General features: G+C 48.0%; 4 protein-coding genes across 10 annotated transcripts; 1 reads left to right on the forward strand and 3 right to left on the reverse strand.

Annotated features, from left to right (window-relative positions):
* Positions 1-244: 244 nt before the first annotated feature.
* On the forward strand, positions 245-25,981 carry RACGAP1 (Rac GTPase activating protein 1). 6 transcript variants are annotated; one of them, XM_059886894.1, is made up of 18 exons: positions 245-717; positions 1,667-1,953; positions 8,106-8,194; positions 11,960-12,162; positions 13,127-13,263; positions 14,212-14,281; positions 15,911-15,964; positions 16,625-16,705; positions 17,089-17,206; positions 18,159-18,289; positions 18,914-19,078; positions 20,763-20,858; positions 20,946-21,144; positions 22,436-22,541; positions 22,716-22,848; positions 22,956-23,091; positions 24,040-24,148; positions 24,746-25,981. In XM_059886894.1, exons 3-18 carry the CDS (start codon positions 8,110-8,112, stop codon positions 24,819-24,821), a joined length of 1,899 nt encoding a protein of 632 aa, XP_059742877.1. In that variant the 5' UTR covers positions 245-717; positions 1,667-1,953; positions 8,106-8,109; the 3' UTR covers positions 24,822-25,981. The 6 variants fall into 6 exon arrangements, with proteins under 6 accessions (XP_059742877.1, XP_059742876.1, XP_024848212.1 ...); XM_059886893.1 differs by having other exon boundaries at positions 245-303; XM_024992444.2 differs by lacking the exon at positions 1,667-1,953.
* An 8,801-nt stretch (positions 25,982-34,782) lies between these two features.
* AQP6 (aquaporin 6) lies at positions 34,783-40,672 on the reverse strand. Its single transcript, XM_002687279.6, has 4 exons — positions 38,105-40,672; positions 37,155-37,313; positions 36,810-36,890; positions 34,783-36,155 (listed from the first exon to the last, which is right to left on the reverse strand). Exons 1-4 carry the CDS (start codon positions 38,495-38,497, stop codon positions 35,943-35,945), a joined length of 846 nt encoding a protein of 281 aa, XP_002687325.1. The 5' UTR covers positions 38,498-40,672; the 3' UTR covers positions 34,783-35,942.
* A 5,587-nt stretch (positions 40,673-46,259) lies between these two features.
* On the reverse strand, positions 46,260-50,130 carry AQP5 (aquaporin 5). Its single transcript, NM_001191160.1, has 4 exons — positions 49,563-50,130; positions 48,298-48,462; positions 47,923-48,006; positions 46,260-46,930 (listed from the first exon to the last, which is right to left on the reverse strand). The coding sequence occupies exons 1-4, from the start codon at positions 49,923-49,925 to the stop codon at positions 46,745-46,747; spliced, it is 798 nt and encodes a 265-aa protein (NP_001178089.1). The 5' UTR covers positions 49,926-50,130; the 3' UTR covers positions 46,260-46,744.
* Positions 50,131-60,295: 10,165 nt separating this feature from the next.
* Positions 60,296-68,687, reverse strand: AQP2 (aquaporin 2). Of its 2 annotated transcripts, XM_024992022.2 has the most exons (5): positions 68,226-68,687; positions 65,014-65,178; positions 64,565-64,625; positions 63,559-63,906; positions 60,296-63,077 (listed from the first exon to the last, which is right to left on the reverse strand). In XM_024992022.2, the coding sequence occupies exons 1-5, from the start codon at positions 68,583-68,585 to the stop codon at positions 62,947-62,949; spliced, it is 1,065 nt and encodes a 354-aa protein (XP_024847790.1). In that variant the 5' UTR covers positions 68,586-68,687; the 3' UTR covers positions 60,296-62,946. The 2 variants fall into 2 exon arrangements, with proteins under 2 accessions (XP_024847790.1, NP_001094669.1); NM_001101199.1 differs by lacking the exon at positions 60,296-63,077 and having other exon boundaries at positions 63,205-63,906; positions 64,545-64,625; positions 68,226-68,680.
* Positions 68,688-68,713: the final 26 nt, after the last annotated feature.

The raw sequence follows: 68,713 nt of genomic DNA on the forward strand, positions 1-68,713 counted from the left end.
AGGGAGTGGGGCGAAGGGAGAAAGAAAACCCCCAAAACTGTTGACCTTAGTCAAGATGGGTGCCTTTGGCCTCGCTCTATCAGAATGCGCATGCCCTCTCTTGTGTCCCCGCCCTTCTCCGTTGCCCTGGCGTGTGCGTCAGAGCGTGGGCGGGGGGAAACACCGCGGGAGGAATAAATTTCTCTGTGATTGGTTGGTGCAGGATTTCAAACCTGGCCTAGCGGCGCGGTGCTGTTCTGCCCTTGGGTGAGACGCGGAGGGAAGTAGAAGGCCGCCCGGGTGGGGCCAGGCGGACCCGAAAAGGTGGGTGTCGGGGGTTGCGAGGAGAGGTGTTTGTGGCGCTGGGTCTTTGGGGGGAGGGAGGCGTCCCCGGTGGTGAGCTGTGGCCCTCACGGGGTCGGGGTAGGGGGAGGCCGGCACCTACAGCTCCTCCTCCGCGGCCCTCCTCCGGCCGGGGGCGCGGGCGGCCTGAGCGGGCTTTACTTAGGGAGTGGGGGGGTTCTTTAGTGGCGCCATGTTTTGTGGAAAGCCGGGGGCGTCTTTTTGAGATGGTGACTTCAACAGGGCAGAAGCTACCCCAAAGACAGAAAGTAGGTGGGGTAGCAAGACTTTTTCGACGGTTCTTTTCGGAGGAACAAAACTTTTTCAATGGGAAAAGCCCTGGTGTTCTAGAGGCCGAGGCGGCTTGGAGTGGAGCCCCACTTTCTAGTGGGCTGTGTGAGTCTCGGGAAATGATGACATTTGCCTTTCTCATTAAAATCTCAGCCTTAGAAACAGCAAGGCCTTACTTTATCCTTTCACATAGATCCCTGTTCATATCTAGATCCTATAGACTCATCTACAGAGGGAGTCTATAGGAGGGAGTGTATAGGATTGTGGGTTGGGTGGGAAGATAAGCTTTTTTTTTTTAAAGAAACGTCATCGTACTCTTTAATGTGGTGGGTGAGCTTTCGAGTTATTGAAAATGTTTAGGGAAGACGCCTTTCCTATAGGTTAATCATTCAACAGGCATTCAGTGCAAAATTAAGTACAAGACAGTCTTACTTGGCTTTAAATGAGCTTGCAACTTATTTGTGCTAATAGAACTTAGAAAGATAACTGTGGTGAATATAGTAGGCCTTTACACTGTTGAGAATACGTTAGTCCGGCCCTTTTAGAAAATATTTTGCACCATTTATCAAGAGTCATAAGAGATTTTTTTTTACCATCTAACTTGGTACTCCAAGCCTTGGAAGTGCGTTTTTAAGGAACATGGCCACTTGAAGAAAAACACTGTCCGTAGTGATGTTCAGCTTATTCGTTCATTGAATATTTTATCATCATTTGCCAAATGTCAGTCATTGTTCTAGGCACCAGAAACTCATCAGTGAGCAAAAATCTCTGCCTTCTTGGACGTTAAACTAGTGGGGAGACAAACAATAAACCAAATAAGTCAGTTAATATGTAAATATGTTAGATGTAGATAAATTTTTTTGAGCAAAGTAAAGCAGGAGTTTGGGGGGAAAGATGCAATTTGAAAGGGTGGTTAACAATGGGACGATGTTTTTTTTAATTGAAGTGTAGTTGATTGACAGTGTTGTGTTAGTTTCTGGTTACAGCAAAGTGAATCATGTTCTTTTTCATATTTTTTTCCATTATGGATTTTCTCCATTATGGATAATTACAGGTCCTGCTATACAGTACTCTTGCCTGGAAAATCCCATGGACGGAGGGGCCTGGTGGGCTGCAGTCCATGGGGTCGCTAGGAGTGGGACACTACTGAGCGACTTCACTTTGACTTTTCACTTTCATGCATTGGAGAAGGAAATGGCAACCCACTCCAGTGTTCTGGCCTGGAGAATCCCAGGGACGGGGGAGCCTGGTGGGCTGCCGTCTATGGGGTCTCACAGAGTTGGACACGACTGAAGCAACTTAGCAGCAGCAGCAGCAGCAGCAGCTATACAGTAGGACTTTGTATGTTTGTCTATTTTATGTGTAGTTGTTTGTATCTGCTAATCCCAAACTCCTAATTTATCCCACCCTCTTAGTGCAGGAGACCCAGGTTCAGTCCCTGGGTTGGGAAGATCTCCTGGAGAAGGGAATGGCAACCCACTCCAGTATTCTTGCCTGGAAAATCCCATGGATGGAGGAACCTGGTAGGCTACAGTCTATGGGGTCGCAAAGAGTCGGACACGACTGACTGACTTCACTTTCCTTTCACTTTCTTTCGTTTTTGGTTGCCATAAGTTGGTTTTCCATTTCTGTTTCATAAATAAGTTCATTTGTGCTGTATTTTAGATTTTACATATAAGCAATGTCATATGGTATTTGTCTTTTTCTGATTTCCTTCACTTAGTATGATAATCTCTAGGTCCATCCATGTTGCTGCAGATGGCATTATTTCATTCAGGGCTGAGTAGTATTCTACTGTGTGTGTGTGTGTATATACATATGTGTGTGTGTATATACATATGTGTGTGTGTATATATTACGTGTAGTATATATATGTGTATATATATTATACACACACACACCCGTACATGCCCCTTCTTTATCCATGCATCTGTTGATGGGCATTTAGGTCGTGTCCATGTCATAGCTATTGTAAATAGTGCTGCTGTGAACATTGGGGTGCATATATTTTTCAAACCATAGTTTTTTTCTGGATATATGCCCAGGAGTGGGATTACCAAATCATATGGCAAGTCTGTTTTTAGTTTTTCAGGACCTTCCGTACTGTTTTTTCCGTAGTGGCTGCTCCAGTTTATAATCCTGCCAACAGCGCAGGAAGGTTCCCTTTTCTCCATACCCTCTAGCATTTGTTATTTGCAGACTTTTTAATGATGGCCATTCTGACTTGTGTGAGGTGGTACCTCATTGTGATTTTGATATGCATTTCTCTAATAATTAGTGATGTTGAACATCTTTTCATGTGCTTTTGGGCGGCCTGTATGAGTAAATGACATTTGAATAAATACCTGAAGAAAGTGAGGGAGTGACCATATGAAAAATTCTAAGTAGAGGTAAACAGAATTACCCAAATGTTCAAGGAAGAGAACAGTTAAATAAATGTTCATCAACTTCTTGCAACTTAATGGAAACATGGTAGAAAAAAGTAAGACAATATATAAATCTATGATTGCAGTTCTATGAAATATGAGTGCATAATGGGCAAAGATTACTTAGGGAGGTGCATTGAGTTCAGGGTGGTGAGGTTTTAGTTTCACCATTAAAAAATGTTACTTTTTTTCTGAACAGAGAAAATTAACAGTATGAGGCAGCGTTTTATATCTGCCAGATGAGTGTTTTAGATAATAAAGAGGTTGTTTTATACTAAAATGATTACGGAACGCTTTCCATAAGTTGATAATACTTACATTAGACCCTGAAGAATGGAACACTTTGGAATGGAAAGAATTCACAGAAGAAAAAGAATAAAAGGAGAACTTAGTATAATGAACTGGTAATGATTTTATGAAAAATAGTAATTTGTCTCGTTCTGCTTTTTTTTTTGTGGGGGGGTTGCATATTGCACGGGCTTGTGGGATCCTAGTTCCCCCACCAGGATAGCTGGGCCCTCCGCAGTGAAAGTGCAGAGCCCTAACTGCTGGACTGCCAGGGAATTCCCTCTTATTCCGTATTTTAATCTTCATTCATGTTGGACTGAAGATGTTCTGTTTACTCTTTCTGCAGTTGACTTGCTCATGAGAACATTTGTTTTCAAGATATTCCTTCTGCCTGCCAGTTGAATAGAGGCTTTGATATGGTGAAGCAAAAGCTGGACATTTGGGAAAAAGAATTGTTCTGAAATAACTTTCATATGAAAGCATTTTGTAGTATTGAGACAGTCTTAGGGGATGTTTTTCCTTGGCAGCAGAGAACTGGTATTGTTAATTTCTTGGGACTCTTCAGATTTAGTAACGTTTGTGAGAATGTTTTTCATCAAAACTCTTTCCTGAAAAACTCATTGCTTTGTCTTACAATATTTAACACTCTTGATGCATCTAAAACCTGATGTATAGGTCTCTTAATAATGTTATTTGTAGGGGGAGGAAGAAGAGGATAGAGACTTTTCCCAGGATACCCTGCAGTAAGATCTGCAATAGTCTGTTATTCTGAAGGATGATGTCTGTTCTCTTGGCTGGGTGATTGAAATTAAATTGGGGACTCAAAGCAATCACATCAAGCTGAGACTCTTTCCTGGTGATGCCAAATTGCTCCCTTAAGGATACTCACAGATTGGGAATCTGTAACATAGTGACTTCTCCACCTCTGGGGCTTCTCATCAATAACAGCTGAGATTCTCTAGCACCTTTTTGTTTAAAGTGCTCCACAAACTGATTTCCTTGCTACACACAAGGATCATTTCAGCTTTCCCAGAAGACAGCCGCCTCTGTAGTGAAAAAGTGACAGCTGTTTTACAGCTGCGCAGCAATGTACTACAATATGACTTTGTTTGTGTTTCCGTTCACATTAGTGTATCTCCTAGCTATGAGCTAAATAATAAAGGGGGAGAAATAAACAAGTATTCATGAGGGTGAAGATGTGACCCAGCAGGAAAATTAACACGATTTTTAGTTGATACTGAATAGAATGAGTAAATTTTAACTTGTCAAGATATCAGGGTTAGTACTGATACAGAAAGATATTTTTGTCATCTATAAATAATTCCTTAGAGTCACTTCTATAGAACATAAATAAAAATACATAGTTCCCCAGCATACAAAGTGAAGAGGATTATATTTTCTGGTGCTGTTTGGATTGCCCAAAGTAATTCTGTCTTAGAGGAAAAACTAGCTCTTCTCAGATGCTATGAGGCTCATGTAGAAGAGCTTGTTTAAGAGCCTAGACCATGTCAAATTTTACTGTCTCCTCCGTTTTTGATTTGAAGTCCAGCTGTGGCTTGCTAATCACTATTCTAGGATGTAACTAACAACAATCACACAAAAACAAAACCAAAAAATTCATACCCACTCTAATACCCTATAGTCTTATTGTGAGGTTTGCTTTATACAGTATAAAACTTTTATCTCCATTAATTTGTAGAATTCTTTGAGGCAAATATGGCAAGTATTTTTGTTCCCATTTATAGATGTGTTTCAGAATTTTAAGTGACTTATCCACGGTTATACAACAGGTAAATAAAAGAACTAAAAGTTTATCCTAGGGCTTCTGTCACCTTTATTTAACTGTTTTCTTTGTTTCCATGTATATTAAACATGTTCAGGTAGAATGGAAATGCTTTTGACAATTAAATCATGTGGGGAATGTGTCTGTATTCATTCATGAGTTTGTTCTCTGGCTTCAATTTATCAAGTGTTTTTTTTTCTTTTTTTTTTTTAAATACTGAGCCTTTGCAATTTAGTTCCAAATGTAAGGTTTCTCCTTTCAAATTTAGAGTCTAGCTGGGACATAGCTGGTGAAGTTAAAATAGAGTACAAGATGAATGTGCCACGTGAGCAAAGCAGTTGAGGAAAGATTGGGACCAGAGAGGTCAGTTGAAGTGAATGTTAATGACCTGCATGTGTTGAGGGGCTGGCTGTAACATGCATAAGAGAAGAATCCACAAAGTTCGGTGACTATATTTGTAAGAAAGGGAGTAACTTAAGGTGACTCTGAGGTTTGAAACTGAGTGACTGGGAGAATGATAAAAATAAGAAAATCAAAGTTTGATGTCAGGAGGAGGAGGACCAGGGTAGGTCAGTGGGTAGAGTAGTTGATAATATATATGAGGGAAGGATGTTTTCAAAATCAAGCTCGGCATCCAAGTCATCCCGAATTGAGAGCTATAGGATTGAGTCGGCGGAGGGAGAGCTGAGGGCCAGAGAGAGAAATGGGGGGGCTGTCTGTAGCTATGCAATGACTCAAATGGGGTAGTTGGATACATTCAAACAGCTGTCTCCTAGGTACTAGGCATCCTGTTAGGAGAACAATGTAGATTGGGGTAGTTGTGTGAGATCACAGTTACTACGGTGAGATGTCCCCAAGTAGGTACTCTGTGTCTTTAGTCTTTTCAGGAATCAAGTTGTGTTTTCAAGAAAGTACCTCCACACAGTGCTCACTCTAGGGAGTGGTGTACACAAGAAAATAGTGAAACAAGAATAGAGGAACTTGAGAAAATAAAGAATTTCTCTTAAAGGGGACAGAGAATCAGATTGTTGTCATTTAAGTCGTAAAAGTCCTCTGATTTTTTTTTTAATAACCAGTTTTCGGTATTCTAGTTGCACTGTCGAATTTTCCTTTTCTGCTTGTGTGCTCAGTCGTGTCTGACTCTTTGCAACCCCATGGACTGTAGCCCGCCAGGCTCCTCTGTCCATGGGATTTCCCAGGCTAGAATACTGGTGGGGATTGCTATTTCCTCCTCCAGGGGAATCTTCCCAACCCAGGGATTGAATCTTTTCTGCATTCCTAGTGAAGTAGAAGTTTTTCTGTGTACTGAGCTCACTGTTGTACAATGTCAGATTATACAGATGAGGGAAGAGACGATAGACATGAATAATAACCCCATATTAAAACTGACCACCGACTTTGATTTTTATTGGGAGCCAAAGGAATTCATCATTTGAATAGGCTACTGAACGCCCTATCCCTGTTTTCTGTCCTGTAGCACAGAGATGTATTTGCCTTTTTTTGGTCATATTGTTAAAACCCATGGGCATCTCTGTGACTTCTGCATCTTTTCCTACCAGTTTTAATACTAGTCTTGTAGTTTTGTTTCTAGTTTAGAGAAAGAGCTTTGTAATAAATTTGTCGGTCTGGTTGCTTAGCAGCTTGCTGTGATTATTATGTAGCTTGGAACAGATACATTGCCGTTTGAAAATCTTGGTTTCCGGCCCTGATTCAGGTATATATTGCATCCAAGCTTGGAATTGAAAGCTTTTTTGCTATTAGAGCAATCATCATACAAGTACAAATGAGTAATTCTGTAGCATTTAATAGAAAATCTTAATGTTTATATATTCCTTTTTCCTTTGGTTTTCCCTCCCCTTTCTTGCCCTTATAGCTTATAGTACAATGTTACAAACACTGTAAAGTCACTAATCCTTCATAAAAGAGTTCTTAAAATTTTATTTAGATGCATGAAAGAGGACCTGGACTAGAACATTCAAGGGATGATTAGGAGAACATAAGAAGAATCCTTTAATGGTGTTTCGGAGGACGTTCAGTTTTCAAATGAAATTTGATTTTTTAATTTCATTTCCTTGATAATTTTCATAACATTGCACTGATGTCTTTCTTTCTCAACTGTTAAGATCTTATTTCCTCAAAGTGTTCCCAGTTAAAGTCTATTTGGAACAGAACTGCCTGTAAGGACACCATTTTTAATGTAATATCAGCAAGTCTTTAGGGGGGAAATATGAAGCTTGAAATTCACTATTACAGAACACAGTAGCAAATGATTTTTCCTTTGCCCTTCTAGCTGTGAAGGTGGTGTATTGTCTCCTTGATGCCAGAATGTGGTACAACATAATCCTTTGCCTATACTTAGTACAAATTTATTAGACATAGTCCCTGCATGCAGTCCAGCAGAGAGCCCTGCATTACAGAAATAATTCTTGTGCTGCTGAGCTGGCGATTTCCCCACTTAATCGCTCGTGTGACGTCATCTGTGCCGTTGGTAGGAAATGTGCTGACCATGTCCTGCATTTTAAAAGGCAGTTGCCACATGGGTACTAGCTAAAAATGAAATTAAAAATAAACCTTTCAAGTTACATTGAAAGTCTTCAAAGTACAGCAGGATTAAAGTGGCAAAAATGTTATATTAATCATTAGGCTCGACTAAGTAGTTGATCACCTAGTAATAAACTAACATACTTGTCCCTAATTGCTTTCTTCTCAGCTCCAAAGTGATTGTAGAGTGGAGGAAAAGAAGTAGGCAGCAAGGGGTGTTACATTCAGGGGACTGAAATGCTTTTGTAATTTTCAAATGAGTCTTAAACATTCTAACTTTGTTTTTATAATAAGGATTACACAAAACATCAGTTGTTGACTTGAGATTCTCATAGTGGTAGCTTACACATGGATGAGTCCAGATGTTAGTCACTGATCACTGTGCTGGATTGCTACTGAATCTTTTGTCTGGGGGAGATGGCAGGACCCCTAATGTATATTTGATTTCTTGGCAGGAAGATGGATACTACGATGCTGAATATGCGGAATCTGTTTGAGCAGCTTGTACGCCGGGTGGAGATTCTCAGTGAAGGAAATGAACTCCGTAAGTCATTCTGAGATGGCCTGTGAGGAGAGAAAAAACAGATTTCAGATTTGGGCTTTCTACATAGCCTAAGTGTGTTCCAACCCTAAAATTGTTTTTCATTTTGAGTTACCTAAAAAAAAAACAATAGTCAGTTATTTGTGGTCAAAGCTTCATGGACACGGATTCTAAATGGTCACTTTTTTTTTTCCTGTAGTTATTTTTAAATGGGTTTTACCCAGATTTTTTCATTATTAAGGTTCTCTTTTCACTAAATAGTTGGCATTAGTTGCCGATTTCATTTTTGTATAACAAACTGGGCAAAATCTATTGAATTTCTAAGGATGTTGCTTTTTTCATTAGAGGAATAGTCGTGTACATTTTTTATCTGGGGTTTTCCCTGTGTCCTATAAAACATTTTCAATTAGAAAGGACAAAAATGACATAATTTCTTTTTGAAGGAAGGACAATCCATCTGCTTTCACCTACTTCATATATTTGATGCTTAGTAATAAAGGTTTGAGGTTGGGTGGAGAGCTAGGGAGGCAAAGGAGGTGGTGATGGAATCGTCTTCTGGGAAGTAGATTAGTGACAAAGAAAGGTGGAGCCGATAGCTCTGACTTACGTGATCTAAGGGAATTACTCTTTACTGGCTTTTCTTTGTGTTACCATCCTCTCCTATTTCAGATTTTCATGAATATCTAATTCAGTGGGTGTTGCTGCTAAGTCAGTCTCATTGGTATAAAAGTAATGCAAGAACTAAGTCTTAAAAATCTTCATAGTACTTACTATAGTGTGTTGCTTGTGCCATTCAGTGCTTTCTTTAATTTGATTCATGCTTTTAATAGCTTTCATTTAGTTACAGCCCTTTCAAAACAATATTCTTTTTTCTCTAATAACTGTTGCATGACCTTGTCATCTGGTACCAACTCAGTAACCATGATGGCATACTAATTAGGCTTTTCTTTGAGGTCACATCATCTCAGAAGACAGATTGTTTTGGAGTCCAGTGGGGAAGAGATCTTAAAATTCAGGTTCACTCAGCCCATATTCAGTGAGAACCTATCACAACTTCTAGCACATGTAGAGGGAAAGGGATGACTAAATGACTTCATGGAAAAAACTAGGGTTTGACTTGAGCCTTCAATTGGATATAGGGTAGGATCCCAACAGACAGAGGTAAAAGAGGTCATTGAGTGTTAAGGGAGACTTCTGAGTGGAGGCAAAAGGGTGTTGGATGTGAGGTAAATAAGGGTAAGTGGGGAATGACTTAATCAGAGCCGTGCTTTTGGAAAGTTACCCTGCCAGAGGTGGTGGCTGCATTAGAGGTGGAGGCTGAGAGGCTGATTAGGTGTTTGCCCTAGCTCAGGAAAGAGGCATTAGGGAGCCCTAACTGGAGCGATGATTGTGAGCGTGGAAATGGGCAGAAGAGGCTGTGATACTAAGATCTCTAGGAGGAAGCAGCTGATGGCATGTGGGGGCAGAGGGAGGAATTTGAGGTTTGGAGTCTTAGTAACTAGTGCTGGCTTTTAACTGTTATTTCTGTCTGTGAGATAGGAATTTTGCCACAAGGATTTGGAGATAAATGAGATACTAGGTTGTGAAAATACCTATGGAAAAAATATGCCGTAAAAATACAAGATATTTATTCTTACAGGAACCTTTATTTTATAAGTAAATTTCTGTCTTTCCTTAATTTCTGTTACAAAGTAGAGGTACATTTTGTACCCGCTCTGAATCCCTAACTTGGTATGTTGCCCTTTGAGGAACTAAAATGACTTAATGTCTTCTGGACTCTAGAATCTCCTTTTCTGCAACCACTCTAGTCTGTTATCTTCTTAGAGCCTAGGAATTCTTCCCATGCCTAATTGTCCCCTGACTCCTTACTCTTGCTTTTCATCATATAACTTCATTCCTTTCTTTTTTTTTGTACAGTAATATCTTAGTCATGTATGCAAATGCTCTGGTTTTGGTCTAATATAAACAAGCATTTAATCATTTGTATTAAAATAGGAATGCCTTCCTTTAAATGAACTGATACTTTATTTGGTTTCAGTTCTGTTGTCCGATTCAGTTAGATCTGTAACATATGCCATTTAACAATGAATGGGAATTAAACCCCAAATAAGACTTTTCAAGGAGTATCCTAAAGAACAAGCTAACCAGCAAATTAGGTCAAGTGAAAATCTTTTCATTCTTAAATTGTTTTTCAATTCAGGAAATAGTTGAGTGTGTAGGCAGCACTATATTTAGAAACATTGACCACAGTGTAGAACTAGAAAGCTTTTAGACTATGGAAAGTGTGTTTCCTGTTCTTTATTTTTGAAAAAGGGAAGTATTACATACATTGAAAAATATGCAAACAATAAGTTCTTTGCTTGGTGAATCGTGAGAGTAAAATGTGACTAAGAACCAGCTCTTGTTTTTAAACTTTCTCTTTGTGAATCTATAATTTTGAAATATTTAAAGTTGCAAAAGGATATATTGTTTTCTTTTTCAGTTAAGGAGAAAAAAGCCCCTTAGTAATGTGTTCTAAACTGTTAACTAAACCAGTATATCATTTACAACTATTTCAATTGTAATAATATATTTTACTTTTTGAGATCCTTGATATTTGTATTATCTAAGATAACTAGGTCATAATATCCTGCTTTGCTAGAATCTGTTGTTTACTAAAAACTTGTTTCCTTGTGTGTCAGAATCAGTTTCTCTAGATTGAATTGTTATCCTAATTTGTAAGTTTGAAATTTGGTCAAATAATTAAAATTGCTTTAAAAAAGCATTATATTATTTCTATGCTCTTACGTTAAATTCAAATAGGAAAGGCTCCCTTATTACCAGAGAATCTGCTAGCTTTGTGTGAATTTGGCCTAGTTTCCACTGTAAACTGGGTTAATTTGACCAGCAGCAGATGTACACCTTGGAAGGTTCCTCCATGATGCTGGTGGAATGATGGCTTAGAGATACATTGAGGTTAACTAGAACAGTAAGGCATTGTAGAATTGTCTTTGCAGTAGTCTTTGCAGGTGATAAGAATGGATGCCACCAGAGTTGTTATGCTTTGAGGTGCTGCCTTGGAAGCGATGCTTCCTTTGCAGACATTTGAAGAGAGTCCACATTCCTCTTATCAGTGAGTCGTCCAAAGCTAGTATGATCTTCTCGTCCTGTGTCTTTCCAGCTGGAATGTTTACATACCCTTCAGGGCTGTGTTAAACAGCAGAAGCAAATTGGCTCTTTACTTTCAAATCAATATTTGTATAATTATACAGCTGAATGCGATTGCAGGCCTAGACATCTGTAATATTAATCTACATCTACTGGAGCATATTACAGCAGTTACATTTGAATTTGCTGTTTAACGCCTCTTTGGTGCAGCAACATGTGACTCTAAAGGAGGGTGTTTTTGTTTTATGGCCTAACTGTCCTGGTGCATGACAGCTGCCCCAAAGGTATCCTCCTTTGATTGCCTTCTGTTCAGGAGCTTTCACTGTTAGTGTTACATCTGGAGCCAGGTGACTAATGAGTTACTTATTTCATAGCAGATGCCACTGGCTAAGCCAAAAGTAAGTGGCCTATTGGAATAGGAGTTGCTCCCCACAAAACTCTTGACCAGAGTGATGAACATATATCAAGGATCTGCTCCTGGTTATTTTCAGCTGGATTTGCTCATAATTCAGCTAGTCCCTTAATTATGCATTTGGAGTAAAACTAACTGGAGGACTCATTTATTACAGCATTTATACTCTGTTTGGTGCTTGAATTATTAAAGTTTCCCCCTTTTCTTAGAATTTATCCAGTTGGCAAAGGACTTTGAAGATTTTCGTAAAAAGTGGCAGAGAACAGACCACGAGTTGGGCAAATACAAGGATCTTTTGATGAAAGCAGAGACTGAGCGTAGTGCTCTGGATGTTAAACTGAAACATGCACGCAATCAGGTGGATGTAGAGATCAAACGGAGACAGCGAGCTGAGGCTGACTGTGAAAAGCTGGTGTGTATTGTTTTTCTGCTAGCACTGTGACAGTGGGGGTGCCCTGTTTCTTCTTCATTAAAGAATTAGAAGCAGTTTGTCCATGATTGGAGCTGAAATTGCAACCAGAAATCCTATTTTTCATAGGTTGAAATTTAAATTTTTTAAATGTTTTCTCCTTTAGATCTTAAACATTTACTTAATATACAGATTTCAAATGAGAATTTAAAGAATTAGGGGGAAAGGCAGGGAGATCCTAGCATATTTGATCTATTTCTTATTGTTGATTATAAGTGCTACCTAGAACATCCTCATGTAAGATAGTAACAGCTAGTACTTTGTCATTGATATAAGCAGGACAATTCTTAAGTCTTTATTGCGGCTCTTAATTTAGGATAAAGGGCTCGCTATGTTCAACCAATATGAACACTGGGACGTAGGGCACTGTCATTTTGATGTACCAGAGTGGGTCATGGTACAAAGGAAGCCCTTACTAGGAGGGACTAATCCATCTTGGTATACTGTTAGATGCCTCAGTAAGCTCAAATCGTCTGGTTCCAGTGCATCACAGCTTTGTATCCATTTTAATGCATTTTGCTCCACCATTTAGAAAGGTGGGTGGCTGCTTTGATCTGTAGAAGCCAATAATTGTCCTGATAAGATGACACTAAAGTGTTTTTGCTCTGTGAAATCTATTTTGGGACTCTGATTTTGCAGTCCTCTCTTTTCTTGAATTAGCGGTTTGATCCAAAAGTCTTGTAGCAGAAACCTCACTATTCTAGATAGAGTTCATTTTACCAGTCAGAAATCAGAGACGCAGTCTGGGCTTGATGTGAATTAATATGCTATTGGTGTAGCAGCCTTCCTGAAGGCTCATTTGCATAATGCTGTATTTTAATGTCTTCTGGTTTGCCTGTCCCATAAATTTAAGGTGAAGCTTTCTCCCCTGGTTAGTTAGGATGTTTTACTCTGCTTTGGTCTGTAGGAAAGACAGATTCAGCTGATTCGAGAGATGCTCATGTGTGACACATCTGGCAGCATTCAACTAAGTGAAGAGCAAAAATCAGCTCTGGCTTTTCTCAACAGAGGCCAACCAGCCAGTGGCAATGCTGGGAACAAAAGGTGGGGGAACTGCATCTGTTATCTGATCACAAGGAACACAGCTCTAATAAGTTCTTATTATCTAAATTCTTAAATATACTGCTTTTGGAATGTGTGCTAAATAAAACAAAAAGACTTTGGAGGAAGGGTGGGTGGGAAATAAAGGTGCAGGGGCTTCCGGTTTTATTTTTTTATCTTAGGTTTTTTCATTAAGGGTAAACTTTGACGTTGGTGCACAATTGCACCAACATCAATAATCCTGCACATTGCTAAGAAACCTAGAGGTGGAAGTGGCAGTTCAGCAATACTTCCAGTGTTTACTCTCTAGAGAGCTCTCGTAGTTCTGGTTTAGAAAGACCCTCTGAGAGCCAAGCCCAGACAATAATTTTGGTTCTACTGCATCACAATTTAGAATAGTCTCAACCAGGCTTTGAATTAACACCCCCAATACGATACGTAGGGAATGGTCAGCACTCTGAGCTATTTATTTTGTTGTCTGGTTGTTTTATGGGGAATCTTTATAACTAAGAAGATGTACAGGCTTAATTTCTTAAAAAGCTAATGCTGGGTAATTCTCTCTCTTGTAGAAAACAACCACAGTTGGGATCAAACTGAACTTCACTCTTCTGCCTGTGACTTTTTAGCAGCCTGTAGTATAGACTCAGCAGGAAATAGCACCTATACCCCTGACTAACTTTAAACTGCAGTTATGAGACCTTTGCTGAAATAGCAACTGCGCTGCATGTGTGCTCGTGTGTGCACACACACACAAACACACATACATACACAGTCTCCCTGGAAAACCATAAAAAGCAGCTCAACACAGCTAGGGTTTGAGCTTGTAGTTATCTCCACAGGGAAGATGCTGCTGTGAAATTGCTGATGTTACCTGACTAGTGTGACTTTTTCTGGTGTTGGTGGATTTTACTTTGCACAGTCTTGTTTCTAACTACTGTTTCACTCATCTAGACTGTCAACCATTGATGAATCTGGTTCCATTTTATCCGATATCAGCTTTGACAAGACCGATGAATCCCTGGTAATGAACACTTGATTTCTGAGAATTATCTCTTTTTCTTAACCCTGCTCCATCAGGAATCTCTCTTCTGTCCTCTCTTCTGAAATTCCCTCATTACTATTTTATTAGTTGATATGTTATAGATACTGACTAGCTTTTAAAAATATAAATACACACAAGCTTGTAAGAGATTGGCATATATTTAGCCTTTGGAAGTGAGAATATAGAATTTAGGATTTGGCATGAGGTTAAATTTATTTAACGAATCTGTGAGCTGCCTGTACTAATTGATTATTACATCTTGACTTTTTAAAACCCCAGCTAGGGGGAAAAAAAAAATTATCAAGACTCTATCCAGCCAGGCTTTATTTGCTGCTCTTGGTGAGAGTAGACGTGTGCCTTATTTCTAAATTAAATTGGTTCTTAAGGAAAACTTAGTCATACTTCACAATTAGAAGGAAACCAATGCCTTGGAACTTTAGCCCAAAGGCTGATGAAAATTTCCAGGCACTAGATAATACCTTGATGAGCAGTGGTTCACCTGTCTGAGCTCTTTGTTACCCTGCTGTTGTGGGGCAGCACCCTTCTTGTAATGTATGGTGATGTTTCTGCATAAAAGGTCATACCCTGATAGTCAGTCTTTGTTCCAGAGACTTGCAACTTATTGGTTTGTGTAGCTTTCCTATTTGACTGGTGGAAAGCTAGCAAACTAAACAATAAATCAGGAGGTTATTGGTAGTTGGTCATTTGATGATAGCAAAAGAAATGACAACTACTTGTTACTAGGCTGAGAGTTTTCTGTCCAAATTCAGAGTTTGACTAGGGCAGTAATTGCTCTTTTGTAGATATTAATATTAGGTATCACCTTTTGGGAATAAGGAATGACACAGTTTGGGATTTGTAATAAAACTAGAATATATTTCTAGCTGCTTTTAGAGCTAGACCTATGGTGTAATATCTCTTGTAACTGAGGCTGAATCAGACAACCAGTACCTAAATTACTTGACCATAAGTTGGAAAGGATAAATTTATTTAGCTAAGCTATAATATATACAACTGTTTAGGGGTTTTGTGTTTTCAGAGACTATCAGGGTCAGGAGGTCATAGGTAGCTACTAAAGATGAATGCAAAAATAGAGTGAGTGAGTGAAGTGAAACTAGACCACAGTGAAAGACAAATGAATACTTTTTTAGGGCCCAAGGAGGAGGGATGATTGAGAGATGTGAATCCTAAACTAGAACTTTTAAAGTGGCTACATTGTACAGAACATCAGATTAGATGGTAGCAGTCCCTAATGAGCAAGGATCACATCTGAACCATTAGTATAGTGCCCACCATTCTGTGAGTTCTAAAACTAATTACAAAAATAATCAGAAACAAAGGACCAGGTACTGAAGATAATCACGACAGAAGTTGATTCTTTAACCTTTTCTTGCCTCTGTGGTATTGATTCCTGATTCTATTATAATAGCTTCAATTTTGGAAAGAAGGCATGTTCACTTACCACAGCCCTATGGCTATAACATTTGAGAATTGTGAGTTAGATACTCAGACTCAGGAGGTTTTTAAAATTTTCTGTAAATGTATTTGCATAGGGTTTAGGGGAGGCCTAACCAAAGAAGGATATTAATACAGTACAATTGTCAACAGGATTGGGATTCTTCTTTGGTAAAGACTTTTAAACTGAAGAAGAGAGAAAAGAGGGTATGTATGGTTTTGTTTACTTTTGGGTTTGTGTGTCTGTTTTTACTTAGTAGCAATAAAAGAGTTTTCTCAGAAATGTTGCCTTTGTGCTACATTCCTGACATGTTGCTCTAGCTGATGTTAAACACATATTACAAGTGAATCCATGTTGGGGGCGGGGGCAGTATTGATCGTCCCTGAGGTAGTAAACTCAAGACAGAATCCTGTCCTGTCTGTTTCACTATTCTGAGCTGATTTAAGTTCATTCATGGAGAGGGAAAGGATCTATTTAAGTTTGTTTTGAGATGTCATATGAATTTTTATGCAGAACTTTTGTGCTCTAAGTTTCAGATGAAATATGTGTGTAATGGGATATACAGAGATCTATCTGTGCTTGTTTAGGGTCCTTAATATGTTTCTAGGACTTCATGTCCTTAGATAGGATTACACTCTACTTTTTCTGGTGCTGCCATCTAAATTTTTCCAAAGCTTGGTTGTTCTTCTAGGGCACTGAAGGCCTTTTTGTGGAAATAGGCTGTGAGAGAGTGCACATTGTTTGTTATTTCCTGCAGCGCTGGTACCTAGGACTTGCATCCAAGTTGTCTAATTGAATAATTTTATTTTTTGTGCTTCAGATCTCCTATCTGGCACTAAAGTTCTTGGGTTTTGCCCCATTTCTAGCGCTCAAATAGCCGACAGTTCGTGGATGGTCCCCCTGGACCTGTAAAGAAAACGCGTTCCATTGGCTCCACCGCAGACCAGGTAAGAATAACTAGGCTGAGAGAATTGTGGTCTTGAACATAGCGAAGTGTAGTGGCCCCAACCATAAAAATCCCAAGTCAACATTGCAGTGTTATTTTGAAAGAGATGTTTGGTGAAAGTTTTTCTCTGTACTAGGATTCTTGTTATCCACAAGAATAGAACAGTAAACAACGTCAGCTTCGTGTTTGTTCTCAGTTGCTTGCGTGTATACCTACCCCTGTGACCTGTATTTTATTTGAGAGTATTAGATTTCAACTTCAAGAGTATTTGGGGCTGGGGGCTTAAGTCCTTACTAAGACTCAGAAATTTTTTAACTCCACCAAACCACCCATAGTAGAAGGGAAATTAGATTTATCCTTCCCTCATTACTGCCTTTGTTTCAGGGAAATGAATCCATAGTTGCTAAAACTACAGTGACTGTCCCCAATGATGGCGGGCCCATCGAGGCTGTGTCCACTATTGAGACCGTGCCATACTGGACCCGGAGCCGAAGGAAAACAGGTCCGCTGGGTTTGTGGCTGAATTGCCTGTGTGAAAACAACTGGTAAAATCCAGGGAGAACTGGTTTCTTGGAACCCTCATGAGGCAGGGGCTGGATGTTTTAGGTTTACTTTACTGCTACTCACTGAGGGACAGAGCTCTGTTTTTGTCATGCCCTGCTTTGGCTTGCTAGCCTGACCTACACCACTGGTGTGTAACTTGTCTCTCTGGAGACAGTGTTTTGCATAGTTCACTTCTGTGTGTTGTTATAGATTCCTGAGTGTCTAATAGTTATATTGTATATTTGGCTGTGTCGGATCTTTGTTGCGGCACTCAGGATCTTTGCTGTGGGGTGTAGGTTTATTTGGTTGTGGCTCACAGGCTATTGGAGAAGGCAATGGCACCCCACTCCAGTACTCTTGCCTGGAAAATCCCATGGGCGGAGGAGCCTGGTAGGCTGCAGTCCATGGGGTCGCTAAGAGGAGAAAACCACTGACTGATTTCACCTTCACTTTTCACTTTCATGCATTGGAGGAGGAAATGGCAACCCACTCCAGTGTTCTTGCCTGGAGAATCCCAGGGACGGGGGAGCCTGGTGGCTGCTGTCTATGGGGTCGCACAGAGTCGGACACGACTGAAGCGACTTAGCAGCAGCAGCAGCACAGGCTATTTAGTTCCCCTGCAGCTAACATGGAAGACATGTTTCCTTTCCATGTCCCCTGGCACTGGAAGGCAGATTCTTAATCTCTGGACCGCCAAGGAAGTCCCTACTAGTTATATTAGAATTGGGGTTAAAATTCAGAAGGGAGAATTACCTGGCGGTCCAGTGGTTAGGACTTCACACTCTCACTGTCAAGGATCCTGGGATCCGTCCCTGGTTGAGGAACTAAGATCTCACAAGCCACAGGGTGCGGCAAAAAAAATTCAGAACGAAATATCTAAGACACAAAGCGTGGAGTTGTCTGTTTTCTAGGTACTTTACAGCCGTGGAACAGTGACTCCACATTGAGCAGCAGGCAGCCAGAGCCAAAAACCGAAACAGACGGCTCCAGCACTCCGCAAAGCAATGGGGGGATGCGCCTGCACGACTTCGTCTCTAAGACGGTAAAACTGGGGTTGCTGCTGCTTTGGGACACATCTAATTTTTTAATGGTGGGCATAATATTTGCTAATCACAAATTTACATATTTAGTATTGTAAAGTTAAATGTCAAATTTCCTTCCTCCTTCTCATCCCACTCTCCAGGGTTCTAGAGGGTGTGTATCTTTCCATTCTGTGAGTGATAGTAAAAGAAAGCAACTTTTCAGAAGCAGTTTTTGCTTTATTGTGATATGTATTTACAGTTCATGTTTGAATATGGCACATGTCCCATTTGATTTCTGGTAAAAATCCAAGCAAACTGACAGGGGCACAGAGGCATTAACTGACTTGTTTGAGCCACAGGACAGTAAGTAGCGAAGTTTAACATAGAGGTTTTCTGACTCCTTGCCAACAAATTCTTTCCACTAGTGTATGGTGATCCCTTCCAACTCAGTGCACTTATGCAAATTACTTAGCCTCTTTTTGCTTGTTTCCTTATCTTAAAAAAACCTATAGGATTATTGTGAGAATACACAAGTAAAAACTAAGTGTAAAGGGATGAGAAAGCTGTTTGGCACATGCTGAGTGCTTAATAAATGTTGATTGATGATAAATGTTCTAATTCATACCATTCCGTTTCATCCTCAGGTTATTAAACCCGAATCTTGTGTACCATGTGGAAAGCGAATAAAATTTGGCAAGCCGTCTCTGAAATGCCGAGACTGTCGTGTGGTCTCTCATCCAGAATGTCGGGACCGCTGTCCGCTTCCCTGTATTCCTACCCTGATAGGGACACCTGTCAAGATTGGAGATGTATGACCTGTGGGAGCCCTCCCTGTGTTATGACTTTGTTAGCTTTTAAAAACTTCTGTGTTCAGACGCTTCAATCTGTCCAACCCCTTGTGACCCCATGGACCGTAGTCTGCCAGGCTCCTCTGTCCATGGGGATTCTCCAGGAAAGAAGACTGGAGTGGGTTGCTAGGGGATCTTCCCAACCTAGTGATAGACCCTGCATGGTAGGTGGATTCTTTACCTCTGAGCCACCAGAGAAGCCCTTTAAAAGCTTATGGTCATTTTTTTCAAAAATTATTGATGCCATGTACATTTCCTCCCTCAAATAGTGAGTAGAAATTATAAAATATTAACTTGAAGAATCCTGTTTGGGTTTGTCTGTCTGATTAGTAGCCTTTCTAAACCAAATTCTTCTTCCTTTTCTTCCCCTCCCTTCCCCTTCCTCTTTCCCTCCCTTTCCTTTTTTTCTTCCTTTTTCCTTCTCCCTTCCCTCCTTTGGCTTCCTTTTCTTCTCTTCCTTCCCATCCCATCTACTTTTGTAAAATTTCAAACATATACAAAAGTAGAGAGATGAGTATAACTAACCCTGGTTCTTATCATTCAACTTTCATGATCCCTGACTTATGTCGAGTCTTGATTTGTTAATACCCCCATCTCCTCCTCCTGACCCTATTCAGTGAATTATTTTGAAGCAAATCCCAGCCATGATATAATTTCATCTTTGAATATTCTTTCTCTTATGTTAGAGATATTCCATACTAGGCTATTAAGATTAGATTCATTTCTAAAATTTGATTCAATTCATTAAGAAATTATTATTAGAAGCAACATTAGCAAGAATCAAAACAAAATGATTGAGCTGCTATTCAGCCTCCAGCAAATCAAATATTACTTTTCTTTAATCTTTTTTTTTTCTTTTAATGCATGATTCCCATTTAATCTTTATTTTTTTTTCTGGTTGTGCTGGGTTTTTGTTGCTACTCGAGGGCTTTCTCTAGTTGACAGTGAGTGGGCCTACTCTCTGTTGTGGTACACGGGCTTCTTTTGTTGTGGAGCACAGACTTCAGGCCCGTTAGTCTCAGTAGTTGTGGTACATGGGCCTAGTTGCTCTGTGGCATGTGGAATCTTCCCAGACCAGGGATCAAACCCATGTCCGCTGCATTGGAGGTGGATTCTTACCCACTGTACTACTAGGGAAGTCCTTTAATCTTAGAGTTTTTATCCATGCTTGTAATTTTTTTACAGATTTTCTGTAATATAGAGCCACGGAGTTCTCTCCTACAGATCAGTGTGTGTCATAGTCAACTGAGTTGTATTAAATAACTTTTCTTACTAAGAGTAATTACAGGATAGAACAGATTTTTTAGAATAATAAATTAGTTTATATTACACTCCATACCTGTAATCTCATTATTGCTTTCTTTCTGATGCCCTTGACTGTAAGAGGAGCAGGGGTGGAGTTGTAGCTAGTGATCTTATTACTTGTTCATGCGAGAGTGTGGTGTATGTGACCATAAATCAGTCCTGGTGTAGAGGTAGGAAAAATAATTGAGCGGCTCTAGTCTTATTTATGCTTTGGGAAGAAGAATTTTAAAGTAGGCATGATGTCCCAGCCTCTGTATTAGTCTGGGGATGGCTCTTCCCACTGGTCTTCATCTACTAGTCTAAGTGGTATAAATAATAACTCTGAACTCGCCTTTTTCAGGGAATGCTGGCAGATTATGTGTCCCAGACTTCTCCAATGATCCCGTCAATTGTTGTCCACTGTGTAAATGAGATTGAGCAAAGAGGGCTGACCGAGGTAAGAGTCCACCCTTGGAGAGGGTGAATTTGTTATTTGCATCAGTAGTTAAGAGGTTTTTAACTGAAAGTGTCATCTTGATAACAGACAGGCCTGTATCGGATCTCAGGCTGTGACCGGACAGTGAAAGAGCTAAAAGAGAAATTCCTCAGAGTGAAAACTGTACCTCTCCTCAGCAAAGTGGATGACATCCATGCTATCTGTAGCCTCCTGAAAGACTTCCTTCGAAACCTCAAAGAACCGCTTCTGACCTTTCGGCTAAACAAGACGTTTATGGATGCAGCAGGTGGGGCAGATTTTAATGCTTAAATATGAGTCCCGCGGGGGCAGGAGTTTTGACTCTTCTGTTTCCTGCTTTGTCCCTTGCCGGGTACAGTGCCTGAATACAGTGCTCAGATACTGTGATGGATGAATAACTCTTCCATGTTCCCTGTGCTCTTCCTGTCTGAAACGTATAGGGTCCTAACAGGGTTTTTTTTGTCGTACTTTCTGTTGCTTTTTTTGGTCAAGTTTTAGGTTGTCCTTTTGAACCTGGAGCAACCTTGATTTTTTTACCTCACGCCTTATATTTAATCCATTGGCGCATCTTATCAGCAGAAGCCTTGTAAATATATCTTAAATTTAAAATGTGTCATTCCTATTGCTGTCTCTGGAGTGCTGTAAGACCCTACTGGTTTTCCTATTTCTACTCTTGCCCTCTACAGTATAACCTTCACATAGTAGCTAGAGTGGTCCTTTCAGAATTTAAATTGGACGATATCCCTTCTTTCCTCAGTATCTCCCAGAAGCCTCTCATAAGTCTCAGAATAAAATCCACAGTCCTTAACAGGCCCCAAAGACCCACATGATTTTGCCCTGGTTATGTCTCCAATATCATTTCCATCAACATGCCTTCCTTCCTTCCTTCTTTTCCGGTTACACTGAAATTCTTATAATTCCTAGACTATAACCGAGCTTACTCCCAACTCGATTAGAGGCCATCATACTTGTTGTCTCAACCTGGAGTGACATTTGCAGGATTTGCTCCTTTGTTTCTTTCAGGTTTCTTGTTGGATAGCTTGTCCACAGAAACACCTGACCAGCTGGTCAGAAAGAACAGCTCCCATTACTTTCTAGTTTTCTTGCCTGCCTTATTATTATATGTATCACTGCCTGATAGGTATTTGCTTTCTGATTGACTCCTCCAGTAGCATGGGGCAAGGGCTTTTGTTTAGTTCTGCTTGATGCTGCGCACTTAAAACAGTGCCTGGCACCTGGTAGGCTCTTAACATGTTTTGTGAACAAGTACCTTCTTTATAGTTGTAAACTGCAGTTATACATCTGCCTTCCTGGAAACACGAGTTTCCAGCTGCTCTCCCGAACTGCAAGAGTTGTTTTTTTTTAAAGTTCTGATTTCTAATATTGAGCTGTTGGCCAGTAGCCTACTTGTTAATGAAACTAGAGACTGATGCAGTCATGAACCTAATCAGAAGTTTCAGAAGCTTACTGTATAGATGAGACTTTGTGGTCGATAGCTTGGAAACCTCTTGTCAAGGGAAAGAAGTCTAGGCCTCTTGGTGCTTTCTTTTCATTTACAGAAATCACAGATGATGACAACAGCATAGCGGCCATGTACCAGGCTGTGGGTGAGCTGCCCCAGGCCAACAGAGACACACTGGCTTTCCTCATGATTCACTTGCAGAGGTGAGTAGAGCGGAGATTTGTCTCTGTGAGTCTGGGAATTTGCCACATGGAAGAGAATGGGGGTTGGATGTTAGGGAAGAATGTGAAGGGTGAAGTATTTTCCTGTAGATCTTATATTTTGGTCTACTTTTAAGCAGAAGGACAAGTCTTCTAATGTAATGCTCTTTTACATAGAGTGGCTCAGAGCCCAAACACTAAAATGGATGTTGCCAATCTGGCCAAAGTTTTTGGCCCTACAATAGTTGGCCATGCTGTATCCAATCCAGATCCAGTGACATTGTTACAGGACATCAAGCATCAGCCCAAGGTAAGCAGGCATGTTATGTTACATGAACTCATACAACAAAACAGGACAAATTGGTGAAGGTAAGCCCTGAGCGTTGATAGTTCGCTAACATGTTAGGTGGCTTTTAGGTGGTAGAACGCCTGCTGTCACTACCCCTGGAATACTGGAGCCAGTTCATGATGGTAGAGCAAGAAAACATCGACCCCATGCATGTCATTGAAAACGCAAATGCCTTCTCGACACCACAGACCCCAGATGTCAAAGGTAAGGCCTAAGGCGTGCTTCTTAAAGGGCCTGACTCCCTCTCTGGTTTTTGGCTGGATGCCCTCTCCTTCCCTTTGCTAGAGCCATTTGAAATACATATTCTTTAGTAAAATTAAAAGATTTTTGAGAATTCTAACATTAAAGAAAAAGCTATACAGTTCTACCATCCTAACTTTTTTTTTACTTTTCCATGTTCTTCTTTCTTTATCCATATGGATATTTTTTTATAAATATAGATATAATAATTTAGATATAATTGGTTATTTCATTTAGCATTTTGTGAGAACTTTCTCTGTTACTGTATGATCTTATCATTTTTATGGTTGTAAACTATAATTTACTTAAATATGCTATGTTTGGTACTGATTTTATTTTTCAGTTTTTCATAACTACGTATACTGATGGCATTAACATATGTATATGCCTTTTTATTTTTCCTAATGGTAAATTCCTTGGAGTGGGAATTACTGAATTGAAATAAAGGTTTTAAACATTTCTGTTTCTTGGTATGCTTTACCAATTTGATTTCTTAAAGGCTTTTGCCAATTTGTATTGCCACCAAAAGTGTATGAGACTGGTTTCATTCCAACTTCATTGGCATCGGAGACCTGTTCTTTTATTATTGCAAGTTGCTTTTTAAGGAAGTATATTGTTTTTTCTAGTACAGGAAAAATCAAATAGATGCTAGATTTGTGAAGTTTGGAGTTTGAGAATGGCTTAAGTCAGAAAATGAATGTTAGCTACTCATTGAGCATTGCCTGCATAGTTCAAAAAATATACTTGTGTGTTATAAAATGATGACAAAACTGACCCCCGGGACTTTGCTAGGTCTCTAAACTTAGCTCTTAAGTGTCTCACAGGTTTTGTAGCTTAATAATAGTTGCCTTATGAGAATGCTTTCTTCCCCACCCCGCCTCCTTTAAAAATATGTCTTACCTTTGATTGAAGTGAGTTTACTGGGGCCTGTGACCACTCCTGAGCATCAGCTCCTCAAGACTCCTTCATCCAGTTCCCTGTCGCAGAGAGTCCGCTCCACCCTCACCAGGAACACTCCCAGGTATGTAGAATTGGTTGGCTCAGGAAATAGGAAATGGTCACTTCCTTGGACATCCTTCCCATCATGCTGAAGCTTATTGAAAGAAAAATTGAATTAGATCTTAGCTAGCAGCTCGATGTTAAAAGCTGTAAGGATACCCTTTTTGAAAGGGTCTAAAGGTCTTTAGCAGAGAAGGCAATGCAACCCACTCCAGTACTCTTGCCTGGAAAATCCCGTGGACGGAGGAGCCTGGTGGGCTGCAGTCCATGGGGTCTCGAAGAGTCGGAAATGACTGAGCAACTTCACTTTCACGCATTAGAGAAGGAAATGGCAACCCACTCCAGTGTTCTTCCCTGGAGCATCCCAGGGACAGGGGAGCCTGGTGGGCTGCCGTCTATGGGGTTGCACAGATTTAGACACGACTGAAGCGATTTAGCAGCAGCAGCAGCAGTAGCAAAGGTCTTTAGTATTTACCCTCCCTCATCTCAGGTGATAAAGAGCGGCTTACAGAGTAGTTGCTGAGGGTTTCCTACTTTAGTTGATTGTCAAGTAATGTTATAGTTGTTTATTTATCATTTTTTATAGAGTACTTTTCCAGTTCATTTTCTTTTTCTTTAGATTTGGGAGCAAAAGCAAGTCTGCCACCAACCTAGGACGACAAGGCAACTTTTTTGCTTCTCCAATGCTCAAGTGAAGTCGTGTCTCCTGTTACTTGACAGCATTTACTGACTGTGGGGAAGAGTGCACCTGTACTCTCTACTCTGCAGCCTCATTACTACTTTTAGCATTCTCCAGGCTTTTAATCAAGTTTAATTGTGCATGGGGGTTTTATGAAAACTATATATATCTCTTTCTCCTTCTCCTCAAGTAATGTAATATCAACACCTTGTGCTGTCTTTGGGAGCTCTTAGATGGGAGATCTTTACAGGGGTATGAAATTCATTGTGATTCTTTTGCAGGCTAGGAGGGACATCCCTTTGGCTTAAAGCCAAATTCCCTCATGTAATGACATTTCTCTGATGTAATTTCCATGAGACTAGTGGTAGAAGCCCCTGCCTCTTTGGTAAGACTGACTTGTCTTGGGGTGGGAAATAGCGGGGGCAGGGTAAAGAAAGGTTTGGGCAGAGAATTTAGGATGGCTCCTTCGTGAGAACTTGGAAATTCCCCTTCCCCTGTTAGGAGCTGAGCTGTAACAGTGGAGCCTTCATAGAAGTGGGATATGGGGAGGACTAAACTAGTAATGGGAGTGTGCTTGGCTTTAATTTGGTTTGATTAGGTTTAATAGTGTTAAGTGGCACAACCTTGTAAAAGTTATACTACAATTTATATTTATTTCTAATGGGCTTCTGTTGGGACATTGGGTTTGGTTGGGGTCAGAGCCAGTTTATTCTTAAGTTGAATTCATTCTGATGCTTAACACCCCCCCGCCCCCTTGTCCATTGGAGCTCTACTTCTAAAGGTCAGTGTACCGTCTGTTTAACACCCAACTAACAAGAGTAGGCTGTAAGGGAAGATTGTCAATATTTTGAGTGGCAAGAAAAGCCACAGTCATTTTGTCTTTGCACTTTGGATGCTGAAATCTTCCTATGGAGCATAGCTGCATCTAGATAAATATGAGCTTTTCCTTCTATTAGAATTATTTACAAAGCCTATCAAAATGCTTCCTTCTATAGAATGTTTCTGACCCATAGTTTCAGAACATATAGAATGTTCTGACCCTGTAAAACATACATTTGGAAAAAAGTAAATAGTTTTTTCAAAATGAATGTGAGATTGATTTTCTTGTCTGGAAGATAACCTTCAATGCCTTTTTAAAGAAAATATATTTCCCCAAAATATATTTCCCCAAAAGTGTCCTGAGTCTTATCATTCATTTCTCCGCTCCCCCCTCACCACCTCCAGCTTCACCACCACCAGGAGTTGGTTTCTTTGTTTCAGTCTCTTTCATTGTCCAAAGTGAAGTCCTGGATTTGTCCTGACTCTTAACCCCTTATTTGAAGAAACTACTTTAAACAAAAACCAAACTTTCTAAACAAGTCTTTAAGGACGAGAATGGTGCAGGAAAAAGAAAGAAAGAAAAACACAAACGACTGCTGACTGCCTGGAATACCCATCACTGCTGGAAGTGCCTCTGGAGTGAGCTGGGATGATTAACGGAGGGCACCTGCACTTGGAACTCTGAAGCTGGTGAACAGAATGTATCTGAGATTGAACGTAAACAGTTGCAGGCTTAATATGTAACCGTGGAGAGAGGAGGCAACCTACTGGCTTTTTTCCCAGGAGGTGGTAGCTCTTGCGGCAGGGCCCATCTGCCTCAGCAAATTGACAGAGGATGGGTCCCCTCTCCCCTTTCCCTCTTTACACACACACACACACACACACGTGTGTGCCTTTAGGATTTTTTTTTTTTTAAACTTTGTCCTGGATGCTGTCTTTCTTATTTCTCTGCAACCTTAGTGTTGGCCTGTCTCCATATTTGCTGTTCTGTAGTATCTCCCCAAGGTACATTTTAAGTCACTAATGTGGAGGAAGCAAATGGATTGTATAATGTGAGTGAAGGCAAAAGAAGACCCTGTGCAGGAACTGATGGCCCATTAACGAAAAAGGAAATGGTCCTGTGTGTCAAATGTTGGCAGCCAGTTGCTTGGTTTCTAGGCTAGGCCAAGAGACCTTAGCCATGAAAATAATTCTGATATTAGCAGAGGGAAATATGCATCAACCTTCAACTTCTTTAACAGTACTTCATGTGGAACAGCTTGACTTTCGAGGGCTTTCTTAATTAAATTGTACTCCCTTGATGTGAGATCTGTGGCAGGGGCTTGGGAGTGGGTGTCACCCTACCTCCTGCTCCTAATCCTAACCCTTTCTGATGCTGCCTCTTACTCTGTCTTTAATGCAGAGCTTTATTATCCCACTTGCTAATAGCCAGAATATTTACATCTTTAAATCCATTCATCTCCATCCATCTGTGTAAGGCTCCTGAGTTTGATGTTGATTTAACTGGGCAAGCATTACATGGTTTGATTTAGGAGCAACAGTTGGTGTTTATTACTGGATATTTAATGGTTTTTTTTCTTCCTTGAGAAGGTGAGTTCTTTGCTTGCAGAAATAAGAGGGCAAGAAGGCATCTTGAGTTTCCATCAGAAGACTGTAGGGTTCTCAATTGAGTTAACTGTGGGGGGAAAAAGTCATTTTGGGCTATGAACTGACCCTGTGGCACTGAAAGGGATCTTGAGTTCCTAAATTCATGCTTCAGTTACCGAGCGGCACAAAGTGACAAGGAGCACTGTGCGAGTGCTGAGAGCAGAGATCCCAGGCTTGGTATTTTTGTTTGGTTATAGTAGGGCCTCTCTGCCCACCTCAGCCTTTGGACAGGGAGACAGACACACGTGCATGCACATCCAGTATGTGGTTTCCTATTGGAAAGTGTTTGGGCGACCCAAGGCTGTGCCTGGGATACTGAGCAGTCTGCTTAATCATGTGTCACCTTTTCTTAGATTCTCAGCAGGAGCAGGGAAAGAGCTGCTGTGGCATCCAGACCTGAGAAGCAAGGGTGGCAGGTGCTGAGTTCAAGTTGGCGTAGCTCACACAGTAGGTTCTTGATCTGTGTGCTTTAACGATAATCTCGGTCGTGACTCAAGCTTGAGCCACTGGTGCGAAAAGCTTTTAAGCCTGCAGAGTCAGGGCATGTTAGTCATTGTGCTGTTAGTATAAACAGGGTTTGGAGAGTGGCCACTTCACCTAAGAATTTAGTAATTAAAAAAAATAAAATCTGCTTCCTGTAGCTGGTATATTTTGTAAATAAGTGAAAGGCCCCAGACCAAGAGGTCCTTAACTTGGGTGATTTGTGAGATTCTCATTTTCAGAGTCTATATTTGTTGATGGTTTCTATTCACGAAGTCAGGCTGAAGACAGCTTGACGTCACCAGGAATAACCTTGCAGTGTGTGGGAGCCTTGTCCTCTGCAGTCGTGTAGGATGGGAAAGGAGGCCACTTTTCAGGGACACAGAGTTGGAAGCAGGAATTTTCCCTTTTGTATACCTTCTCCCTCTGTAACTCTTGCCAGGCTTCATTTAGTCTCACTGTTTTTATACAGCATTACTCTTGCATCTCACACAGTTGGACACCATATGTGTGTTGGGCTTAGACACATGTAAATGGATATTTAGACTTCTAATAAAGCACTTGCCAGTTAATATCTTCTCTGGTCATCAATGAAGATAGAATTAAGAACTGATTCTCCACAAAGCCTCCAGGAAACGTAATGTGGTTACTTACAATATACAGGGTGCTTCCATTTAACATATTTGACCGCACCACATGGGTGGAATAGGTGATGGGATCCCAACTGATGACAAACTCAGTGAAGTAATTTGACTCAATTTCTCATAAATTGTAGTTTAGCTGGGATTAGAACCTGGAGATTACAGCTCCTGCTCTGGAGGTTAGCTGTGGTGTTTGCTACTTCAGACTTCCCCAGCATCATGGGGCCTATGATATTAAGTATGTAAATAATTCGACTCAGGGCTGGCTGTATGCAGACGTGCCTATGCACTCTCGACAGATGACCCAGAAAGAGCAGGAAGGCCCAGACCGCTGGGAAAAGCATTGGGACTGGAGATTATTCATTCCATAATGTTGGGTTGTTGGGTCAGTTGGAGGACCTGGGCTTGGTGGTCTGGTGCTGTCCTCTGTGTGGAAAGAAAGGATGGGCTGGTGGAGGATGAGCTTAAGTTTGTCCTCGTGGGAGTCTTCCTGGGCCACCCATGTGCATCTTGTGTGCTCTGAAGCCCAGAGCTAAGATCAGGCAAGACTGAGCCAAAGCCATCAGCCCGCTTCTAGAGACGTGTCAGCGGATTAGCTTATTGGCTTTCCCCTGAGTGGCATTAGCTCTCACCCCGTCTCATGTTCACCATCTGGCTTTGAGTAAGAAGTCTTCGAGTGATCTCTCTTCAGCAGCCAGCTCTGTGCCAGGGCTTTCTGAGGGCTGTTCAGCTTTCTCCCTCATCACCCTCAGAGCCCAGGGCTCTGAGGAGCCTCTTGGAAAAGAGGAAGCCCGTTTGTTGTGTTCACACAAATGTACACCTGGCATCCAAAGAATACTTGAGACCTCAGAGGAAAAAAATAAGGTCAAAGGAGAATGAGTGCCTGGTTAGTGGCCTAAAGTCTTGTCAAAACTAACAAGTGGAGTGACTTCCCTGGTGGTCCAGTGGTTAAGCCTTCATTCTCCCAATGGAGAGGGCGTGGGTTTGATTCCCAGTCGGAACTAAGAGCCCATAGGCTGCAGGGCCAACTAAGCCCACGAGTCACCATTAAGACCCAATGCAGCCAAATGTTAAAAACAAACAAAAAACCTAATAAGTGGCTCTGTCCTTAGGTGAGTTTTAAAAATGGAGTTGTTCTTGCTACCTGTGAGAAAAGCTCTTTCTGCCTGTGAGATGATACTGTTTGTCCAGATTTTAGTAGAGCGAGTCCTACAAAGGGGCTGGGATTTTTCTTCTTCATTGGAAAGCAAAACCTGGGGGTGGAGGTGCTTAACTGAACCACCTCCCCTCTTCCCAGGGAGCTGGCTGCTCTCCTCCTAGGTTAATATACATCGACTGGGGCTAAATGCTTGATGCTTCTGGACAGAGTCCAGCCCCTCAGCAGAGCAGCCACACTGTGGAGATACAGCTGCTAGCATTAAAGGGCTAAGCCCTTTCCAGCTGCTTTGCTTTAACGGGAACTGCCTGCAGTTGGCAGCTTATTGGCGCCGTCTTAGCCCGCTTCAGAGCAGATGACTAATCTCGGCATCTTCTCAGGGCCCTGGTCTGGAGGCTCGGGGGCAGGTAGCCCCGTAGGGTAGGAAGTGGTTGGATAATTGGTGTCGGAGTGCTAGGTGGTGATCTCAAAAATGGCAGTCCAGGCTTTGGCAGGGTTTGTGTTTTGCTTTGCCTCTGTGAAAAAAGTGGGGTTCTCTTCAGTGGGCTCTGGTGCTGAAGGAGAAGAGATGCTCACTGTGAGGGGCAGCCTGGGCATTTAAAAGCTGGAATAGCAACAGATGCACAGAGGAGTTGAGTGCATACGAGGGCAATGAATGTTATCTAAGGAAGATGACTTGAGCCCTGTGATGCGGTCCCACTTGGGCCTTCCATTCCCAAATCTGAGTCAAGGAGCCAAGACTTGAAGGAGAAATGATCATTTCCTTACTGTAAAATGCACTTAAAAATACAATTTAATGAGAATTAGATTCTCTTATAATCAGTGGTATGTAACAGTGCTTTTCTTCAGTGGCTGGTACAGTAGTGGTGCATCTTATCATCCAGATTGTTTGGCTTGGAAATATTAGCTGTTCATGAGAGGTAGGCTGTTGGCTAGCCCCAGTGTGGAGGCAAGGGAACCTTCTACTTAGCTGTGATCAGAGAGAGATTAAAACGGAGAGTTTCCCCAGGTCTGAGGGCAGTTGCAGTATAGGAAAAACAAGGCTTAGCCCCAGGACAACTGGTATGAAGAAGCAGACAAGCAATGTGTAGAAGAGAATCAAAATCTGCCCCAGTCATGACCCCCAGAACCCTTACATGTGACCCCTGAGTTGGAGAAGGGGGAAAAGAAGGGGTTGTGGATCAGTGAGGCTCTGGCCATGATATAACAACACATCCTGGTAGAGTTCTGAAATCACAGTACAGTATTGAAACATCCAAGGTTCTTTACATGGAGGTGTTAGATAATCTGTACAATCCTTCGTCCAGTTCGCTCACCAAATCTGGAATGCCAGAGGTCTTTCCTCCTTGGGGAAGTGGGGCTTCCCTGGTGGCTCAGATGGTGAAGAATCTGCCTGCAATGCAGGAGATTTGGGTTTGATCCCTGGGTTGGGAACATTCCCTGGAGAAGGGCATGGCAACCCATTCCAGTATTCTTGCCTGGAGAATCCCATGGACAGAGGAGCCTGGTTGTAGAGTTGGACGTGACTGAGCGACTAACACTTTCACTTTCCTCACTGGAAACTGGAAGGCCATGTTATGGGCACCGACAAAAAATGGGGACAGATGGTCAAGTTAAGGAACCTGTTGCCTGGAGATGAGACTAAAAATATAATTTTGCTTAAGAAAGTCTTCCTGCTTGGGTAGAGAGAGGTGTTCCCAAAACTATGAAGAGATGTGTTCAGTGCCAGGACGGAGGTGGGTGCAGAGTGCTGTGGAACTTTAAAGGAGGGAGGAACTGGAAGCTTCAGACAGAGAGCCTGGAGCTGATGACTTGAAAGCTGGGACTCAGGCTGAACCTGGCCGCTCGAAAGGCCTGGAAGCATCAACAGGGCTGGGGAGGGGCCTCTAGGTTGGTGCTCTGTAACTGGTCGCTGTCCTGGACTGCTGTCCTGTCCTCTCTTCTGACCGGGGCTGGGCCCTGGCCTGCCTGAGCCTTGTTCCATCTGTCCGCGGGGGTGCAGGGGAATTGCTGGTCTCTGTCTCTGGCGTCTTACACCCCCAGCTCAGGCAGAAACTGACTCTTTATCTGACTTAATCAGAGCTCTGAAAAATTTCCATTCCCTGCTTTTCTGCCCTTTAACTGCAGCCTATTAATTAGTGCCTTTGGGCTCCCCAGTCTCATAACCTCCCTTCCCTAACCATGCCTCCCCTCTGTAGCTTTTGCTAAATATGTGACTGCTCCTCAGTGTAGCTGCTCCCCCCTGAGAAGTGATTACAGAGCTTGGCTGTGCAGACCCCCTGCCCCAGCTGCCCGAGTGGTGACCTCTTGGCCGGAAGCTTCCTCTTGATTAGCCCTAACCTCTCCCCTCCCTCTGTCCCTCCCTGTCCTCCCCTTGACATTCCAGAGGCCTGGCATTGGCTATCTATCAGTTAACACCTCTTGCTAGGAGCTGTCTTCATGTTCCAGGTCATGGAGAACTGCATTGTGAGCTGTCTTCATGTTCCAGGTCATGGAGAACTGCATTGTGAGCAGTTCACAGAGAGGTGAGCTGATCACCTCTCCTGACCGAGCAAAGTCTCCCATCAAAACCCCAATTAGCTTGTTCCAGATCACTTGACCTCATTATAGATTAAAGATCACAGATTTTGATCTATGCTGCCTCTTAAAGCTTCAGCTCTTTTGGCTGCTCCCCTTTTGTTTACTTTCGTATGAGATTCCAGGTGCTCAAAGCCCTGCTCTTTTCACGGCTTTATATCCACCCAGCCTCCTTTGCTTCATTGAGTCTCCCCCAAACTGCAGTCCATCCAAATGCTTCACCACTGTGTTCTGAAGAGGGCCTTACTTCTCTCTTAGGTTTGATTTTTGACTCCTTTTTTCTGGGATCCTCCTCACTGCCTCCCCATTGTCCCACAGCACATACACACTCTTTTTCTCTCTCTCTCTCTCTCTCTCTCTCTCTCTCTCTCCACACACGTTCCTTCTCTGTCTCCACACACACACACATTCCCTCTCTGTCTCCTTTATTCAAGCTCAGGCTTGTGTATGGGGAGAAAGTGATCCCTTCTTTAGTAATAGCCTGGCCATGTTAAAAACCGCAGGAGAAACAGCTGAACTTTTCGGCAGAGGGCATGGCAGTCTACCTCGATTACGCTGAAAACCACCACTGAATGAGATCTGTGTGTCAGGCCCCATTGGGTTCTTCCAGCCCCTTATGAACAGACCCTGTTTTCCAAATGAGGAAACTAAGGCTCAGGATCCTGAAGTAACTTGGCAGAGTCCATGCAGCGGAGCCCGTGTTTAAACTTTCAACTCCTATTCTATCTTTATATGGTCTTTACTATTTAAGAAACAAAAAAACCTTGACGCACAGAATCCTTTAGGCCCAAGTGATTTTCTTTTGGAAAGTGAACGTCTCTGGATAGTTGTCTTGTTCCTCTCCTCTCAGTCCCAGGAGCTCCCTCCGTGGAGCCCCCCTACTGTGCAGCGTGGTCCCAGATTAGACCTGTGTCCTCTTTACACCCGGAGGAGGCAGTGGGGGTGGGGAATGGAGAGGGGCTGTCTGCCAGCCAATGGGGATGCGACAGCCTAGGCTCTGCGCTCACATCATCTGCTCCTGCTAAGACAATCATCAACATAAAAGGCTAATTGTATTAATCACCAAGGCATCCGTCCCAGGCCCCCCTCCCTTTCAGGAGAATTATGAATTGCAATTGCAGATGGCTCCGCTGATTGAAGGCAGCACTCAGCAGGGAGAAGGGCCAGATCAGATTACACACCATTAATTAAAAACTTCCCCTGACAAAAGGGAGGAAGGGAGTGCACACCAAGGGTCTGCCTGGTTGGGTCTCTGTCCTCCCCAAGCTCCCCAGCCCCTCATCCAGGCTCCAGTTGTGCCTGTGAAGCGAAGACCCTGGCTGGAGCCACTGAAATTTGGCTCCCCAAAGGCCAGCCCTTCCCACATCCAAGCAGATGGCCGGCTGTCCTATTAAAGGGCTCCAGAGAAGGAGAAGCTAACCTTTGGTTACTCATTCCTGTGTCTAACTTTGGATGCTCTTCAGATTCTAACCTAATTCCTCACTTCTCATGAAGCTTGTCTCTTGCTCTAGTCTATTCTGACAGAGCAGAGCTTTAAAGAACTATTTGGGAAAATAGCCCCCTGCTTTCTCTTCAGGCAGTCACCCTCATGCTCTTGGCCAGCTGGGACAGAGGTTCCACGGTCTGCTCTAGGGCAGGCGCAGGAGCTCGAGTGGCTGTGCAGCCTCTCCCCAGCTCCCCCAGCCTTCGAGCCTAGGCTTCTCAGCTGCTGTCTTCTTGGCTTATTTGGAGCAGTGACTCCCGAGTTTTCTTGATCAATTACCACCTCCCCTCCCTCCCCAGCCGCCCAGCCTCAGTCATTCATTCATCAAACTTTTATTGAGCACCCACTGCGTGCTTGGTTCTCAGGGATGCGGAGATAATTTGTCTCGGAGCTTAAGAGCTTGCTGCAGGAGCTCCACCCCCCTGTCCTCTTCAACCTTCTAGTTCCTGCTTCCTTCTTTTCTCTGGCCGCTGCTTGTATAAGCCCCCCTGGAGCTCTATTTTGGAAAATTCTAAGCTGGGAGCTGGGGAGACCTTGGGGGGGGTCTGTGGTACTGAGCTGGGTGACCTTTAGCAAGTCAATTGCACGCACGCATGTGTGCGCGTGCACACACGTGCACGCCCAGCTGTCGCTGCTCATAAAAGGGCACAGGAGGCCCTGGGCTCTGAGAGATTGTGAAGATGAATGAGTGGGGCCCAGCTTGGAGAGATGTGAGTGGTTCTCTGCACTGACTGTATTACAGAACACGGCTGCTGTGGCCACGAGCTCTTAGGACTCAGTCACTGCACTGTCACAGAATGGGCCCTGTTGCCCTGTCCTTGGGAGACTGGCATGGAAAAGGACCTATGTTTTTCATGCTTTTGACTGCTGTAGTGCAGGGTACCATAGTGACGGGCACCATAGAGATGAGAAAAATTGACTTTTACTGGCTTGTCTTTTCATTCCAGGGTCCCTCCCCAACCTGACTCCTGTTCCCCCATCACCCCCCCACACAGACACTCACAAAGCTCACAAAGGTCAGTAGGTCCAGGAGAGAAGAAGGTAGGGCCCTGGGTAAGTAGAGCAGATGAAATGAGAAAAGCCTACTCACTTTTCCCTCCCTCTCAGTCATCTCCCTGTCCCTTTTTTCCTCCTTCCTCCCATTATCAACAGCAATTGTATTCAAACCCAATAATTACAGTAACAGCAACAATAATCATTTATTGGATTTGTTTTTCTATTCTATCATTTTAACTTCCAAACACATTTTCCAATCTCTTGTTTAACATCAATCTCGGGGGTAGATTTTACAGCCCTTACAGCTGAGGAAGCTGAGATCCAGACAGGATCCCAGGTCATAGGCAGAGTAGATTTATAGCAGCTTGTAAATATTAACAAACTAGGTGAGACTCCAGTAGTCTTTCAGAGGCACTGCACTGCAAATCTTGGTTTCCTGGGTTATTCCTGACTCCCCACCATCCTTGGGGCATATTCAACAGCTTATGGGGGATCCCGGCAGAGCTAAGAATGAGTCTGGAGATGGCTTCTTCAGGCCCAGGTCACGGACTGAGTGCTGCAACGGGACCTTTCCCCGTCAGGATTGTTTCTGTGGATGGGGTTGGAGTGGAAGGCAGAACACCTGGGGAGAAAGGCCCATCTAGGCTGAACCTCCCTTACCCGTATCCTGCCCCTCCACTAGCTGGAGAAAAGATTCCTCTCTGTGCCAGCTCTTCCCAAGGGAGGGGCTCTCTGCTGATTTCCTCATTTGGAGGTGTGAGGAATGAAGATATAATGGGAGGGGACAATCTGGCCTCAGGAAGCCCCCAGTCTGAGGGGGAGCCACATCCCCCATCCACATCCAAGGGCAGAGACATCCCTCCTTGGAGCTCAGAGGCTGGCCCAGGACTTGATTCTTCTGGGAAGTCTGGATCCTCCTTCCAACAGTGGGGTAAGAAGTTAGAGTTCCCGGAGGTCCCCACAGCCTCTGAGCAGAGAGCCTGTCTGGGCTCAGATTCCTTTTTCTCCAAGACATGGGGACCTGGAAGCCCAGGGTCCTGCCTGGGGTCCAGACAGATGAGAGACAGGGAGAGTGGTGATGAATTCCCCTGCCTCCCTCTGCTCGGCCCCATTAAAAGCGATGGAAGAGGAGGAAATGGAGCAGATTTGCTTCCCAGGTTCCTTCTAGAAATGTAAGGCTGGGGATCCCCCGCCCACCCTGTTAGGTCAAGAGGCCAAGCCTTCCCACCCCACCTCGCAAGCCCCCCATGTCCCCAGGAAAACCTGAAATCTGGTTATATAAAGCCTGCTGTCCACTTTGAGGACTCTTTTCAGAAGCTTGAGGGCGGAGGCCAAGCTCTATGCCACCTGACACACAGTCTCCATCTCAGTGTCCTCTGAGTTGGCCTGGGTTTCTTTTTTCTGGGGTTCCTCCCCTTCCATTTTCTCCATTTCTGCACTGCCCGTGAGGATGGCCAGTCGCTGGGCCAGGGTCTTGGTGTCAGGGAACAGGATGAAGTTGTAGATCAGTGAAGCCAGGACGGCTCCTGTCAAGGGTCCCACCCAGAAGATCTGAGGAGGCAGAAGCAGATGCCCTGCTCGTGAGCCAAGACCACAGGGCGGCTCTGGAACTCCACCTGCTTTCCAGTGTTGACTTGGTCTCCCGGGAGCCCTGGAACTTTCTACAAGGTGGCAAATTCAAGAAGCACAAGTCTTGTCCACTGCCCACCCCCCCCCACCCCTAGCAACCCCGACCCTGAGTCTCTGCAGGTGCAGGGACCTAGCCTCCCCGGGGCTGGGTCAGGCCCCCACCACCCCTGCCTCCCTCTCATCTCCCCCGTTTCAGCCCAGAACCCTGGCTAGTGCTCTTCCTGTCCCTGCTGGTGTGTTTGTGTGTCTATTTCTGTTTGTCTTTTTCTCTATCCAAGTTTGGAAACTGGTCCAGCTGGAGGAAGTGAATAAGGAAGCAGCCAGGACTTGAGGCCCAGGCCAATGGTGCAGCGCCGGCCCTGGCCCACTTCTCGCCAGTCTACTGGATGCCCCTGACTTTTTGAGGTGGGCAGGAAAGGATGCTGGCCCTGGTCTTCTGAGCTTAGGGAAACCTCCACTAGGAGTGAAGATGGTTCGTGGCAGGTATCCCCCAGTGTCTGGGGCCCCCCTGCTGGTGAAAGTCCCTATGGGCACTGGGGCCTCTCCCCTCCCCTGGCTGCCGGCAGAAGGTCTCACCCAGTGGACTTCAAACTTCCCCACGATGACAGCGGAACCAAAGGAGCGGGCTGGGTTCATGGAGCAGCCGGTGAAATAGATCTGGGGAGCAAGTGAAGGGCAGGGTGTGAGCAGCCTGAAAGCAGGCCTGGGAGAGGACAGTCCTTTCCCCACCGCCCCGCCGGCTCAAGCCCCAGCCCCCAGACTGGGGCTCTGGGTCCCCCTGCCCTGGGCCTGAAATGGGGCATAGCCTTGGCTCCAAGGCATGAGAAGTTCGGGGAGGGACACTTCTGGCCCCCAGGGCCCCGCCGCCTCCCCAGGGAGGGGCCAGTGGGTACACAGGCGGGTGTCCCCTGTGCCCCTTACCCCGATGAGGTGGCCCACTGCCACCGAGGCTCCAATTGTGGCTGCAGGGGAGCCCGTGGTCTGACGGCTGTCAGTGGAGGCGAAAACGCAGAGCACGAGCTGGAGGGTCAAGATGAGTTCCACCGCCACCGCCTGGCCAGTCGAGGTACTGCTCCGGACCTGTGCGAGCAGGGGGTTATGCTGGAGGCAGCGGACTCTGCCTGGGGATGGTGATCCCTGGGCCCTCGTTCCTCAAGGTAAAGGTTGTGACACCTTGCCACCGCCAGCCCCCCATGACTTAAGGAGCTCATGGGCTGGGGAGAGCGGTGCACTGGGGTTCAGGTGAACCCTGAAGTGAACCCACACGGACACCTGCTCCCTGCGGGAGTGAGCAGCACCCCACCCACTCCATGGGGTGGTCGGGGCCACGGTCCAGGGGGAGGTGGGGGCTCAGGGCTTGTGGGGGAGGGAAGGCTGGAGAAGCTGTGCTGCACAATGCTCGCCTGTGGGCTGGCTGGGAGGGGCAGTGTGTAGGAGTGGAAGGTGAGGACTGGGGGACGTAGGTGGAACATGGGTAAGTAGAGAGATCTGGGGAGGTGAGACAGGCCGCAGAGTGCTGGGGACAGAGGAACAGGAGGAAACGGGTTGGGGACGCGGAGGTGAAGTAGGTGCAGGGTCCCCTGCTGCCCCAACAGCCCCAGCTCTCCCTGGCTGCTCCAACCCTGAAGTGCCTGGTCCTCCTCCCACTCCTGGTCCTCAGTGTGGCTTCTTCCTGTCCCCCCTCTCCCCACTGTTCCTCACACCACAGTCCCCTTCCTGCTCTGCCTGCACTAAGGCCATGGTCTTTCCCCAGGGCCCCACGTCCCCAGGGCAGGTGTGGAGCACGTGCTCTGCTGTATCCCCTCTGCCCCGGCCTGGCCCTCCCCACTTACCACCTGTATGGACCTGCCTCTCCCTCTCCCTGCACCTACCATATTGACCCCAAAGTTTTCTCGGATGTCCCCAGGCGTGACCCCGTAAAGCAGAGCAGCTCCCGCCGTGGCCCCTGCCAGCTGGGCAGCCACGTAGGCCACAGCCCGGGGCAAGGAGATGTGGGAGCCCACGAGGAAGGCCAGCGTCACTGCAGGGTTGACGTGGGCCCCGCTGGCCTTCCAGGTGATCTGCACGATCACGGCCGTGGCCAGGTTGAAGGTGATGGCGATCTGCAGCACAGAGGGAAGCACCAAGGGCCATCTCAGAGCCGAGCCCACGCCAAAGAACACGTACAGCCCCGTGGCCAGGAACTCGGCAAACAGAGCCCTGCTGATGGTCATCCAGAGCCGGCACACCAGCATCTTAGCCAAGCTGTGCCGGCCTGACTCCATCGCCCCCGGGTCTATGTTCCTCTTCTGATCTCTGCCTTTTCTGATCTCCTGTCTTCGGGCTGCTCCGGCCCCAGCCTGCAGCTCCTTATGGTGCTGCTGCTTCAAGGACCATGCTGGTCAGACTGGCAGGGGGCAGGTTGACAGGGTATTGTGTGTTCGGGGGGTGGGGTGGGAGGTGTGGGGGTGGCCACACGCTCGCCCCACCCTAAACTCACATGACAGCCAAAGGAGGGGGGCTGTCCTTGGGCACTGAACTGGAACCTCCCAGGAGTTTTCCAAGCGGGGCAGGCCTAACTCTGCTGCTGGCCGACACCCAGTCTGGGGGCCCAGGTGACCCTAGGATGCTCCCATCCGCGACGTCAGCTTAGAGAGAATGAGATCACTCAGATCCCCAAGTCCAAGGCCTATGTCAGAGGGCCCTGTGCACCCCCTGCCCCAGGCTCCTAGTCTCCTGGCCCCCTTTGCCTGCAGACTTGGCCTCCAAATGGGTTCACACTATTCTGCACCCCATAAACCCAGATGTGAAGGAAGCTCTGTCCTCCACTTCCACCTAGAGCACCATTTTCTGAAAGCTGATGTGAACGGGGTCAACTTTACTGAGGACGTGGGCCTGCAGGGGTGCAGAGGAGCAGGTTGAGGGGCAGTTGCTCCACAGCTAACTGGTGACACCTGTGGCGGTGGGTACCTCTGCTGCCCACCGGTCTGGAGTTTCCATTGACTCTTCGCCCTCTTGTGCCTCTTCACAAGGCAGATTACCATTCTTGTGACTATGCTGCCTTAGTTTACCCACACCCAGGCTCTGCCCTTTAACCCCCAGCAATATACCAAGGTATTTTCTCAAACAGAAGTGTTTTGTCCCTAAGAAGAACCTGACGAGCTGCTAAAATAATGCACTTGTCACCTCTTACCCACAGCGGAGTGCCCAGGCTGTGCCCGGAGCCATGTGTCCCTGCCCAGCAGGTGTCCCCTGGTGTCCGCAGGTTCCCCAAATGTGACGTGTCTCACGATGAGATTCTCATTTCTCCCCGGGTCCCCTGAATGCATTCCTGCTGTTGTCCCCAGCTCAGTTGGTGGCACCTGCGAGGCATCTTTGACCTCGCCCTCCCGCCCCCGTCCAGCCAAGGCATCAAGTCCTACTGATGCTGAATCCCAAGTATTTCCTGACACTGCCCTCTTCTTGCCACCCCTGCTGCCCTGCAGCCTTCAACCATTCTCTCTGTCGTCTCCCTTGCTCCGCTCCAATCAATTATCCACACTGCAGCCTGAGTGATCTTTCTAAAATGCAAATCTGATCCTGCTGCTCCTTGCTAAAATCCCTTCAAAGCCTCTGGTCGCCTCTGTGAGCTCCATGCCTGGCCCCCACGGTCCTCTGGGACCCTGCTTCTCCTGCCTCACCTCTCCCCACTTCCTGCCTTGTTCTTTACCCTCTGGCCTCACCAAATGGCCAGTGGTTCTAGAATACTTCATGCTGGTCTCCCCTGGGGGGATACTCTCTCTTGTCCCTGGAAAGCCCACCCCACGTCCTTTGTTTGGGGGAGCCCTAATTGATTCCTGATGAAAACAGACAACTCAATGGAAAAGTCCCTGATGCTGGGAAAAATTGAGGGCAGAAGGAGAAGAGGGCGTCAGGGGATGAGATAGCTGGACGGCATCACCAAAGCAATGAACATGACATTGGGGAAACTCTGGGAGATGGTGAGGGACAGGGAGGCCTGGCATGCTGCAGTCCATGAGGTCACAGAGTCAGACCCGACTAGTAGGCGACTGAACAACAGCAATCTATTCCCAAGGCTCAGCATTGACATCACCTGGCCCTTTCCTGGGTGAGGCCTCCTCACCACACCTGGCCATTTACACTACAGTCACCATGGGTGTTGTCATGGTGTTAATGTATCGCCCCAGTGAGGCGGGGAGCCCCTTAGGGGGGCAGGAACAAGTTTTGTTCATCCCTACATGTACCCTCTTGCGTAGGGATTGGCTCAGGTGCTCAATGAATATTTGCTGAATGAATGCATGAGTGAATAAGTTTCCTGACCTGGAGGCTTTCATGTCTGCTTCATTTCAGCCAGCTCGCCTTACAGCCTGTCCTTACCTGGGACAGGCCTTCTGAAATCTTCAAGTGAAATATCCCAACTCTGACCACAGGCTCTGTCCAACCACCCTCTCCCACTTCAATTCCAGCCACATCCCTCCCCCAATCCTCCCCTCCCCCCTTTCTGTTCATCCCACCCTCCTGATTTGACTCTACCTTGTCCAGCCAGATCCCCTGGCGTCTCACCTTGCAGTGTCCTCTGTCCCAGCTTCCCATTCTCTGCACCTTGCCCTCCCTGCCCCCCACCATTTTCCTCCATGCATGTTCTCCTCCACACCCTTCTGCTCCCATCTGTGCTGCTGAGCACTGCTGGAGAAACTTGCCCAGCCATGCAGACTGATGCCTTGACAAGCCTATGGTCTCTGGCCTCAGTAGGGGTCTCAGTAATCCATACACCACACTGTCTCCAGGCAGCTCTCTCCCTATTCTAAGCCCTACTTCAAATCTTCCTACTCTCTTTGAGTACGCTACCTTGCTCTGGCTTTCTTCCAGCAGATCGATTTGCCTCTTGCTCTACCCAGAAAGTGAAACCAGCTGGCAAGACTTAGTATATTCTCCCCCGTCCCCTGTCCCTGCAGCCCCCTGTGCCCTTGCCAGCTTCCCTCTGATCCTGAAGAAGAGGCAGCCCTTCTCCTGGGTTCGAGTCGGGGCCCCTCCTTGGGTTCCTGGCTCCCTTCAAGTGACTGGGGACCTCTCTCGGCCATTCCCAGCCTCATCTGTGATTTTCACGTCTCCCTCTGCCTGGCTGGCTCTTTGAAACGTGCCTGGGTAGTCACCGAGTAGTGGAGACTCTGGGTTTGGAATGCTTTTCTTTTTTGGTTTTCTTTCAAGACTTTGCTCAAGTTCAATTCCTCTATGAAGCCTGCCCTAATTTTCCCCCTCCAGCAGAGTCAGGGCAAACTTCATAGAGAAGATGGGCTTGGGAATAACTAGTGGCTACTTCTGACTTTGACCTCCTTGGTGCTGCCACTGTTCCAGTGCAGACTCCCAGGCTTGCGTGGCATGAAGGACTCTTTCAAGAAATGCTCCAGGCTGAAGGAATGTGGCTGTGGGCACAGTGTGAGTGACATTACTCCCTGGCACGGAGGGGTGGGGGGAATTCCCTGCCTAGGGGCTGTCCCAGTGAATTTCAAGGGCATCTCCCTCCTTTGCTCCCCTCAGACAGGGTCATAGAGGGCCTGAGGACACGTCCCAGTCCCTGCATATTACCTGGCCTCAATTTCTGCACCTGTACACAGGCACCAAACAGCAGTCATGCCTGTCTGTTGAGAGCCTTTGATAAGAAAGAGAAAGCATTTGAATACTACAGTGTGTTCCGCATCCCTGACCGGTGTTAACTCCTGTCACCTCAGCTTCCCCACTTTTAAAGTGGAGATGATGGGAATTCCCTGGTGGTTCAGTGGTTAGCATTCTGAGTTTTCACTGCCGGGGGCCAAGTTTCAGTCCCTGGTTGGGGAACTAAGATCCTGCGAGCTGCACCTCCAAGGCCAAAAAAAAAAGTGGAGACGTTAGTTCCCACCTCCCTAATATGTTGTTGGAGAAGGCAATGGCACCCCACTCCAGTACTCTCGCCTGGAAAATCCCATGGACGGAGGAGCCTGGTGGCCTGCAGTCCATGGGGTTGCTAAAAGTCGGGCATGACTGAGCGACTTCAATTTCACTTTTCACTTTCATGCATTGGAGAAGGCAATGGCAACCCACTCCAGTGTTCTTGCCTGGAGAATCCCAGGGATGGGGGAGCCTGGTGGGCTGCTGTCTATGGGGTCGCACAGAGTCAGACACGAATGAAGCGACTGAGCAGTGGCAGCAGCAATATGTTGTTAGGAGTGAATGTGCTGATGATGCCTTGGAGAAAGTCAGATAATGGTGATTTTTAGGATTGTCACCTCCCTTCTCACTCCAGTGAGAGCTGTGAAGACTGTGCTGGGTTAGAAATGGTCCAGGACAAGCCGCACCTGAGGCCCCTGCTCCGGGCCCCGGGGTTGAGAGCCTTGAGTGGGTGGTGGCCCTGGTCTCCAGCTGACTTGGAGCAGAGTCTCCTGGGACCCTGCCTGGCCTGGAACTCGGTCCTTTACCTGTCCAGGACAGGTGGACTTCGGCCAGAACTTGCTCTAGCCAGCGTGTCCCTGGACCTAGCGTTCCTGGGCCCTAGTGGCATGCTTTTGAGATCACTCATGCTCCAAGAGTTTTTGTCAAGCCCCGTACTTGGCTGTCTGCAGCTGCCTGCCAGGAAGCTGTGTGCGCTCACTCAGAGGCCTGTCTCCTGGCACCCTAGACTACCAGGGTGGGCATCTCCATGTATGAGCAGGTGTGTGTGTGTGTGTGTGTGTGTGTGTGTGTGTGTGTGCAAGTCCACTTGGGGCAGTGTGAGTGCTAAGGTCCTATCTCAGGGCTGGGAAGGGATGGGGGAGCAAGAAGGAGAAGGAGGAGGAGAGATGATGGGGAGATGAGGAGGAGGAACAATAAGCATGACAGAAAGGGAAGGATTCAAGGTCATCTCCCTCGTATCCCCTCACCCACCGCACTAAAAACCTGGAAAGAGGAAGCGGAGGCTCAGAGGCCGGCTGAGAGGGCCGACCCTCCCTGCAACCCCTCCTCTTGTCCAGCCATCTAGACAGTCAGCCCTCTGCCTATCCTCTGCTTTGACCCCGGATTCTCCACCTCTCCATCATGTCACCATGTCCACCTGGGGAAACTGACCGTCCCTGGGCACAGGGGGAGGGGAAAGGGAGGAAGCAGCCTACGGAGAAGCAAGGCTTGTCTGGGTTTTGTCTTCAGGTGGAGCAGAGGGTCAGAGGGGGTGACTGAATATGTGTGTGCTTGGATATGACACATACTTGTACCCCTCAGAGAACACATGGAGCCAGGTACCAAGGTCTGATCCCCAGCGGTCCTGTGAAAAGGAATGGGGGACAGGAGATGTGGCTCCGCACACATGCGGAGCGAGAAGTCTATGCGAAGATGCAGCCCGCTGGGTACAACCGGAGATCCGAGAAAAGCGGGGTTAGCGTGTGCTGGCTCATGTGTGCGCAGGTCTCTGCCAGCCTTGGACTCGAGCTCCTCGGAGAGGATCCGACAGGAGGGGGCGCAGCGCCCTCTGCTGGCCAAACAGCCGGGCGCGTGGCACCTAGTCCGCTTCAAGCCCTAGGCGAACCTCCCTCCGACGCGGTGCCCCGCCCATCCCCGAGGGTCTGTCCCTCATCGACCCGCCATTCACCGCGTCCTGCTTCCCTTGGGGTCCGTCCGAGAAAGGAACCAAGTTGCTGGGCTGGATGAAGAGGCCAGGCTCCCAGTCACGACTGCACCTCACCTGAGCCGTTTGGAAGGGCGAGTGAGGTCTGATATACTGATCTACAGATTGGGGTTGAAAGAGCCGACCCTCCCAGTCACCCCTCCTGTCCATTCATCTGGACGGCCAACACTCTGTCTATTCTCTGCTTTGACCCCCGATCCTCCTCCGTCTCTCCATCCATCACCGTGTCCACCTTCCTACCTGGTGAAACTGGCCGCCCCTGGGCAAAGAGGAGGGGGTGAGTGGGGAAGGAATCCCCTCTCTTCTGGACCACTCCCCGACAGTGGGGTGGGGTGCAGTGGGCTGGTCCAGAGGACCCAGACCTCAAAGACTCCAGGTGCCCTCTCGTCGGCGCTCCATCTGACTGGAGCCCAGACCCGGGACTTGGGGGAAGAGGAAGCTCAGCAGTGGTGGATCCGGTGGACGAGGTCCCCCCCTGCTGGTCAGAGCTGGTACTTGGGCCCGGCTCCTGGGTAGAGGCAGGGGTGGTGGCAGCTGTCGGGGGCGGGTGTGCGCCTTCACTGGGGCTTCACACACACTGCCATTTGATGTTAACTATAAAGCTGCCAGGCAGGCAGGACAGGGCAGGGCTGGACGCAGCTCCCTTTTACAGATATTAGACCCAAGACTTCCCTGGTGGCTCAGACGGTAAAACCGTCTGCCTATAATGCGGGAAACCCAGGTTCGATCCCTGGGTTGGGAAGATCCCCTGGAGAAGGCAATGGCAACCCACTCCAGTACTCTTGCCTGGAAAATCCCATGGAGGGAGGAGTCTGGTAGGCTACAGTCCATGGGGTCTCAAAGAGTCAGACACGACTGAGCGACTTCATGTCACTTCACTTCTTCAGACCCAAGTTTGGGCTTCTCCAGTGGCTCAGCAGTAAAGAATCTGCCTGCAATGCAGGAGATGCAGGAGACGCGGGTTCAATCATCCCTGGGTGGGGAAGATCCCCTGGAGGAGGGCGTGGCAACCCATTCCAGTATTTTTGCCTGGAGAATCCCATGAACAGAGGAGTCTGTCGGGCTACAGTGCATGGGATTGCTAAGAGTCAGACACGACTAAAGCAACTGAGCACTCACACATCCACCACCCAAGTTTGGAGGAGGGCTGGAGCATCTGCTCCGCGCCCCCCCCACCCCCACCCTCCGGCGCCGACCCTTGTCAGCCACTGTCAATAGCTTCTCCCATCCTTTTCAGTCCATCTCCTGGCCTTCCTGGCCCATTCTCTTCTGGAGCAAAACTGAAAACCACAATGAGAGGTTCCCACACCAGAGAGAAGCAAGAGCTTGGGTTAAACACTCTCAGGAAAGCAGAGGCCCTCCAGAACTGGGGTGTGGCTGGGGGCCCAGCTGTGGACATGCTGATTTCTTTGCATACAAGCAAATCGAGCCCTTGATCTGAGATGTCTGCACAAGTGTTTCCTTTCTATCGATTGTCTCATTTTATCTTCACAACAATCCATGGGTACAAATATCCCCATTTTACAGACGAAGTAGTTAAAACTTGGACAGCTTGTGTCATCCAGAGTTGCACAACCAGACTTGAACTCAAAGCCGGACTCTAACTCTGATGCAGAGCTGTGTCCTGAGCTTTATCTGTCCCTCTCCCCACAGAGAGCAGCCCAGTCCCAGGAATCTCCCTCCCTCCCTTCATCTGACCCCACAACAACCCTGTGAGGGAAGCACTTTTTTATTCTCATTTCATAGTTTAAGAGGCAGAGGCTTGGTGAGTTTAAGAAAGTGTCCTAAGGAGTGTCAATGGCAAGGGAACAAGAGCAGTAAGGGCAGAGCTAGAGGCCAAGGGGAAGATGGTGAAACCCTGGCTGGTGGAGGCAGACCCAGAAAAGAGGTGGGTTGGGTATGGCTTCCGATAGGGGTGGGGGCAGGGGGCTTCTCCCTCTGAACACAGGCTGTCAACGTGGCACCTTTCTGGAACCTCAAGGGGCCGAGAGGGGAGTCCGGGACTGTGTCTCCTGGCCCGATGACAGACCTGGCTGCTCACCCCCTTGGCATCTCAAGGGGCTGCCGGCCGGTTCACTTCTCCTCCACCCTGCTGAGCACACCCTGCCTCTGAGGCCCTCCTCAAGTGGCAAGGACTCGACATAGCTGAGGAGGGAGGGGTGAGCAGGCGGTCGCTTGGTGAGGGCGTTCTCTGTTCCCACTGCCCCCCCCTGACCTCCAGCTCTGTTCCTACATTTGGTCTCTCTGCCCTCTCAATCCCGCCTCTCTGACTTTCTAAGCCTCCCCTGGCCTCAGTTTCCCTGTCTTTCTGCGGAGGATTGCGGAGAATGTGGAGGGGGTTGTGGGATGATGCAGAGGAAAGGTGAGGAGCTACAGTATTTTGAGAGAGTATCTTCTGGAGCGAGACAGGCCAAACATGAATGTCAGTGGTTTATTGGGAAGCCCTCACCTTAAACACCAGCACCCTACCCCCTGGATCCTTGAGCAGAAATAAATAAGGTGGCATGTAATGAACCTAAGAAGCTCTGGGGTGGGTCAACCCCTGTCGTCCCAGGGGCTGGGGTCCTCCTGGCTCTGGAAGAGGGGCTGGGGAGGAGGAGGGGATGCAGACTGCCAAGCCACCCCTTCCTGCCTGGCCCCGGGGCAGCCTGCATTGAGCTCACCACCCCTGAGGTCTGACCTCCCTGTCTCTTCCCCATCAGCTCCCAGCCCCTGGCCCCCTACCCCAAGAGTCCCATCCTGTGTTCTTGCTTCCAACTCTTTACTGCACAGCCTGGGGAGCAGCACCTCTTTCCCAGCCCAGGGGACCCAGCTGCGGGGGGAGGAGGCCTTGCTGTCATATGCTTCTCTTCTTCTCCCCTGCAGTTCAGGGGCTGAGAGGCTGACCCCTGTCTGATGCTGGTCAGTGGGCAGTCAGCTCCATGGTCTTCTTCCGCTCCTCTTGGCTCTCCTCCCAGTCCTCGTCCGGCTCATACGTGCCCTTGAGGATGGCCGCACGATCACTCAGGCTCAGGGAGTGGGGGAAGAGCAGGTAGAAGTAGATGATGGCAGCCACGGCAGCCCCCACGATGGGCCCCACCCAGAACACCTGGCAGAGACAGGGCAGTGGCAGGGTTGAGCCCTCCCCCCAGAGGACAGACCCAGGGGCCTCTCAGAAGAGACAGATGCAGACACGCCCACACCTCCGGAAAGAGAGAATTTGCCCTTTTTCAGGGACAGATCCACTGACATCCCACTCCCCAATGACAAAGGACACTGACACCCAGGTCCTGAAAGGAGATGGACATCCCCAGAGGGACAGGGCCCCCGCCAACCCCACTGTGCCACTGCTGCAAGTCGCATTTGACTCTTTGCGACCATATGGACTGTAGCCCGCAAGGCTTCTCTGTCCATGGGATTCTGCAGGCAAGAATACTGGAGTGGGTTGCCGTGTCCTCCTCCAGGGGATATTCCCAACCCAGGGATCAAATCTGCAGTCTCTTCTGTCTCCTGCATTGGCAGGCAGGTTCTTTACCACTGGCGTCACCTGGGAAGCCCACCAACCCCACCCTAAAGAGAGACAAATGAACCTTCAGAGGGAAGAGACATGGAGAACCTCAGAGAGATGAACACAACTCCTCTCCCTTCCACACAGGGAGAGAGACAGACTCTGGAGAGAGACCATGAGCTCTCAAAGGAGATGACAGACAGATTGTCCAGAGGGACAGACCCACAGGAAGGAAGACTCTCCCCAGTCCCCAAGAGGCACAGATAAATAATACATCAGAGAAGACAGACACTTGGACTGCCCAGCCCCCCGCCACCCCAAAAGATGGAAACCGAATCCTCAGAGACCAACTCCGGAGCACAGGTGCTTTTCCCTTCCCTAGAGGGACAAACACGCATAGTCGCTGCCCCCCAAACAGGGTCCCCTGCCATCTACATCTACCCCTGCCCTTGTTCTGGCTGCATCCCCTTCTCTCTCCAGTCACCCCCAAGCTCTGGGCCCCCATCATCCAGAAAGTCCTGTTAACCGTCAGCTGCTGAGGCTGGGTTTCTAGGCACTCATTGCCAGGGAGACAGGGGAGGGTCCAGTCTTACCCAGTGTGCGGAGCTGAACCGATTCATGATCACTGAGGGACCGAAAGATCGGGCCGGGTTCATGGAGCAGCCCGTGAAGTAGATCTAGACAGAGAGAAGGAGGCCGTGAGGAGGGCAGCATGCCTGTCCACTCTCACAAGGCCTGGACCCGCGCTGGGGTCCCCTAGCAGTTCAAGAGCTCAGCCAGGCCTCCAACCATCCCCCGATTCCTAGCCTGGAGCCCTTCCCTTCACAGTTCCCTCTGGATCCCTCCTCTCCTCTCTGTCCTGAGCTTGGGCTTGGTTTGCTGTCCCCATCCCAACTCCCCCTCACTCCCGTATTTTCTCAGACTGGAGGGGATTGAGTCTGGGCCAGAGTATAGCAGCCTTTGCTCACCCCCACTAGGTGGCCCAGTGTGACGGACAGGCCAATGGACAGGGCTGGGGAGCCCACAGGGCTGGTGCGGCGGGAGTCAGTGGAAGAGAAGACGCAGAGTGCCAGCTGGAAGGTCAGAATCATTTCCGCCACCACAGCCTGGCCCGCAGTCGTGTTGTTGTTGAGCTGCAAGGGGATGGTGTGTTAGGAGCCCTGCCTTCTTCTGACTCTATGGCCAGGAACCTGCAGGGATGGGGGTCTTGGTCTCCAGGGACTCCTAGGGCCCAAGTGCCTGGAAGCCAAGCCCTGTCACTTCAGGGAGGTCATTCATTTGCCAAAGAGACTATATACTTGCCAGTGGTCAGAAAGCTTGGAATGCAAAGCTGTGGCCAAAGTGACAAAGCTGGGGGACCTCTTCCTGGACACTGGCCCGTCACCGGTCTGCCCAGGCCCCAACCCCCACAAGCTGGCATTTACCCTCCCTCCTGTGGGCAGCTGCCCAGTTTGCTTACTGCTCCCCCCAAGCCCGCCTCCCGCCCGTGCCTGACCCGCTGCCAGCTCCAAACCTCAAACCCGTCTCTCCGGTGGGGCTGACTCATGGTTTGACAATGGCCAGGAAAATCCTCCTCTGTGTTTGATTAATGAACCCAGTTTGCATGGGACAAGGGGGCTGAAACTGGGGTTGCAGGGATGGGGGGAAGGGGAGGGGGCCAGGAGCAGAAAGCAATATTCATCAGAGGCCATATGTACGGGCATCCCATTAGGGAGTCCACAAGCCTGGCTGCTAAACATACTCCCCTGAGTCCCACTCTATGGAAGTCATGGCCATTCCCATGTAATGAGAATGAGAAAAACAAAACCCAGAGAGGTTGGGGTCACCAAAGGCAGGATCACAATCCATCTCTCACTGATGGTTCCATGAGACCACTCCACTGAGGGCCACACGGGAGTGATGAGGTGCCCAGGAGGACAGAAGAGCTCGGAGGTAAGACAGGAGAAGGGAGGTAAGAGAAGGTGGACAGTAGGCACCGGGAGAGACGCTGGGATGCAGCAGCAAGAGGTGGGTGGGCAGGCAGAGGAGGTGGGTACGAACCCGAGGAGTCGGCGGAGAGCACACACCACCATGGAGATTCATCTTCCTGGCCTTAGGATGCTATGACCTTCTTGGCAAAGGTGTCAGCTGGCTGGTCTACTCTGTGCCACCCATTCGGGAGATGGGACTTGGAGACCAGGTCCAGAGCCCACCCCAGGGTCCCTGCCCCACCGCCAGCCCCCTGGGCACTCACCGCATTGACAGCCAGATTGCCTCGGGCATTGTATGGTGCCAGCCCATAGAGGATTGCGGCCCCGGCAATGGCGCCCACCAGCTGGGCCACCACGTAGAAGACCGCCCGGAGCAGGGAGATCTGGTTCCCGACTAGGAGGGCCAGCGTGATGGCGGGGTTCATATGGCCACCGCTCACGGGCCCCAGGGCCTGGGCCATGGTTCCTATGGCCAGGCCGAAGGCCAGCGAGATCTGCAGGACGCTGGGCAGCGCCGACGGCCACTTAAGGGCCGAGCCGAGGCCAAAGAAGACGAAGATGAGGGTGGCCAGGAACTCTGCGAACACTGCCTTGAGGAAGGCCACGGAGCACACCTCCTTCTTCATGGTCTTGCAGCAGTCCCCGCAGGGGTCACCCGTCCGGGAGGCGGTGGTGCAGGGGGTCGGGGGCTGGCTCGGGGGCGCCGCACAGTCCCGGGTGCCCGCACAGTCCCGGGTGCCCGCGGCGTGGCTAACGACGTGGCGCGGGGCCTGCGGGGGCGCGCTATATACCAGGCAGGCGGCCCGCGGCGGGGCGGGCCCGGGGGGGCAGTGGGCGGCTCCCACACCCGGGGGCCAGCACTGCACGCAGGGAGGGAACTTCAGGGCCGCCGCGCCCCCGGCCCCGCGCGCCCCCCCGCCCGGGCAGCCGCACGCTCTCTGGGGCCACGTGACTAGGCCGGCGGTGTAGACCGGCCCGGCGGGCTGGGACCCGCGCATAGTACGCTCCGGGCGGCTCCCGCGCTCCTACTCCACTCTATCTGTCCCGGGCTCCCGGGGCGACTTTGCTGGCTCTGGGCTCTGCCGTTCTTCGGCTCTCCGGACGGGTGCCTCCGCTGAGCCTTGATCTCTGGCCGCGGTCTTCCCCTTTTCTTCTCTCCGGGCGCTGGGTCCAGCTCCTCCTTTTCCTCCTGCGACCTGGGCATCCTGACCCGGCCTCATGCCCGGCCGGGCTGGAATGATGCGCTTCCCTGAGGACAGCGCCGCCGCCGCCCACCTTCCTGCGGGCCCGCGGTGGCGGTGGCGGGGGCGGCCGGCCGGGCAGGGCCTTGCGGGGCGGTCCGGCCATCGCGGGCCTCTCCCTGACTCGGGCGGGGCAGACCTCCTGGATTGGAGCCGGGGCGTTTGGAGATAATGAGCACCAGGCCAGCCTGCCCTGGACTTGGCCATCCTAGCGTCTACTCTCTATTTCACCTTTCGTCATCTCTTCTACTCTGTCTCTGTCAGTCGCTGCATCATTTTCCACGTCTGAATGTCTTACATGTGGTCTTTTTTAGTTCCCCCAAAGTCAGGTTCTCCCACCCGTGAACTGGGTAACACTTTCTTCCAGTCCTTCCCAGTCCCTCCTCTCCGCCGCCCCTTCTTCCCCCGACCCGCACCCCTCCCATCCTTCCCTCTTCCCTAATCCCTGGGTAGGTATGTGGGGAATGAGGCTGGAGGGCCCTTGAGAGCTTGGAAGAGGGGCAAGGAAGGACCCCCAAGATCCCAGGAGTGGAGCTGCACTGAAGACGCCTCCACCACTCCCGTGCCCCGTTTTTGGGAAGCACTCAGTCTAGTGCTTGGCACAGAGCAACACTCTGTAAAGTTTCCTCACATGTGACTGTAATTTTTAAAGCCTCCTGAGGGCTGTGTGTGGAGCGCAGCAGAGGGAGGGAACAGGTGCTCTTCCGTCAGGGGGCTGAGGGGCGGGCCGGAGGAAAGTCAAGGACCTGGCGGAGCGGGATCTGGGCTCCATGGCAGCTAAGAGGCCAAAGAAAACAAGGACTGAAGAAACCTTGCTATTGTTCCTGTTCTGCCCTGGTTTCCTGCTGGAGCTGCTCCTCCCCCAGGTCTCTCCTCCTAAGACAGGGGGCCCGTCGGTCCCTTCTGCCCTGGGTCCTGTGGCCCTGCCCCTGGCAGAGGGTGGCAGCTGTGTACAGGATCTTCATCTGGGCTTGAGGGCACAGGGCTCTGCGGGCCTGGTACAGACTGCTGCAGACTGGAACAATGACATTCGTGACCCCAGAGACCTTTGAGGACTAAGCTCTGTCACCTCTGTCTTGCCTCCGGTCTGCCCCCTTCCATCCTTTTTTTCACTCTCTCTCGTCAAGGCACTGCTCTCATAAATCCACAGATCTTAAACTCCACAGTCTTAAAGTGGGAAGGACTCAGTAGTGTCACCAGGGGAAGGAAGCTCCTACTTGAGGTTTTGAGACCAATCTTTTACAGCTAACCAAGGGCTCTGGCCTCCACTGTGTGATTAAATTCTGAGCTACCTGTGAGGGAAATCAGATTCAGAGGTTCTGCCTTGCCCAGGGTCACACAGTGAGCTAAGATGAGACCCACAGGCGCATCAGGACTGACCTGGTGTAGTTGAAGAACAAGACCCTATCTATCCAGGTGGCTCAAATGAGGGCAGCTGGTTATGTTTCCTAGGCCTGGCTTGAGGCCTTTCTACCTCTCTCTGACCTTCAGGGTCTCTCTGTCCCCAAGCTGTCACAAGAGTGCCCATATGCTGGAATTATCTTTGCCCTGAGCACTTGGATCCTTCCCAGTCAGTCCCAGAGGAATGCTTCCTTGGGACCTCTCTGGGCTGGGAGATGCATCTCCCTGTGTGTGGCAGGGAAAGTTAGAATCTCTCAGGAGGAACCCCTTCTTTTACTCCTGATATTGGGCCCCCTTGGCGATCATATGGCATCAGGTAATAGGTGAACTGTGACCTTCTCTGGAATGAAGAGTGCTTCATCATGTCTTCCACTTGGTGGGGGTTTTAGTTTTGTTCAAGAGTTGAAAGATAACATTATGTATATTCCTTGAGGGGGAACCAGGACCCTGCCCCCAAGGCTGTACTACTGTTTCTTGATTGCTCCTCCTTTGTCTTTGCATCCCCTCCCTTCCCTGATCAACAACTATTTGAACCTGCCCTTTGGAACTCAGAGAAGGTGACGAAGAAAGGCTTTTGTGCCCAAGAGTTCCATAGGGTCCTGCTTGATCTCAATACCCCCTTTTCTTTGATACTTCTCAATCCCGAGGAGAACAGCTGTTGGACAAGAAGGGGAATAATCATTTTGGATAGAGATGTTAATCATAAGTGCTTCCCAGGTGGTGCTAGTGGTAAAGAGACTGTCAATGCAGGAGATGCAGATTCGATCTCTGGGTCAGAAAGATCTCCAGAAAGAGGGCATGGCAACCCACTCCAGTGTTCTTGCCTGGAGAATCCCATGGACAGACAGAGGAGTCTGGTGGGCTATGGTCCATAGGGTCACACAGAGTCGGACACAACTGAAGCAACTTAGCAGGCAAGCATGTTAATCATAAACTCAGCAGAGGAACTCAATCTTAGGGGGACTCGGTTTCAGTCCTCCCTTTCTTCTTTTTCTTTTTTGGCTACACCATGTGGCATGTGGGATCTTAGTTTCCCAACCAAGGATTGAACCCTGGCCCTCTGCATTGAAAGCACAAGTCCTCCTAGCCACTGGAGCACCAGGGAAGTCCCAACATTTTAAAAAATTAATCGATTGGCTGCATTGGGTCCTTGTTGCTGCACATGGGCTTTCTCTAGTTTTGGTGAGCAGGGGCTACTCTCCAGTTGTGGTGTGCGGGCTTCTCATTGGTGCTTCTCTTGTTGTGAAGCATAGGCTCTAGAGTGTATGGGCTTCAGTAGCTGTGGTGTGTGGGCCCTAGAGCATGGGCTCAGTAGTTGCAGTTCACAGGTTTAGTTGCCCCGTGGCATGGGGAATCTTCCTGGACCAGGGATGGAATCTGTGTCCCCTGCACTGGCAGGCAGATTCTTAACTAATGAACCACCAAGGCAATTCTCCTCTTCTCTTTTTAACCTTTCGGAAATCTTTTCAGGGAATTGGGCGGTGGCCACTCTGGCTACTTCCTTCTAAAATAGGGCATAGTCCTGCCTCAATGGGACACTGAATTGGAAATATTCATAAGTTTTAAATCCTGGATCAGAGTTTATTTCGATTAAAATCGCAAACCCCTGGCCCACCACTTGGTCCAACAGATCCAATTAGAAGTAGTTGAAATAGTGACAACTGGAATTCTAATAGACAAAATAGATCTCATTCCTTGAGGAATTCAGGAGACTAAACCTGAAATCCAGTCTGGAACTGGCCCTTTGAAGAGACTCATTGTAGCCAGTTATGTAATTTTACCTAAGGAGTTTTTTCACAGCATTAACATACACATAACAGGAGATACTGACCACTACGCATATCGCCTTTTTTTTTTTTTTGGCTAACATCTGACCTAAACCAATTTTATTGACTAAAAATTTAATCATTTTAAGTGGATACCTTGAAACCATCTGGTTGCAGCTACCAACTGCCAGCAGACATTGTTTTGAGAATGGCTGGTAGCATCCTAAGTGTGACGCAGCTCAGAAAATTCAAATTCTCAGCAATCCAGGAATGTGTCTGAAATCCACAATGGTCACTTAGCTTTACCTTGGATGTCTGAACCACAGACACTCCATTTTGATTTTCAAATGTTTTTCCCTCCTCATGGCCAAAACAGATGTCACTGTTAATGATTTCAGTGCTTTTCTTGATATGAGACGATGCAAGAATTTGGGCTCGTAAAATCTCCTGCGTATCCAACTATCTGAAGGCCTGTTCTTCCAGTTTTTTTTTCCAGAGCACAGAGTACCTCATTCCCGATCTCCACCCTGAACTCCTTTCAGGGTGTGTTGAAGGTCCGTGGCTGCAGTGGCCTTGACCTAATCCTTGCAGAGGCAGATGGCAAGTGCCAATTTTCAGTTGGCAGAGCCCCTTCAGGGTCATGAATTTGACCATAGTTTGGTGGGAGTCATTTCATGGTCACTTCATCCCGCTGTGCTGAGAATACTTACTCCCAGGTCTGGCGAAGATTTCACTGATAGGCTGCTCAACGTGCTATTACTGGACTAGACCTTATTAATAGTAGCCCCAAATCTCCAGACTCCCTGTCTTACTAGTTTCTTATGGTTCAGGAAAACATCCCCTCTTGTTGTTTCTTCCCATATCTAGAATTACATTATTACAATCATGAGTCTCATATGGAACTTATATCATCATCTTATCAGAGGCTCAGTCACACATTCAGTAATTTTAAAAAGCAGCTTTGTAAAACAGGTAACATAAAAAATAATATAGCTAGCAGTATTAGTAAGATCATAGGTAAGAATTTAAGTCAAGAAATTCCATTAGGCGCAGCCTAGTATGTCTCAGTTTGTCTGACTTAGTCTGTTCTATACCAGTTGTTATCTTTAAGGGAAATTATATTTTGGCATTGTCCATGAAGCACCCAGCCCAATTTCCTAGTGATGCTAGGCTGATTATCTCTAGTATGGTTTAATTGTCCCCAACACAAGGGAGCCTTTAAATATAAATGACCATAACCTGGTATTAATCTCTTGGTTGCAGATCATGTAGCATCTGATCTTCATCCAAAAATAGATTACTGAGTTAAGCCTCAGAAACAGTGTCCCCTTAATAATTTAATTAAACTTTGCAACAGTATAACATGATTGCAACAAAGATCCCATGTGCTGCAACTAAGATTTGATGCAGTCAAATAAATACATAAATATTTTTTTAAAGCCCTGATATTTGGGATGCTTGTCAAAAAGTTTCAAAACACTTGGGTGTATAAAATCATAAGTCACTGTGAGACAATAGTTATTCACTTAACCTTAGTGACAATAAAAGATTTCAAAGGCAAATCTAGAACAGATAACTTAAAAGGTAAAGAAACTTGAATCTGTTATCAGAGGCAGTTCAGTGTTTTAAGAAAAATTGTCTTCTTGACAGAGATAAAAATAAAATTCAAGTTTCAAACCAGCTTACTTTTGAAATTCATTTACTCAGTTAAATCCATTCCAAACTCAACCAGACTTGACCATGCACAAAACTCTTCTCAGGGTCCACTTCCTGCAAACCTTCTATCACTTTCTGCATCCATATTAGCCCATCCCTCATTTTTCCATCCAAAAGCAATGAGCTCTAAGATGGACTCACTTTGTTTTTCTTTAATAAAATGTAATTCCATTCTTTACTGAAAACACATGTCCCACTTTCCTACAGCATACTGAAATGTTTCCTTTATTATTTTTATTAGCTTTAACTACATGTTTAGAGTCCTCAACTTTTAAAAAACCTTGATTTCTAGTGAAAATTCAGAAGTAAGAAATTATAAATTTTCATATTAGCATTCTATTAATTGGTGAACATAAATACCAATGATAATTTCTAAAAACACTTGCTTTCTTATAGAGAACATCTCCGGGTGGCACCAAACATATTCCCTGATAGACCTAGATGTCTTTAATTTCTTTGTTTAGTAATTGATGTCCTGGTATCTTATTTTATTTGGGAATGACCCAGCTATTCAAGAAACTTCCATCATTTAACTAACATTTCATGTTACCAAATATCCAGAGAGATCTTCCTCAAGTGGACATTCCTAAACCATAATTATTCCCATACAGTTTACCTAAAAGCTCTTATCATTTACATTTACTTTCCTTAAAGGACTTCCCTGATGGTTCAATGATTAAGACTCTGTACTTCTAATACAAGGGTCCCGAATTCAATCCCTGGTTGGGGAACTAAGATCCCACATACTACAGATCATGGCTGATAAACAAACAAAACTTCTTCACATTATGTTACTTTCCTTGACAGATTTACAACAGATATAATCAGATTTGATTTGATTTCTATTAAACCTAAGTACAACAGAAGTATTATGTTTAATATTGATGACTCTAAAGACATGTCTATATTAATCAAACCAACAAGCTTAAGCCACCGTCAATAGCAGATATCACTTCAGTACTGTTTCCCAGATCATATGGTCCTGAAGTTCATCTTGACCAATTTTTAAAATATTTAATTTATAAGCACTTATTTTTAAGACAATTAAATAGAGCTCATTTACCAGTTATTTTTACATACAGACAGAACCAGAGATCTCACAGTTTTTCCGTTTGAGGCCCCCCTCTTTCTTTTTTCTCTTTCTTCAATCTCAGAAAGTAAAGATAGTCTAGATAAATGTTCTTGAGAATCCTGGTAGAACATTTACATCTCTAGGCATAGGGGGAGAGAAATACCAATTTCTTTTTCTTTGAACAGAGAGAGGTTTATTTTAAGAAATTGGCTTTCACAGTTGACTTGAGGATCCTCAAACCTGATAGGATAGGTGGGTAGGCTGAAAACTCAGGGAAGACTTCTTGTTCAAAGACAGTCAGGTGGCAGAATTCCTTCTTGCTTAAGGGAAGTTAGTCTTGTTCTATTAAGGCCTTCAACTGATTGGTTGTGGCCTGCCCGCATTACAGAGGACTTCAGTTCTATTAAAATTTCATTAGTGTAAATGCTAATCTCACACAAAAAAATACCTTCACAGAAACATTCAGAATAATTCTTGACTAAATATCTAGGCACTGTGGCTCAGCCAAGTTGACACATAAAATTAACCGTTGCAGGAAGTAAAGTAGTGTGGCTTTTAAGCCAAATTACTAAATTTTTTGAATCCACCTCCTTTTTAAAAATTTTTATTTATTTTTAATTGAAAGAAAATTGCTTTACAATATTGTGTTGGTTTCTGCTGTACATCAACATGAATCAGCCATAGGTATACATATGTCCCCTCCCTCTTGACCCTCCCTCCTACCTCCCAAGCCATCCCACCCCTCTAGGTTGTCACAGAGCCCTGCTTTGAGTTCTCTGAGTCACACAGCACATTCCCACTGGCTCTCTATTTTACATATGGTAGTGTATAGGTTTCCAGGCTACTCGCTTCGTTCGTCCCACCCTCTCCTCCCCCCGCCTCCCCAGGTCCATAAGTCTGTTGTCTGCGTCTGCATCTCCATTGCTGCCCTGCAAATAGGTTTATCAGAAATACCAATTCCTTTTCATGGGAGCACAGCTGAAAATTTCCCAGCTTTGGAAAGACACCCTAGGGGGACTACAAGATAGAAGATAGAGCTCTGGTCACCTATATCAAGGCTAGTCCAGAAGGGAAAATTCTAACCAACCCTCCACCACAGGCGAAGCCCAATACAATACAGAAGGATACCCTGATGTTGTCACAAGTGAGACCCTTTTTACCAAAGACCTCTTCACCAGTCAGTGCAAGTACTGACACACGTACAGACAAACAACAACATGCTTCAACAGACAAAATGTTAGACGAGGTGTAGCCGAGGAGTCCATTTCCACTCCCAGATGGAGAACTCAAAGTGGCTCGCCATGAGCAGGTTGACTTTCCCCATCCTGCACAGGACAGAGTGGCTCACCCCAAAACAACACACACAAATACAAATGACGGATAAGCCGCGGCCACACAGACAGAACATCGGAGGAGGTGTGGTCTAAAACTTTCACTTCCACTCCCAGACTGAGGGTTCCAAAGAGATGGGCTCAGTTCTTGAAGGAGAACAAGCCCAGAACTGGCTCCCAAGGAACCCAAGAGTGGCTGGCCATGATGGAGGGGAGCAAATTCCCAGCCTTTCCATTCCCGTGACAAAGCAATTCTAGCTGAAGAATAGGGGATCATACAAAGACCACCTCTCCTCACTTTTAAGAATGCACGTTGGCCAAACAGAATTACAATAGGATCTCATTTCTTTTTGGTCATAGGTTCATAGCTTTAGGTCGATCAGTCTGCCAGGATTTTCTCCAGAGGACCATCAGGTGGAATTGAAGCATTTCCCATGTTTGATCGATAGAACACTCAAGTGCAGACCAAGAACAAACCAAAATCCTCGCCAGCAACAGAAGCCTCAAACCAAAAACCAAACAGCACAAGGCTCAAATCAGCTTCCAAGTTCCGCTTAGCCTGTGACCTCTGCCCCAGCAGGTGCCTTTCAAATGGAATTTCCCAGAAGGAAAACTGATGCCAGAAGCTCAGCCTGTGTACACTGGTGCCGAATTAAATCTCAGAGACAGGGTTTGGGGTGAAGTAGAAGAGAATAGATTTATTGCTTTGCCAGTAAAGGAGACCACAGTGGACTAATGCCCTCAAAACTGTGTTTCCCACCTTTGGGTGGGGGGGGGGTGGGGGCTGTGAAGAGTCTTTTAGTCAGGATCAGGGATCAGGGTGTGTGCAAGACCCGCATTCTTTTAATCCAGAGGTCATCTGGCATCAGGTGATGGGTGAACTGTGACCTTCTCTGGAAAGAAGAGTGCTTCATCACGTCTTCTATTTGATATGAGTTTTAATTCTGCAGAGGAGCTCAAAGATAACATTATGTATATCCCTTGAGGGGGAACCAGGAGCCTGCTCCCAAGGCTGTACTACTGTTTCTTGACTGCTCTCCCTTGTCTCTGTATTTCCTCCCTTGCCTGATCAGCAAATGTTTGAACCTGCCCTTTGGAACTCAGAGAAGGTGACGCAGAAAGGCTTTTGTGCCCAGGAGCCCCATAACGTCTTGCTTGGTTTCAAGAAGAGAGGGAAAGAACCATGCATGTATAGGGGAAGAACATTCTAGGCAAAGGGAGCAGCCTGAATTGCTGGAGCAGAGAAAGCAAGGGAGGGCAGAAAGCAGTGGAGGTGGGCAGACTTTCGCATCACCAGAAGGACCGCGGGCTTTACTCGAGAGACTGAGGGAGTCACTGACGGGACTGGTGTGGACTGAAAAAATTCTTTTTTGTTTTTCTTTTTGGCTGTATCACGTGGCATGCATAACTTCCCTGACCAGGGATTGAACCCATGCTCCCTGTAGTGGAAGTGCAGAGTCTTGGCCACTGGACCACTAAGGAAGTCCCTGACAAAGGTTTTAAAAAAAATTAATTTTTTTATGGCTGTGCTGGATCTTCGTTGCTGTGCAGGCTTGTCTCTAGCTGCGGCGAGTCGGGGGCTGCTCTCCCGTTGCAGTGTGCAAGCTTCTGTTGTTGTGCAGCACAGGTCTAAGGCACTCGGGCTTCAGCAGTTGCTAAGAGTGGGCTCAGTGGTTGCAGCTCCCGGGCTCTAGAGCATAGGTCCAGTACTTGTGGCATATGGGCCTAGCTTCTCCGAGGCACTTGGGAATCTTCCCAGATCAGGGATCAAACCCCTGTCTCCTGCATTGGTAGGCAAATTCTTTACCACTGAGCCACCGGGGATGCCCCCTGACAAAGCTTTAAAAGACACCTCTGTTGTTGTGTTGAGAAGAGATGAGAAGGGCATGGAGGCAGGGACATGGTGGCCTGGTGGGAAATACTGAAGCTGAGAGATCTGGATCCCTTCGAAGGTAGAAGTAGCAGCATTCCCTGATGGAGTCAGGGCTGGGTGTGAGAATGGGGAGTCAACGATGGCTCAAGCCTTTTGGTCTCAAGCTGGAAAGATGGAGTTGCCATCAGTTGAGCTGGGAACGACCATGGCAGGAGCAGGTTTGGGGAGAAGAGCAGGAGGCTGATCTTGCACGTTCAGTGTTAGGTGTTATCCCGGGTCCCTGCCCTGTCTTCCCAACATGGTGCTATAGTTTGTACGAGGGGACCAAAGGGGGCTCTCCTTCACTCTCTCTGGTGGCCACACAGCCAGCCCATGTCCTGGTGGCCTCCCTGCAGTGCCACCTGGGTGACAGAGCCCAGCATACCCATTTGGGCCAGGCTGACAGTGGGACCTGGACACCACAGGCCTCCCAGCTGAGCTCCTTCTGCACCACCCGTCGCGGCAGCTCTGGGTGCTCGTGACACGCCACAGACTCTAGTCTGTCTTCTGGCTCCTCGGACTGCACGGACCATTTGTAAATTGTGACAGAAACAGCATTTATTGACAAGTGAGCATTTATTGAGTGTTTACTATGTGCAGAGCACTGTGCTACCCAGGACAGATGAGGGAAGATAGAGAGGAGGGTGCCATCTGAGAACCAAAAGGAGCCCTGCCCCCACAGGGCTCATAGTCTAGCTGGGAGGCACTGCCCAGATACAGAATCGCAGCTTAAAGACCCAAAAGAGTATTGAAGCAACCCACGAAGGGGCAAAGTCATCTGGCGCAAAGTAGGAGTGCGGAGGTGGAAGCAGCCGAGGCCCAGTGGCCAGCCCTTCCTCCCCTCGGCTCAGAATCTCCCCATTCTCCAGCTTGGGGACCTGAAGTACTGTCCATCTGCCTCTATGCTGCCCTGCCTCTGTCTGGTTTGGCATGGGACCTCCACCCTCCTCCAGGCTGGGTGCTCTTTGAGGGCAGAAACCAGCCTGTGTTCTTCGTCATTGTCTGCCCACCTGGCCCCAGCCCTCCCCCCACCCAAGACTGGCAGGCCAGTTGCTCTGATTTCTGCCCAGGGCTCCCAGGAGGGCCCTAGAGTGGCCCCAATACAGGCCTGATCTGGTCTGACATCTGAGTGGAAAGATCATGGCATTTTGCATAAGAAGGCTTGAATTCAAGTCTTAGCTCTACCATATACAGCTGTGTGACTTTAGTCCAGTTGTTCAGCCTCGGCCTGAAATGGGAAGGACAGTATTTGCTCAGCCTGTCTTGCAGGGTTGGGAAATAATTGCAGGAGGTGATAAGGAAATGCTTTGGAAAAAGTAAAACGCAACACGGCTATCGGGTGCCGGCCTTCCCTAACCTCCCTGAAGTTTTAGGAGGATTAGATGAGCTAATGCATGTAAAGCACCCAGCACAGAAAATGGGACACAAAAGTGCTTAACAGGTGTAGTTCCCCTCCATCCCATCACTTGAATCCTTCTGTGGATTCTGACCTCAGTGATCCCAATCTGGGCGATCGGGGCTGGAAGCAGTAGGGATCTCACATTAAGTTCAGGGGACAGTGTCATCTTGGAAGAGGAATAGCTGAGAGGAGAAATTTTTGGCAACTTCTAGAGGGATCTGTGGAGAAGGAAATGGCAACCCACTCCAGTATTCTTGCTTGAAAAATCCCATGGACAGAGGAGCCTGGTGGGTCAGAGTTCAGGAGTTGCAAAGAGTCAGAAACTATTGAGTGACTGAACATAGCACAGAAACATCTGTTGGGAAGAAGTGAGGAGGGGATGCAATACCTGAGACACGGCCAGGCTTGGCTTACAGCTCAGTACCTTGTTCCCTTTGAAATTCCAGTGCAAGGACACTCAGCTGCCAGAAGTACAGCCCTGGGGGTCACTTTGGACTCTGACTTGACCCCTTCTCCAGGAATGAGGCCAGGTGGCTGTCATCAGCTGTTGAGGATTGGGAGAATCATCTCCATAGCATCTATGACTGAGGGCAGGCTTTTGCTAACCCGAAGGAAGGTTTGGTCAAGGAAGACAGAAAAGAGCTTAGAGGAGGCAGTGGGCACAATTACAGATATGTGTTCCTTATCCAGTGTGTCTCTGAAGGGAGTGGAGGGCCCGAAGGGGCTGGAGGCTCTGGTGCACAGCGATGCTTGTGCAGTGTGGGACAGACACAGAGAAAAGCCTTGAAAGCATGACGGCATCAGAGCACAGAGAAGGGGGCTCTCAGTGTGGTCCTTAGGTCAGCGATGCAACAGGCTGGAGAGGGAGGGGAGAATGGCTGGCATGGGTGGTGGGAGGCGGGGAGAACAATGTGGAGGCTCAGGGTTGGGAGAGGTGAAGAGGCTGGATCAGGATGGGGCTAGCCCCACACCCATCTCCTGCTGGTACCTTGGGGCCCCAGGGTCTGCCTTTGCTTTAACCACCAATTAAAGGATGTCCAGGAGGCCAAAGGTCATGCCCCTCTGGATTCTTCCCCCCACCCCACCCCACCCCACCCCCAGGAACAGAAATAGCGAAATGATCCCACTAATGCGTGATAATGGTATGAGGAATTATAGTTCACACAGCATCTTTACATGCATGATCTCACTTAATCCTAGTTAATCTTGTTTGAGAAACATCGCACTGGCCTGTAAATTTAGAAGGCCCGGCTCTAGACATAGACCTGTCTCTGCCTGGACAAGTCATTTCCCCTTGTTTGGCCTACAGTGTGCTAGGCTGCTCTCTCCACAATAAGGTCCTTTGGGGGGAGCCAGAAGGAAGGGAGCAGTAGGGCTGGGGAGGTGGAAGGGAGAGAGGGGAAGAAGAGCTGCTTCCTGGGAAGGGACCGGAAGTGGGATAGGTGATGGGGGCATGTTGCCTGGTGCCTGTGGTTACGTGCCTGAGTGCCTTGCCCAGCCAGCCATAGGTGTGTGCTGGGTGAGAGGGCTCACTTGCGAAACTGAGTGTCTCCTTTCAAGAAGTGTCTAGTTGCAAATCTTCCCCCTCCCAAGACAAAGGCCAGGGGCCCCGCTAAGGCCTTTTGTTTTCTCTGCCACAGTGGGAGGCTAATCTCTCAGTCTGGAGCCCACCCGCCTCCACCCTCATTCCCCCCCCCCGCCGAGATGGGGTCTCAGGTACACCTGCTGGATATGCACATACACACATATGCATGCTTCTTCTTCCTGGGGCGAGGTCCTCTCTTAGGGCAGGAGGGAGGTCCTTGGCCCTCAACTTCCCTCTCCCTGCTCCCATCTCAGGCCAATTCTGGGGGAGCTGTCTTCTGGTTGAAACCTCGCTGCCTTTAGTAGCGGTTCCTGGCAAATCTTAGGACCCAGTGCTGCAGCTTGGGAAAACTTGCCTGAAGGGGCAGAGTCGGGAGTGGAAATCAGTGCCTCCCTCCAGCCCTCTCAGAGTGGCCTCCACACCTCCCTCTTCCCTTCTCCTGGGGAGCGCGCTTAGCGCTCCTGGGGACAGGACACCCCCACTGCAGAGGACTCGGATTTATTGCAGGTGGGGCGGGAGGGGTCAAGAAGGGAGTGAGAGGTGATCAGCCAGGGCACACTTGCGCCAGCGCAGGCACACCTGCTTACACTCAGGAATGTGCACGGCCCTGCACTTGGGGACAGAGAGGCACAGGGGGACGAACAAGCAAAAAATCATGGGGCACCTTTTCCAGCTCCCGTCCCCCAGTGCACTTGCGCAGGCTCTCGGAGGAGGCTTCTAGCTCCGCCCTCCCACCCCAGCTGGGCGCCATTGTCCCCAACTCCCTGCCAGGCGCCTCAGGGTCCCCTACTTGCTGCCCCACGCAGCCTCAGGCCAGGGGAATCTGCCAGGCTCACCGCGGTGCCAGGGGCCCTGGCCACTCGGCGCGTCTTGGAAGCAGCTACTGTGCCCTGGGGGCCGGATTCGAGCCTGGGGAGAGGGGCTCCGGCGGGGTGGCGGGCGGGCGGGCGAGCTCCCCCAGCCCGTCCCGGCGCTCAGGCCTTGCTGCCGCGCGGGAGGCTCTGCGGGGAGTGCAGCTCCACCGACTGCCGCCGCCGCACTTCGCGCTCCTCCCAGTCGGTGTCGGGCTCCAGCCCCTTCAGCACCGCCAGGCGCTCCGACAGGCTCTTGGCGGGCGGGAACAGCACGTAGTTGTAGAGGAGCGAGGCCACGATGGCGCCCACCAAGGGTCCGATCCAGAAGACCTGGGGGGCGAGCGAGAGGGCGGCTCGAGAGATGCTCCTCTCCCCGTTGGCGTTGAAAGGGGGCCTCGCGTGGTGAAGGGTATCAAACGCTCTTCCGTGTGAATAGGGAGGAGAAGCGAGCAGCGGGAAGACTTGTTAGTTGTGGGGTAATGGGGCGAATTCAGTGCGGACTCCCTGGTCACCTTGGACAAGTTACTTGGCCTCTCTGTGCCTTTCCTCACTCTAATACCTAACGCCTAGGGTTGTTGTGAAAACTCTGAGTCAATATTTGCAAAGCACTTAGAATAAGTCCTGGCACATACTAAGGAAGAACTAGATAAGTGCTAAATGATAGAAATATGTAGCCTAGTATAAATAATTACCATTTATCAAATTCTAAGGCACTGCATCATCTCTTTTAAACCAGTAACCTCACTTAATCTTTCCCCAAAGCCAAAGGAACAAAGGATACACTCTTATCCTTATTTATAGATGTAGAAATGGAGTCTCTGGGGTCAGACCTGAAAGGTGGACCCAAGACTCCCAGTAGCCCCAGGAGGAGGATTGGGGGTGGGGTGAATTTGCTGATCCCACTGCTCTCCCTTCTAGTGGAGATGGGTTTCTGCGGGAGGGGAAGACAGGGAGGTCTCAGCCATTACCCAGTGGTCGTCAAACTTGCCGGTGACGATAGCTGGAGCCAGGGAGCGGGCGGGATTCATGGAGCAGCCAGTGTAGTGGATCTGCAATGGAGGCAGGAGGCAGGGAGGGGAGTGGGGTGAGGATGGGGCCAGAGTCTTCGTGCCCCTCTTCAGTGCTTGACCTCAACCTACAGGGCATTCATGGATGGATGATGAAGTTTGTGCTATATTTACAGGCCTTGCTATTCGTTTGAAGCTGGAGTGCTATCTGTCCCTTTGTGGTGCCTGGGGGTCAAACCCTCTGGAGTATGTCCATGTGTCTGTCCCTCCTGGGAGGTCTGTGTATCTGTCTCTCTCGGGGTGTCTCTGTGGCTGTCACTTTCGAGGGTTCTGTGTATCTATCTCTAGAGCAGTCTGTGTATCTGTTTCTTTGGGGAAAGTCTGTGTGTCTGTCCCTCCAGGGAGGCTGGAATCAGTGGCCACGACCTACCCCAAGGAGGTGGCCCAGGGCCACAGAGAACCCGATGGAGAGGGCAGGGGTGCCCACGTTGTCTCCACGGCGCTCGTCAGTGGAGGCGAAGATACAGAGCACGAGCTGCAGTGTCAGGAAAAGCTCCACAGTAACGGCCTGGCCGGCTGTCGAGTTGTTGTTGAGCTGGGGACAGAGGAGGGGGACACACTGAGCCTGCTCCCCACACTGGTGTCATCTTCCTGCCCACCTGCAGCCAGGGACCCAGATAGGCCTCCGGGCACAATCCGCCAGGGCGCACGAGCCACCTTAGTCCACACTACTGGTGGGTTCTAACTGGGCCATGGCACACAGGCAGGGGGATGGACCCTATGACTGACTACTTGTGGTTCCCAGGCTAGAGGTAGGGAAACTAACTCCTTAGCCCATTAGGTTTGGTAATTGGGATTGTGTGCCTGCAGTGTGAGAGGAAAAGGGTACTGAGATGTGGAATTTCTGTTTCCTGAAGAACAAGGAGGGAAGAGGTTTTGATTGCAGCAGGAAGTTTTAGGCCTGGTTATAGGAAGACCTTCCTCGCTATTTAAGCCATAGGATACTGGTGTAATGAGAGGCCGGTGGTCTTTCCTCCTATGGTCAAAGGGCTCCCAGGAACAGGATCAAGGGACTGGCTCAGGGGCTGGCACTAGTGTGCTCCCTTCCCCCAGGAGTCCAGTGTACAATATGCTTGTTCCCCTTGACCTTGCCTATTCCTCCTGCATTTCAGGCGTCAGTTTTGCCCTGTGGATTTGCTCTCTGCACTTCCTGCGGAGGTTGAGGTGGGGGTCCCTGTACTGTGATGCTTCCAACCCCATGTGGGGTGCCCATGGTCCCAGCAGACCTTACCTTGTAACGAGAGAACCTGGGGCTGAGTGAAGAGGTGATTTCATAACTCAGCCACACCCAGTACTGGATTTCTCTCTGGGTTTTGTTATCTTGAACCCTACACCCTGTCCTCTGGGTCTGGGCACTGCGCTGGGTGAAGCTGGGATAGCCCTGAGCTCCCACACTCCTTCTCCAGGCTCTGAACCCCCACCTCAGGTCCTAACCATCAAGATGGCACCCTTGGGCCTCTATGGAGTCTAACCTCAACTCCCTCTCATTTTCCAATATCAGAGCCTATAGTGGGGGCAGTGAAGAGCTTTGGAGACAGACACTGTGGAGCCTCTGACTTGCTGTGGGGCTCTATTTATTTCAGCTTCAGTTTGTCTTTCTGTAAAATGGGGATAGCAGAATGGATCCTGGAGGACTGTGAGTCTGGAAATGACAAAGGCAGAGCCCCAGCTCCATTCCCTGGTAAAGAGTGGTCTAAAGGAGAGAGTATGGATGTGGGTTCGGTGTCAGACAGCTCTGGGTCCATTTCCAGGTGCTGACACGGCTCTGTGATTTGAATCAATTGAATGCTGAACCTCAATTTTACCACTCAGAGTGGAGGATCGCAGAATTCTCCTTATAGTGTTGTACCAAGAATGAGATGAAGTCTGGCTTGCCACAAAGCAGATGCACATCAGTGGTAAATTCTTGGTGGGCAGACTGGCTTTTCCAATGACTCCAGAGGACACCTGGGACAGCCATGGGGGTCATCTGGCTCTTCCTAGCCTCAGGACATGTCAGTCTCATTGCTGCCTCGTTCCAGCCAGGAAAGTTCTCCCCAGGTCATCAAGATGGTAAATGCTGAGCAGAAATTCGGAGGAGCCTCCCAGACCCTTCCCTCCTGAGGGCCCCAGTCAACTGTGAGATGATGGAAGAGCAGGAGGTTGTGTCCTCACGGCCCCTTAGCACTCACGTTGCCCTGCTATTAGAGGGGATTTCCTAGTCACACATTCTGAGGCTTTCTTGACCATGCTTTCAAGAAGTTCCTCTTTTAGTCTAACTAGACCTCATCTTGCTGCAAACTGAACTAATTTCATTCTCAATGGAAATGGTCAGACTTCTCAGTCTATCCATCACAGTGGTCACTCTTGCCTTCTCTCAAACTTGAGCCCCCAGACTCATCATATTTTCCATTTTGAAGAGAGAAGTTCCCTAGTGGGGACACCCTTGCTCCTTGCATGAGGAAGGCCACCTGTACGGGGGAGGGAATGGCCACAGAGACCACGCAGGGCTGTTCAGAGACATCAGAGCTTACATCCAGTGGCCTGGGGGTAGGGAAGGCCAAGAAATGCTGGAGACTGAGGCATGAAAGAAGCACTCGCTTTCCTGGCTTGGAAGAGGAGCAAGAGTTAGAGCTGTGTTGAGGGACACAGGCTGTCTCTTCCCACCCATGCCCTCAGATGCCCAGGCCTTGCCCAGACCCAGGAGAGGGAGAGGGCAGGGTTGTGGAGGGGGAGGGGCCACAGCGTCACCCTCAGCTCCCAAAGCCACTGGTCATGTCAATCACCTCATGGGCTCTGGGGACATTTTCCAAGGTCTGGAGAGACTTTGACCCTTCAGTTTTGCCCTGGGTTCGCTATTTTCCTTGATGTCAACAAACTCTTGAGCTTTTAGCCTGTCACTTCCCTTCTCTGAGCCTCTGTTTCCTCGTTTGCAAAACAAGGCTTAGATGGTGGCTCAAAGAGGGAATATTGGTAGGGTAGAGAGATCACAGGTTTGACAGTCAAGCCTGGGTTTAAAGACTAGCTTTGGTACTTCCTCCTTCTGAGTCTCAGCTTCCATGTCCTTAAGAAATGGATCTTCTCATCCCTCCCTTATAGGTTGTCGTAAGTTATCCACGTGTGGCTAGCATGGAGTCCTTGCTGTGAGCCCTGTACACAGTGGATGCTGAAGGAATGTTGGGTCCTTCTTCCCTCAGGAAGATGCTGGGGACTAGCTCTCTGAAGTTCCTTCTTCATAGTCTTCATAGCAGACTATGTCTGCTTGGGGACTCCGTCCTCCGTGAGTTCTAGCACAGCCCTCACTGCAACGCCAGCATCGGTCAACAGAGTCCTTGATGTGGCTCTCCCTCTAAGAGGCTCAGGGCAGAAGGTACCAGCAGACCCGTGGGTACCCAGCCGCTGTCTGACATTACTGCTCCTTCCACCCTGACTCTCCTGTGGCAGCTATGTTCCTGGCTCCAGCATTTCTGCCCCTTCCCCATCCCACCTCTCTCTGTCTCCCCACCTAGACCCTCACCCAGATGTGGTCGTTCCCATCTCATCCTTCACAGGGGACTCCCTAGGATCTTCCCTTCTGGAAAGGACACAGTTCCGGTTACTCACGGCATTGACAGCCAGGTCCCCTCGGATAGCTGGTGGTGTGATCTCATGGAGCAGGGCGGCCCCGGCCACAGCCCCCAGCAGCTGGGCGGCCACATAGAAGACAGCGCGGAGAAAGGAGACGTGGCAGCCCACCAGGCAGGCCACAGTCACGGCGGGGTTGATATGGGCCCCACTGACATGGCCCAGAGCCTGCACCAGGGTGCCGATAGCCAGACCGAAGGCCATGGCGATCTGCAGCACAGAGGGCAAGGCCTGTGGCCAGTTGAGGGCTGAGCCGAGGCCAAAGAAGACAAAGAGGAGTGTGGCCAGGAACTCTGCAAGCACTGCCCTGGAGAAGGCTATGGACCGGAGTTCCCACATGCTGCGGAGCCTTCCGTGGGCTGGCCCAGGGGTCTCGGGGTGGGGAGCTTGCAGCTCTTGCTCTCCCTCTGTCTGTCTGTCTCTCTCTCAGGGTCTCCGGGGAGGCTGGCCCTGGGCATTTATAGGGC

Source organism: Bos taurus, chromosome 5 (genome assembly GCF_002263795.3).
Source record: "Bos taurus isolate L1 Dominette 01449 registration number 42190680 breed Hereford chromosome 5, ARS-UCD2.0, whole genome shotgun sequence".
Taxonomy (NCBI): Eukaryota; Metazoa; Chordata; class Mammalia; order Artiodactyla; family Bovidae; genus Bos; species Bos taurus.

Excerpts from the sequence above, each read along its gene's own strand:
- RACGAP1 (XM_059886894.1), top strand. The coding sequence starts at position 8,110 with ATGGATACTACGATGCTGAATATGCGGAATCTGTTTGAGCAGCTTGTA. Across the intron at positions 13,264-14,211 it reads GGCAATGCTGGGAACAAAAG|ACTGTCAACCATTGATGAAT; the intron begins GTGGGGGAACTG and ends TCACTCATCTAG. Across the intron at positions 14,282-15,910 it reads ACAAGACCGATGAATCCCTG|GATTGGGATTCTTCTTTGGT; the intron begins GTAATGAACACT and ends AATTGTCAACAG.
- AQP6 (XM_002687279.6), bottom strand. The coding sequence starts at position 38,497 with ATGGAGTCAGGCCGGCACAGCTTGGCTAAGATGCTGGTGTGCCGGCTC. Across the intron at positions 37,314-38,104 it reads AAAACTTTGGGGTCAATATG|GTCCGGAGCAGTACCTCGAC; the intron begins GTAGGTGCAGGG and ends CTGCTCGCACAG. Across the intron at positions 36,891-37,154 it reads CAGTGGGCCACCTCATCGGG|ATCTATTTCACCGGCTGCTC; the intron begins GTAAGGGGCACA and ends CTTGCTCCCCAG.
- AQP5 (NM_001191160.1), bottom strand. The coding sequence starts at position 49,925 with ATGAAGAAGGAGGTGTGCTCCGTGGCCTTCCTCAAGGCAGTGTTCGCA. Across the intron at positions 48,463-49,562 it reads GCAATCTGGCTGTCAATGCG|CTCAACAACAACACGACTGC; the intron begins GTGAGTGCCCAG and ends ATCCCCTTGCAG. Across the intron at positions 46,931-47,922 it reads GGTTCAGCTCCGCACACTGG|GTGTTCTGGGTGGGGCCCAT; the intron begins GTAAGACTGGAC and ends TGTCTCTGCCAG.
- AQP2 (XM_024992022.2), bottom strand. The coding sequence starts at position 68,585 with ATGTGGGAACTCCGGTCCATAGCCTTCTCCAGGGCAGTGCTTGCAGAG. Across the intron at positions 64,626-65,013 it reads CCCTGGGCCACCTCCTTGGG|ATCCACTACACTGGCTGCTC; the intron begins GTAGGTCGTGGC and ends CCTCCATTGCAG. Across the intron at positions 63,078-63,558 it reads CCAGGGCCCCTGGCACCGCG|GCAAGTTTTCCCAAGCTGCA; the intron begins GTGAGCCTGGCA and ends CTGCCCCTTCAG.